We start from the raw sequence: 72,089 nt of genomic DNA, 5'->3' as shown, positions 1-72,089 counted from the left end.
TGTCCTGCCTTATATATGTGGTACATTTTGGGTTATTTCTGCTTATTATCTGAGCTTTGCTCTGGCTAAGATCTACCTGAAATCAACTGGACATATAGTGAATTTAAGTACACTTTTGTCTGCTCTTTTTTATTATAGTTCTGCATTTAATTTATTTATTTGTCTTTCTCACTGAATATTAACTCAACTGAAAGTTGTGGCTGTGTCTCTACAGTTAGTTCTCTGGTGTTAATGTTGGTGGCTTTGAAATTGCCCGCCCCTCTTGTAAATTTGTATTTGGATACTCTTTCTGGGCCCATCTCATTTGCTCACTCAACTGAGTGCAGTGAGATCATATTCGGATTTCAGGCACTCCTACTGTGTACAAAGAGAGCATTTGGGAAGGACAACCCCTGTAACCTCTAAATCCTGCTCTGTTCCCTCCCTCAAAAAAAAATAAAAAATAAATAAAAAATAAATAAATAAATAAAAAATATGGGTGGCGCAGTGGTGCAGTGGTTAACATTATCGCCTCACAGCAAGAGGTTCTCTGGTTCGATTCTCAGCTGGGGTGCCTTCTGTGTGGAGTTTGCATGTTCTCCCTGTGTTCGCGTGAGTTTCCTCCGGGTACTCTGGTTTCCTCCCACATTCGAAAGACATGCATCTGGAGCATTTCTCCCTGGGCCTCCGCTGAAAACAGGCTCTGTGGAACCTAGTCGGACTATCCCAGTCAACAAATGTTAAATAAATAAAAAATATACATTTTTATTCAGTTGCTCTTACTGTAACCGTCTTAGTTGCTGTTCTGTGTGCTATCTGTTCAGTCGCTCTTACTCTGCACTTATTACTGCTTGTTAGCAGCCTTCTAATTTACTGCCTTCTGCACTTGTTTTTTAGTCATTTGTTAATTTAATTGCATTTATTTAAACTGTATTTGCCGTAATATTGCTACACACTCAAGTGTGTTAGCTTGCACTGCAATTTGAATTGTATTTACTCTTGTTTTAGCTGCTTTTCTGTAAAAAAAAATTCTAAGCTTGTTTCCTGCCTTTCCTGTAACTAGTCTAGTCCAGATACAGACTTGCTGTATCCAGGACTGTTGGTAAGCTTCTCAGCCCTCCAAGCCTTTCTGTGTTGGAGGGAAGCCTTCTAGCTTATCAGTGGGAATGGTAAGCACTAGGTACCCTATCTGCCACAGGAAGAGTGGGTTTTGGCCCAGAAATTGTAGTTCATTGGCCGTTTGGGCAGTTTTTCCATCTCTTTCTACTTTCTGGTTTAAAAGCCTGTGTTTGCATTTGGTCCCCACCTTCATAGGTTCATAGATTAGTACTAAGCTAACTGCCCTTGTGAGCCATTTTAAGCCTAGCCAATTATCCCTTGTGAGACTTGAACCCTGCACCTTGTGTTTGTAAGGCAAACACCTTAACCATTAGGCCACCCTCCCAACCTTTCCTGTAACTAGTGTAGTCCAGGTACAGATCTGCTGTATCCAGGGCTGTTGGTAAGCTTCTGAGCCCCCCAAGCCCTTCTGTGTTGGAGAGAAGCCTTCTAGCTTATCAGTGGGAGTGGTAAGCATTAGGTAGCCTATCTACCACAAGAGGAGTGGTCCCTGGCCCAGAAATTGTAACTATTGGCAGTTTTTTCCATCTCTTTCAACTTTCTGGTTTGAAAGCCGCACTTACGCCTGTTTCCGCCTTTCCTATAACTAGCCTAGTCCAGTTACAGAGTTGCTGTATCCAGGATTGTTAGTAAGCTTCTGAGCCCCCCAAGCCTTTCTGTGTTGGAGGGAAGCCTTCCAGCTTATCAGTGGGAGTGGTAAACATTAGGTAGCCTATCTACCACAAGAGGAGTGGTTCCTGGCCCGAAATTGTAGCTATTGACCGTTTGGGCAGTTTTTTTCCATCTCTTTCAACTTTCTGATTTAAAAGCCGCACTTGCGCTTGTTTCCCATCTTTCCTGTAACTAACCTACTGGGAAGCACTTGAAAGCCTTAAACTGATACAAGTCTTCTAGCTTAGAAGAGAGACTTTGGAGTGATTAAGTATCAGTTTTCTGTACTTTCTTGCTGTACTTAACTGTTTTCCACCTAAACGCCAATTTTCCAGTGTTTATTGTGATTCAAAAGCTTGTTTTTTTCACATATTGTACTTATTTGACTGCCTGCACTTTTAAAAAGTTGTTTTTTGTTTAAATAATTTGTTTAACTGTTGTAGGCTACACACTAAAGTGTGATAGCTTTTTCTGATCGTTTATAGTCGTTTAAAGCTGTTTTGTGTATTTTTTACTGTTTTTGCCTTATCTTTTCAAAAAAAAAACCCCCAAAAATTCCTTGTTTCCCATCTTTCTAAGCTAGTATAGTCCAGTTTTCAGGCTAGTGCTGAATTCAGGGCTGTGTTGCAAGTTTCTGAGTTGCCCATACCTTACTTGGATAGAAGGAAGTTTCTCTGTTCACCTGTGAGAGAGGGGAGCTTTGAACAGCCTATCTGTCCCTGGAGGAGTGGTTCCAGCCCGGAAGTTAGAATTTTATTGGCCATTTTGGGCTAATTTCTCTCTCTTTCATTTCCCTGCTACAAAAACCACGTTTGCACGGTTTTGTGCACTGGGCAGTGCCAGTTAGCTAGGCTTAAATTATTCCTGGCTCCACTAAGTCTCCTCTTCAGTTTTTCCCTTGAAACTAGTCTAATTCTCAACCTAAGCACTCAAAAAGCAAACTACAGCCCAGCACTTGCTCAGACCTAATAGCAAGCACTAATATACCCTGACACTTGATTGCCCAGCAGGCAAGGCTCTTTATTCACCCCTCACCAACCAAGCGACTAAGCAGCTCACCCTACTATTCAGGCATAACCAAAGGGCAATTTCAGGTGTACTCTCCAGTCCAGCTGGTGAATCTGGGTATCCTGAGGCAATGTTACAACTGCCTCATGTACACAGACAATCCTCTCCTCCTACCACAAAACACTAAAATATGCGAGAGATGCAATTATACAGCCAAATTGGAGGCTAAGCTGTCTCCACCCAAGACTGGAACAGACAGTCAAGAGGAGAAGGTTAACACTTGCACCACACCTCCAGCCACGCACAGACCTACTAAACCAGCACTGGCAAAAAATACACATAAATACACAAAATCATACTCGGAGGCTCTAAATAAAAACTTGCAAAAGCATCAGAGACCTCCAAAGCAGATACCCAAACAACCTGCATCTCCTGTCACAAACCAGACAACACATAAAACACAAAATCAGCGTGCCACATAATCACAGCCCTTAAGGCAAAATAACATACCTAACACACTAGTAGTAGGTGACTCTATAGTCAGGCACACTGACGTCCCACTCACTAGGCTGGACAGGCAGAAGGTTACTGTTAGCTGTCTGTTGGGAGTCAGAATCCACCACATAACACAAGCACTCACGTCACTCCAGAACAAGTACAAATATGACTCTGTCATTGTTCATGTTGGTGTGAATGACCTGAGACGTACCTCCCTGGACTACATGAAAAGAGACATGGAAGAGCTCTCTGATCATGTAGCCCAGGCTGGTATGACCCTGACCCTGAGTAGCATCCTGTCCTCACCAAGAATGATACCTCAGTATAAAGAAAAAATGATCAATTTCAACAATTGGCTAAGCTTCTGGTGTCATTCAAAGGGGATCCAGTGTCTGTCAGCCTGGGACGACATGATCCACAAGCCACATTGCTTCACAAGAGATGGCTTGCACCTGTCACCCCTAGACTTTTGAATACTGGCCAAGGCTCTTGCTGCTCCCATAGTGCCTTTTTTAGGCAAGGCTCAAAAGTCAAACCCACTTCCGTAAACAGCACAATTAACAAAAAACTTAGTGTTATGCTACTCAATGCCAGGAGTTTAAATCTCTAAATGCACGCGCTCGAAGAACTCCTCAGTATGGAGAATATTGACATTTGTGCAGTAACTGAAACCTGGTTCAAGACTTCAGAGAGTACCCCAGCACTACTGGGCTACAACTCGTACCACACGTTTCAGCCACAGAACACGCACCGAAACACAAAAGGAGGGGGTATATCCATATTCATCAAGGATACCTACACCTCCAGGTTAATGGCACAGCTCTGAGATCATCCATGTGCAACTAACATTGGGCAAATCTGCAATGCAATTTGTGGCCTGCTACAGATCACCCTCCATGACCCCGGACCACTACTCCACCATTCTGGAGACACTGGAAAACATGAAGGTCCTACCGAACACACTGATATTGGGTGATTTCAATTACCCTACCAATAACTGGGAAAACTACTCGAGTACAAACTCCCAGGCCCAGTGCTTCCTGGAATTCATCAACTGAAATGCCCTGGATCAGTTGGTAAACTCTCCTACCAGAGGTGCAAACATATTGGACCTGATCATCACAAACATGGGCGACAGGTGTTCCACACCGGAGATCAACCCGTCACTGGTTAGATCAGACCATAAACTAATCACTCTGGATGTCCACACCCCACCACCACCCCCAACTAAGGAAATCACAGTAAAAAACTTTTCTAAAGCAAACTTCACCTTACTTAAGACAGAGGCAGTAAGTTTCACAGTCCCCACGCTAAAGGATAATGCTGCCCAAGATGCAGAAACCTTTACAAATGCACTCTATGAGCACCTACAGGGATGCATGGATCATGCCATCCCTAGCAAAACCAAGACTTGCTCCTCTAAGAGAAGGAAACCAGTCTGGTGGATCCCTGCCATAAACAGGCTATACAATAGAAGGAGGAAACTAGTTCAGAAAAAAAGCAAATCCCAAGAAGGAAAGACATCCCTGATCAGTATCAGTAAGAAACTAAGGTCCCTCATAAAATCATCCAAGGCTAACTTCTAAAGAAAAATACCAAGGTTTCAAAAGATAACCACAAAGCTTTCTTTAGCTATGTTACGAATCTAAGTGGCATCTCACAGATATGCACTGAACTAGTGCAAAATAGCACAAAATATACTGAACCTACTGATATTGCCAACATCCTGGCAGATAGATTCAGTGCAAACTTCACTCCCCTCTCATGCCCAAAAGGGCCCACAACAATACCAGAAAAGTGTAGTGTCCTGGAAATCACAGACGCACAGGTGAAAATAGCCCTTTCAAAAGCTAAAAACATGGCATCAATGGGGCCAGATGGTGCCACAGGCTGCGTCTTGCACGAACTACAGAATGAACTAACCTGCTACCTAAACACGCTGTTCAACCTCAGCCTCTCCACAGGCTACGTGCCCATAGAACGGCACACAGCAACAGTTCTTCCACTCCACAAAGGAGGGGCCACAACTGACCCTGGTAACTATTGCCCCATAAGCCTGACTAGCCTGGTCTGCAAGGCTATGGAGCCCATCATCATGGAACTCATTAACAAAGACATTGGGAACCTCCAAACACTTGACCCGACCCAGTTCGGCTTTGTTAAGGGCAGATCATGCCTACTAAACCTGGTTGACTTCTTCAAGACAGTCACCAAGGCCATAGATGAGGGAAAGGTTGTTCACACAGCCTACCTTGACCTCGCCAAGGCTTTCGACACCATTCCCCACTTAGGTATTACAGAAAAACTTACCAGCCTGAACATAAACCCCTACGTCATGAGATGGGTTGCCAACTGGCTTACAGACAGAACTCGCACGGTAAGAATAGCAGGCTCCAGGTCCAACTCTAAACCAGTCACAAGTGGTGTCCTGCAAGACTCGGTCCTGGGACCCCTACTGTTCAGTATATACTTCTCAGAAGTACAGGCAAACACAGGAGGACTATGGTTAACCAAGTTCACCGATGACTGCAAACTGGGAGACATAATTGAATCTCCGGCTGACACGGACATCCTCCAAAAGGGCCTTACTGAGACGGACACCTGGTGTCAAAGTCATGGCCTCAAGCTAAATGCCAAAAAATGCATAGTCATCCCATTTGGGAAAAACAAAACACCCACGAATTACCACATAGGTGGCAGCCCCCTTAATACGGAAGAGGTAATAAGAGATCTGGGGACCCAGGTAGATAGTAATATCTTCTTTGACAATCATATTGCCAAAGTAGTTAGGAAATCCTTATATGTGGCCCATCTAATTACTAAAGGGTTCGCATCTAGAAATAAAGAGGTTATAGTGCCCCTCTACTCATCACTCATCAGACCCATCATAGAGTACAATGCCCCATTTGGGATGTCCCTCACAAGACACTTCCAACAGCTGGAGAGACCACAAAAGTACCCCACCAAGAGGATTACTGGCCTCAAACATATGTCCTATGCAGCCCGACTGAAAAATCTCCAGCTGTACTCAGTGGCATATCGCTTACTCAGAGGTGATCTCTGCTTGACTTACAAAGCCATGTCCAACTCAAAATTGATGGACATGCTCCACCTAAAGAAATCCAAGTCACTACGAGCCACGCGCTCTAGTGAGCTAAACCTCGCCACAACAATAAATAGAACATGCTGGAGGGATAGATTCCTGTCACAGAGACTCCCCATGCTTTGGAACAAAATTCGAAACTACATTAGGCAGAGCCCCTCACTAACACTCTTCAAGAGAAACCTTGACGAGTGGATAGGTAACAGAAAATACACCCCTGGGATCACTTCATTGGCTCTGCTTGACAGAGGATCAGTTAATTAATCAATGGGGTGGTTAAAGCCGACACACTCTGGCTAGGCTTATAAATGCCCTTGGGCAGATAGCCTAGTACCTACCTATGAACCTATGGCACCCTGTTCCATCCCTACAATAGGAAAATAAATGCTTACAGTGGATCTTTTGCTATGTTCCCCACTGGACGCCTGCAACAATTGTAGAGTCTGCAAATGTAACCCACAAAGGGAATACTATGCCTTATACACATGCCCTGTATGGACAGACACCACTAACTCCACTGAATACCTGTATCATGCTGTCAATATAGGTGCAAGCACGACCTCAGTTCCATAGCCAGGTCTCCCCCAAATGAGGTCAGGAATGTTACATCAGAAGATAACAATCTGTACACACTACATGCCTCAGAGACCTCAAGTACACTTCCACATGTCAAAGAATATGCATGTGGGACATGTGCACAACCCAGACACTGTCCATGTTATGGAATATATCTCACATACATGGGAAGCAGTGCACATCACTGGCCACCCACAATAGTTACCAGATGAGTGGATGGTGAATACAATACCCACCTGTGGGGACCACTCCAGGGACTACACCCCTGAGCCACACTGGAGACCATTGTCATGTGGCTTGATGTCAAGGTATTCCCTTTGCCTAGCCTTGTACAGCTGTCAGGCCCATCCACCTATCTTAGTACTGGCAAGTGTGTGTGTGTGTGTGTGTGTGTGTGTGTGTGTGTGTGTGTGTGTGTGTGTGGAGATTAATGATTTTGAAGCAATTCACAATCACTACACCTCCCATTGGCCTACTTTAGCATGCCTGCTGATGTCATTCACCGTGACATAATCCTTTGGCCATATATCAGCCATATAAGCTCTGTGGTGCTTGTGATAACTGCGTAATACTGTAGTGTAGCAAACTAGTTAGGTAAGGGTTCTAATCTTTATCCTGCCAACTGTGATGATGTGTGTGTTTCCCTAACAGAGTGTGTGTGTGTGTCCATTGACACCTGCTTTTGTGGACATTCACATGTACTACAATTCCCTTATCCCTTCTTTAGCAGTGTTGCTGATGTCACTCACCTTCAAAGATACCTTTGGACAACTCTCCACCATGTAAGCTCCGTGGCGTGTACAATAACTGCATACCACTGTATTAGCAATACATAGTCATGTAGGGGTTTGAAATTCAGTACTGGTAAGTGTGTGTTTGTGTGTGTGTCATCAGTATCCTGTTGGGGGTGAGTGTGTACTGACAGGATCCATTGTAGTGTGGGTTTTGCTACATCATTATATTGAGGACCTATATGTCCCATTGTCCACATTACAAGGCCAACAGTTTTCAAACACTGTAGAGGTTGTTGTAGACATTCCTCAGCCATAAATGTGTACAGCCATGTGCAATTACTATGTGAAAGTATGGATTAGTAAACAATATAGGCAACTGGTATAATACCCAGATACTACTCTCCACCCACAGATCATACACAAACACACTTGGCTCTTGCTCTCTTACACCCTTCCTTTCTTACTTTGCCTCTGTCTCTGTCTCTGTCTCTCTCTCTCTCTCTCTCTCTCTCTCTCTAGCCCTCTCAGGAGGATGTGGAAAAGTACATCTGTTTTGCATAGGCAGCTGCTTGAGTTTTGTAAGGAAAGCTCATGATCAGTTGATGGCCTGTGCACGAATTGCAGTCCCCCCCCCTCCCCGTGCTAATTGCATGTGGAACAGCTGTGGTATCATTCTTATAGCCAATTGCATGGGACACACTCCTATAACTAAGCACTTCATGTGGGTGTTGGCCCTTTTCCTTCACTGTGAGCAGGACGTCATGTGGGTGTTTGAGAAATAGCATCACAGAGGGTAGTTGGAAATACTTCTTACAACATACACTGTGGAGACAGACCAACAAACAGGAGGGGGTGTTCCAGACATGGGGACAGAATGTAAATATTGCTGATCTACATTTGAAGTAATGTTGGTTTAACAGGGTTTGTGTGGATATGGCTGCTCTACATGATTTAAAATCTGGCATGACAGTGTTATGTGGTTGAGGAAACTCTCACCTGTAGGGCTATCTGCAAACTGCCCAGGGTTTGGAGTCTTACATGTGTTGTGTTACTCACACATTTCCTATCTTTAAATATGCAGTAGCATACTCTGATGATTGCAGTCAGTACGTGGTGACATCCATGTGAATTACTGATGTATCACAGCAATATGTCAATACTGGCACTGTGTTTGTGCCTCTGTCCCCCAGGTCTGTCACACTTTGTCCATATGTCATGCAGTAAGAGGTGCATATGTACAGTACATCATTATTTACTGACATCATACCCGGTAACATGCCAGTGAGATATCTGAGTGCTAGATATTTTATGTATAATAGGCCTCATATTTGAGGACAAAACCTGGACATTCTGTTGTAGTGTCTACAATAGTGAGGTTTATGTACTTATGATGATTGTTGACAGTGTGTATTGTGAATATGTTACTTGGCCTGTGTACAGACTGTGGTAGATGTCATTGTTCTTGGTCCTGTTCTATCTGATGTTGCATGCTGCTCCAGGTTATGGTACCCTATCAGCATACATGTTTGTAGGTCCAGACTGACACATGTCCCATACCACAGTCAGGCATCAGACTACACTGTGTATTGGCCCAGTATATGAAGGATTACTGCATGAGTAGCTCCACCGCAGTGATGGTGCTGCGGTAGCGTTGTCGCCTCACAGTAAGACGTTGTCCTGTTCGATTCTCAGCTAAAGCGTCTTCTGTGTGGAGACATGTGTGAATGGGCGTACCTTCGTTGAAGGTTGTACGTCAGGGCTGGCAACTCGGTACGTAAAAATCTACTGCCAATCATTAGCGGACCGGAGTTCCGCTGTGGCGACCCTTAACCGGGAAAAGCTGAAAGATACAACAACAACTGTATGAGTGGCTCATATGAGGGTAATGTTGTTCACACAGTACATATACTGTAATATTACTTAGGCTTACTATAATGTGACTGTGACTGTGTTCAGATTGGTTGTGGGTATGCACTTTCACACTGGTGTCTGTTACTCCATGCTGTTACATGCCTGTAATGCCTGCTATATTTGCAAGTACATGTGTATTCCCCCATAGGAAACTTGGGTTAGTGTTGTGGCAGTCTGCCTGTAGTTTGCACAGTGCTTTGTGACATGCCTAGCAGCTCAGTGTATTTGCCTAGTGTGATGTTATGCCCAGATATTTGTCAGATGAACTGTTGCCTGGCCACCATAACTGTTGTGTATGTCTGAAAAGCAGTGAGATGGTGTAAAGATGTGTGCCACTAATTAGTGTGAAGTGTGTGGGCTTGGGACCTCTGGTCCTCCGGTTAATATGTGTTAGGACAGAGAGGAGTGTGTGAATGCATCAACTGTGTGAGCTTATCTATTCCAGTATTTTTGTGATATCCCCATTTACATGGCTGTAAACATCCACTTTGTCAGGCTTGATCCACACATCTTGCACTAAGGAGTTCTGTGTATACCTCTACACTGACCAGATTGTGTCAGACTGTCCACATTTATTGGTCATATCTCTGCTGTATTCCACAATATCATTACTGTGATTTGTATGGTACTTCACTATGATGATCTTATGATGTCTGTCAGTAACTGATGGCGTACATGTTGGTATCAGAAGTGACTTTCCACGCAACATGTCTGTTAACACAACCCCTGTTACTATAGCAACATTCCACATTTATACCTGTAATACTTACATGACATCCTCTTGCACTAAAAGGTTGTGACTATTGGTGCTGAGGTATGAATCCAGTACAATGTTAGGGGCATATGTTTTATATATATATATATATATATATATATATATATATATATATATATATATATATATATATATATATATATACATATATATATATACATATATATATATACATATATATATATACATATATATATATATATATATATATATATATATATATATATACATATATATACACATATACATACATTTTATATATATATATATATATATATATATATATATATATATATATATATATATATATATATATATATATATATATATATATATATGGATCACTGTCACAATGTCGAAACACGGTTTATCGAAACCGTGTTTCGGCGGACACAGTTTAGTGAAAGTGCATTTTATCGAAAATGCACTTTCGCTAAATGGGGAGTGGGAAATTAAAGAAAGCATGCAATTTGCATGCACCGTTAGTTGTAAATCAACATATAGTGTTGATTTACAACTAAAGACGCTATCGCTGACATTGTAGTACTGTGGGGATAAGGAGATATTCCCTTTTCCCCACTGTAGTGCGATCTTGGAGTGAGAATAATAAAGTAGGGTGGGTGTGGGGGGGCGCAGCACTGTTTAATGTTATTATTTTTTTTTATGTTGATTTCTTTAGAGAAAGTGCATAGTCATCAATATGCACTTTCGACAATATGTACTTTCGCTGAAGTGTATTATCGGAAACACAACTCGATGGATTGTGTTTTCGATAATGCAACAGTGACCCATACATTTATATATATATATATATATATATATATATATATATATATATAAATATATATATATATATATATATATATATATATATATATATATATGTCAATATACAGATATATATATATATATATATATATATATATATATATATATATATATATATATATATAAATATGTTTATAAATATATATGTGTATGTACATTTATTTATTTATTTCAGTTTGTTAACCGGGAAAGTCCATTGGGCCAAGGTAGCCCGTTTTCAATGGAGGCCCGAGGAGAAAAGCTCCAGACAGAAAGACAATATACAATATACAATGTATTAGTACAGCATATGAGAACAACAGTTTAACATTCAATATACAGCAAGGCAAGATTTTGCATGTCTTGAAATATATGAGCTGAGTCAATCACTTATAAGATATTAGCAAAAACAATACATTTATGTTCATTTAATACACTACGTGTATTTAGGCAAAGGAATTTTAGAGAGATGAATTGAAGCAGTGGCAGAGATTAGAGTAGAACAGAATAGGGATAGGTATCAGGAATCAGGTAGGATGGGTACAGGAGCATTCCCAGAGGGAGTAGGGGTGAGAGTGGAGTATGCTTTTAAAGGATGGTAGGTTAGGGGTAGTTCTAATGTAAGGGGGAAGAGAGTTCCATAATCTGGCAAGGGAGAATGATAGTAGAAGTTGCCCTGGTGCGTGTAAAGGCTTGTAAAGTTCTAAGAGGTTCTGATTTGTGGATCTAAGTGTTATATGTGACTGGTGAAATTTTAGGGAAGAGGAGAGTGATGGACAGTTAGAAGGCTTGAAAATTAGCTTGTGTGCTTTAGTTAGTTGAATGAAATTTAGGTAGCTTTTGAGTTCCAACCAATTTAGAGCATGTAGGGAGTTGCAATGGTGAGTAGAGGATTTGGATCCTGTGGCAAACTTTGAAATTTTGTTATAACATAAGGAAAGTTTAGATTTTAGGGATGATTGGAGGTTAGAGAGTAGCGGAGCTCCATACAAAAGGGAGGGTAGGAGGTAGGTGGTAGACAGGAGTTGTCTAGAAAACAGAGAAAGGTAGTGCCTGTGTCGATAAAGCATACCAAGTTTTTGATGAGTCTTTTTAATATTGGTTTGTAGGTGGATATCAAATTTTAGCTGATCATCGATAAGAACGCCCAGAAGTTTTGTATGGGGAACTATTTCAATAGTTTTGTTTAGACTAAGTATAGAGAAGGATGCTTTGTCAACAGCGGTATGTCTAGAAGGGGTAAAGATCATTATTTTAGATTTGGAGGCATTTAGGGCTAGGTGATTGTCAAGCATCCTGGACTCAGTGGAGGAGAAGGCTTCTTGTGTAAGGTTTATTAGTAAAGGAAGAGTTTTGACTGAGCAGATGATAGTGGAGTCGTCTGCGTATTACACCAGTTTAGCATTGGGGATCTTTTGGTGGAAATCATTGATGAAAATGTTAAATAGTAAAGGACCCAAAATAGAGCTTTGGGGTACACCTGTTGAGGTGTGAAGGAAAGAGGAAGTGCAGTAGTTCCATTTTACAGCTTGTTCCCTGGCTGAGAGATAGCTGGACAACCATTTGACAGACAAAGAGGAGAGATTAAGATGGGAGAGTTTAGAAAGTAGAAGGACATGAGAGACAGTGTCGAAAGCTTTAGATAAGTCAAGGAGGAGCGTAGAAACTATGTTCCCAGAGTCACGAGCAGAGTTAATGATTTCAAGGAAAGAAAGAAGGGCAGTGGTGGTGCTATGTCCTGGTATAAACCCGTGTTGGGTAGGAGTTATGGGTTGGTTGTCCAATAGGTAGGGTAATAGTTGGAGGTGAATACATTTTTGAGTATCTTAGAGATAGGGGATAGGTTAGCAATAAGGCGAAAGTTGGAGATTGAACAGTTTGTACCTCCTTTATGAAAGGGGATAATGAAGGTGTTTTTCCAGAGGTATGGTACATAGGACTCCTGAATAGAGCGATTGATTAGGATGCTGATGGGAAGGGCTATGCCATCAGCAGCTAGTTGGAGAAATTTGGATGGAATGTCATCTGGGGGATTAGAGCAAGTTTTTAACTTTTGTAGGAGCTTTTTTATAGTGTGGGTAGGAATGGATTTGAGAGTAAAAGGGGAGGACTTAGGGTTCATGGATGTTAAGTTTTTGTTATCAGTTAAGTTGGGGGGGATGTTGTTAGGGAAAGAAGAGGTGAGTTTGCCTATGGAGTCAATGAAAAAGGAGTTAAATTGGGGAGCTAGGTGGAGGTCTGGTGTGTCTGGGTCAGGGCAAGGGTTCTCTTTTTTGCCTGGGGATAATATTGATGAAATACTATTCCAAAATTTTCTGCGGTTGGTTTTATGATTATTTTGAAGTTCAAGGTAGTAGGATTTGCGGTCAGTGGCTATTTGTTTTTTTACTTGATTTCACAGTTGCTTGTATTCAGCAAGAGAGTTGGGAGTTTTGCATTTTTGGTAGTATTTCCAGATTTTATCTCGGTGATGCATAAGTAGTTTTGTGTCTTTACTTAGCCAGGGGACTGTTTTGGATCTGAGTCTTTTGGTTTTACTGGGGCCAAAGTGGTTAAGTATATCAGTGAAAATTCTATTGAAATGTGAGACTGTGGCATCTAAAGGGAGGGACTTTAAAGGGTTCCAGTCTATCTGTTTTAAGGTATTAGAGAAAATTAGGGGGTTGACGTTTTCCATGTTGTGGGTGGTTATGTGTCTGTGCTGAAAGAGGATGGTGGAGGGGGAATGGCATATGTAGGCAGGGAGATGGTCACTAAGGGAGTCTGCGAGAGTACCACTATCAGAAACTCGGTTTGGGTGGGAGACTAGTTTCCAGTCAAGGATGCTACTTGTGGTGTAATCTTTATTAGGGGTTTTGATTAGCTGTGTGAATTGATATAGGTTGATACTTTGAGAAGGGGTAGATGAGTCAATGGAAGACCAGTTTATGTTGACATCGCCTAGGATTATAGTCTCACTATTTATGTTGGAAGTGAACCAGACAAGAATATCTTCCAGTATAGGGATATTGTTACCAGGAGGAATGTACAGGGAGGCAATGCATACATTTTTATTGCTATTTACTTTGAGAAGGGCGAGGGTTACCTCGGCAGTGTCAAATGAGGGTATGGTCTTAGTATAGGGTGTTACTGTTAAGGAGGAGGAGAAGAGTAAGGCTACTCCTCCACCTTTCTTTTGAGGTCTGTCACTTCTTCTAAGTTTATAGTTAAGGGGCATAATTTCAGTATCTTTTATGTGTGGTTTTAGCCAGGTTTCTGTGATAGAGACAATATCAGGTTTGTTATGAGAGATCCAGGTGTGAAAGGAAGGTATTTTATTACAAAGGTTCCTGGCATTAAGTGTGGCAAGGAGAAGAGATTTGTGGTGCAGGGGAGAGCTATGTGAATGTGGTTTAGAGGTGGAGTTGTATGAAGGCCCTGGGTTAGGGTGTATGTCTCCAGAACGGAAGAGGAGGGTGATACATTTTGAGTAGAGTATGGCTAGGTATCTATTTTCTAATGGGTCATAGGTGTATATATTGGAACCTAATGAGGTGAGTTTGGTGGGTATGGGAAGTGGTTTACTAGGGGTAAGGAAGAGCTTCCTTTGAAATAGAAAAGATTCATTATGTTTGTAAAGCTGGGGGGAGGCTTGGGTTGTAAAGGGAAAGTCTTTTTTAATGTAAATCACAGTTGTATGAAAGGGAGGGGAGTGCTGAAACTGTGGGAGACTAGTAAGGTAGAGTAAGCAGAAGAGAATTAGGCTTATAAATAAGGGTATTAGAGCATAGGCAGATTTTGTTTGCATGGTGAGAGACAGAGTATGAGTTGAGTGAGAAGGATGTATAGGAAGAGAGATGGTTAATAAGTTTGAGAGGAGAGGATTAGAATGAAATGTCTGAGTGTGTATTCACAGGGATATAGAAGGGTGGAGTGGAGGGGGAGGCAGTTGTAGTAGTGAATGGATAAGGAGTAAGTGGGGACAATATTTGGAGGGTTTGGCTACTGGCTATACTGATGGGGTGCATGCACTAACCACCTAGTAGGGATAAGGTACAGTCAGTTATTCAGCAATTATTGAGGCAAGCAAGTTACATAAAAGCATACACCATCCCTCGCCGTCTAATCCAAGTCAAACACCCACTGGAATAATACAATGTCCACTGATCTCACAAAGTACAAACAGTTGAAAAAACAGAGAATGTCAAACATCTCATTCATTAGAACATTAATTAGGCCAGAGATAGATACAAAAATGTCCTAGGTAGTATATCTCTATATCCTTGTTATGTGTAGACATGACTGTTGTATATACCTTCCCAGATGTATCACACCATATTTATCTATGTGTATATTTAGATATAACCACATATTTGATTCAACACTAAGATCACTATCAAGTACTACACAATTGTAGAAGTCAAACCAGGTGTTCAATACTATTCAGTATGAGTACTGACAGATATATTGGAAAAAAACAACAACCATCTTCACAGCTGTGATGGCTTAGTGGTTAACTGCTGTAACTGTAGTGTGCTGGGTTCAAGACCTGCAAGGGTTGTTTATTTTGTTGTTAGGTAGAACAAGGACTGTTGGATACAGAGTGGTTAAGGCAGTTTTGAGCAGCTTTAAGTGGGTTTTTGTGGGTTTTCCCAACGGTAAGTGGTGCTAAAGCATGGTTAAATGAATAGGCACTTACACCGTGTATACTTCGCTTACCAGTGCACAAATGTGCTTGGCATTTACATTTAAATAATGCTTACGCCTGCTAAGCATAGTGCAGCCCTGGTAACCAGTGATCACATTGCAGTCTGATGAAATAGCATGGTAATGACATCTTTAATAAGTGTATTCAATTCCATGTACATAACATGCTTCTATGTGCTGTCATCACAGTAGCAATGGGTGTGAGTATATTGTCTGGAACACCTGAGTATATATGGCTAGTACAACAATTTTTTTCCTTTTGTATGTGTTTCATACATGGGTAGTATCCCAGGTTATATGCAGTCACACTTGCATGTAGTGTATCATTACATTACTACTGTTAACACTGCTTTCCCAAATAAGAGTAAGTTGCAGATTGTAGTACTGGAACCAAACACCCCTGCATGCAAAGCTGGACTCTGAGTACTGACTATCATGTTCTTGGTGTTTGAGCTGTGTGTTATTAAGTACTTGCTACTGGATATTGATCTGATATGTGGATATTAACTGTAGACTACTATGTGTATGGGACATGTCATTGAGGGCTGCTGTCATGTAGTAATGGCATACCTATCAGTGTCAGATGTCTGTCTGTCAAAACATCAATCCTAATGCATAACCTGTTGGCTAGCTGATTTCTGTCTGTCCTCTGTACAGATGTGCAGATGTCAGGTATACATCTGGGCTGCTCACAGGTAATCTATGCTTGACTGACACTGACATGTCAGCCCAGCTGTGTTATGAATGCCACAGCTAGGAAACCCCACCCTGTATGCACCACATGCCATGGATACCTCAACTAGACTACCACAGTCAAGAGAACATGCTTGGGTACAGGTCTCCATCCCAGACACTGGCCATGTTATGTAATATATGTTGCATACATGTCAATTGGAGCACCTCACTGGCCCTCTGCAAGAGACAATCAGATGATTGGATGTTGCATTTAACTGTTACCCTGAGGATCACTCATGTGGCATTAGTTGATAGATGGCCTGCTGACAAATGTCAGGTGGCATGATACCACTGTACCCACATCCCCTACTCTTCTTATCTCTTCATGGACAATATCTTGGTATACACCTAGGAACACCTGCACATATGGACCCCCAGTACTGACTAATGTGTCAGTGTGCATTGCTGAGACTAACAGTGTCTATGTGTTTGCAAACCTGCAGTTGATAATAAGTTGAGGACCTTCTCACACACTATACCCCCAATTGCAATAGTTAAAAATGGCTACTGCTGTAATGGAAATTAAATATACCTTCATTCTTCACCCTATGGGCTACCTGAAGCTTGCAGTACCAGCACAACACTGTTGTACAAATGGCTAGATAGGCATAGGTTACCCTCTGAGTCCTGGCAAGTGTGTGCATGTGTGCAAGTGTGTATATTTGTAGGATACAGCATTCTGAGCCCACAGTTTCCAAATACAATACACCTGGCAATACAGTATAAGGCATAGTGATGTTACTGACATTAGGAGAGCCATGACAAACCATCCCCTACTATGCCTGTGGCATGTGTAATAAATGCATATCCCTGTAGTAGCACTGATAAGATAGACAAGGGGTTGTATTGCATTCCTGGTTAATGTGTGATTGTGGTATGTCAGAGTATTATCATGGGTTTCAGTGAGTAAATTATCCAATGTGAGGTATGGGTGCTGGGCATACTGTTTTTACAACATGGTACCCCCAGTACATGTCCCAAGGTCCACTGTATGAGGACCACTATCACCATCAACCATACAGGTAACTGAGTACACTATCCAGCCCAATGATGCATGTGGTGTGTGCAAATTATCTGTGACAGAATGGACTCACTGATAAGGTTGTTAGCACTGATAAACCGAGGTCTCTCAGATGTGCCTATGACTGTTATGTGTTTGTCAATGTGTATATGACAGTATGGCATACTATGTATTGTCCATTAACACCCGGTACATCCCCCATTACCATACTGTACAAGGCTTGGTGATGTTCCTCACTTAACAAGAGACTTGGGACACACCTCATCCTAAAAGCTGGTGTGTGCAATTAAGGCCAAACACATTAGTAGCGATAAGTACCTAGGTAGGGGTTCTACTCTCAGTGTTGCCAAGTAGGTGTGTGTGTATGTGAAGGGAGCAGTCCGTAGGATGTTAGCAAAAATAACTTTTAATCACATCCACTTTTAAAAACAATATCAGGTCCTTCGTTGACCAAAAAAGACTTAAAATCACATCCAAAATCAAAACAAAATCAAACTGAGCGCTTTCGCTTGGCTCAATACCAAGCTTTATCAAGATGAATTATACACTGAAATGGAACCGTTTATATACAGCTCTCCACCAACATGTGACTTCAAAGCATAATCAAATTTTAAAGCTGTAATCAATTTAAAAATGTTACCGGATTTATTAACCAAATTAACGGAGGCGTTGAACTGTAACAGAGGTGGGACTTCCTGCCCATTACCTGGCAACCAAGAACAGGGTCAAGAGCAGCGAAGAATGCATGTAACCCATGAAACAGCTGTCCCATGTGAGACAACGCGATATGATTCAAATCAAGGACTTTTTTCTATTAGGCAAACTGGATGCAACTCTGCAGATGCAGTTTCCATGCAGCGACCGACTGAAGCTGACGCTCAACATAAGCAGTTCAGTTTTAACGCTTGGGCGGGCCAGCAATTCTGGTTCAAGCAAGGTACTGTTCCGTTCGATAAAACTGATATTGAACAGCAATTTAACAGCTTAAAAGAGAGACTATATTCATACAAAAGTAATCAATTAGAGATTAATTATTTAAGAGAATGTGTCAATGTAGAGCGGGTTCCAAAAGGCTTACGTTGTTTTAAATTCCCTAACAACGTGCAGCCAGGAACCACTTATTATGACAAGCTGTGTAACATTTTCACCAGGGCTGGGCTTCAGGTATTAGAAGTGATGATAGAGGAATATGAAGCGAAGGCTGATATTCTTTTAAAAGATTTGAACGTTTTAAATGATAAATTAGTTAATGACATTAGTTTTTTATCTGTCAAGAAGAACTATGACAATGTATTTAATGAAGTGGATCAGTTCTGTATGAAAATTTTGAACAGAAAAATTAATAAACTGGAGAGGGATCTCAACGAATATAAGGAAGGGTCAGCATACCCAGTTATGGTGAAAAACAAATGGAAAGATGATCGTAGCAGGGAGGGGGTCCAGGTTAATACACATAGGAATGCATATGTACAACCTCCCACTGAACCACCTAGAAGGAGTGAAAGGTTAGCTGAAAAAACTAGAAAGAACTCACACCAGGATTTTCAGTTTCCCCAGGACAGACCTGGGGGGAGAGGGGGGAACTTTCAACACCAGAAGTGGTGGAAGTTATAGATGTAGAGATGATTCACACTTTGGATCTCAATGATTTAAATTTAGTCACAATTGTGAAGGAGAAGAATTTCATTGTATACAATTTTACTGAAATTGAAATAAGGAAAGAGTTTTTTGATTTGTTCATTAAGGGTTTACATTTCATTCCTGCCCACCCTTTTGACTTGGCAGAAGCTTTAATTGACCTTAAATTATTTATAAGGCAGCTTATTTTAATTCTGAATTTTAATGGACAACCATGTACAAAAACTACATTAGTCAGAGCAAGTACTTTCAACCCCCCGACTCATCCATCCCTGCAAGTGTTTGAGGAGATGGTAAGTAAAGAAATAAGGAAAATCAATTCCATAAAATCAGATAAAACACCATCCAATATGGGGATAGAAGAGACAGCACTGATACAACTACTCAGGAAAGAGAGATGCAGAATCATGAAGCCTGATAAAGGGGGTGGGTTGGTTTTGATGTACATACAAGATTATGAGACATACCTTTTTAACATGCTGCAGGATTCTGAGAAGTATGAATTGCTTTCCAGAAACGAGATGCATTTAGCCTATTCTAAAATCAATTATACTTTAATGGACAACTTATTACAAGGATTTATCAACAAAAAAGTTTACAATTATTTGCATGTCAATAAACCCAAGATACCAATAATTTTTGGGATCCCTAAGACACAAAAAGGTCTTGAACCATTGAAATTCAGACCTATTGTGTCAGGTAAAGGGGGTATTCTTGAGCCTTTAGGAAAGTTTGTCGACTATGTACTTAAGAAGTTTGTAACAGCATTGGATTATATATGTAAAGATTCTTGGGATTTCCTTAGGGGTATTCAGACACACTTTTTCCAATCTGATTTACTAATGATAACTATAGATGCTGTGGAATTATTCCCTAGTATCCCACACCAGGTTGGTTTAGATTGGTTTAATGAAATACTGGTCAAAGAATCAGGTCTGGGGCTAACACTATCAATTTACTAGTTGAATTCATGGAGATCATACTGGAGAACAATTTTATGTTTTTAATGGAGAAATATATAAACAAAAAAAGGGAGTGGCGATGGGTGCGCCATGTGCCTCCCTGTATGCTAATATAGTTTTGCACAGATGGGAGCAAAATTATATTTTTTCCACCAAATGGGTGGAATGTATAAAACACTACATCAGGTTTCTAGATTATATAGGTTTATTGTGGAGTGGAACAGAAGATCAATTTTTGGAATTTTTTGAATACATCAATTCTACTACTTCTTTTTTATCTTTTACACACACTATTAGTAATGAAAAGATGAATTATCTTGATGTAACTTTATTTAAAGATTGTTCCAACAATAGGTTTACATCCAAATTGTACAGGAAACCCACTTTTTCTAACACATACCTTCATTTTACGAGTGGACATCCATTTTATCAGAAAAAAGGTATAATTAAAGGCCAAATGATAAGAGCTTCAAGAATGTCCAGTACTTTGGAATATTTTTTGGAAGAGTTGACATTATTAAAAAGGATGTTCATAGAAAGAGGGTATCCTGAACCTCTGATAGACAGGTTAAGAAAAGAGGTTCTTGACAACAGGGAGGGTAGATATCCCCCTTTGTTAGGTTCGGACCAGACCCATGAACCAACATCTAGTTATGACCAAAAGGTGAGTCATTGTAATAACTACACGCACACTTTCTCTAACAACTCCCAACAAATTGAAGAAGTGATTTCCAAATTTTGGCCAGTTTTGACGGCCCATGAGGAGTTGAAAAAACACATCCCAGAACATCCTAGATTCACTAGACGTAGGGATACCAATATGAAAGAACTATTTGAAAGGTATCAACCCCAAGGGAGAATGAATAATAGCAAAAATTTGAAGAAGGGCACTTACAAATATGGGATGTGTAAACAGTGCACAGCTATTTTAAATAAAAGTTCTTTATACATCCCCTCAAGCAATTTTCATTTTCAAGCTAGCATTCATATGAATTGTGCAACAAAAGGGGTAGTTTATCTGGGTTTTTGTTCAAAATGCTTCAGTTTCTATATTGGTAAAACAGAAAGGTCCTTAAGAAGGAGAATTTATGAACATGTGTATGAGGTTTCCAGGAAAAAGGAAACTAATGCCTTCTATAAACACTCTATTACATGTCCAGATATGCAAATTAACTTCATAGTATTAGAACAAGTGCAATTGGATGGTAGAGGGGGAGACTGGGAGACACGATTACAATATAAAGAACTCCTTTGGCAGCTCAAGTTAGATGCTGCTAGTAGTCCAGGCTTGAACGATAACATTAATATAAGTAGTGTCCTGAAATTAAGAATGGCTAGATTGTGAATAAGATATAAACAGAAGATGAATTCCATTCAGAATCTGTCACAAAATTTGTTTTGATTTTTAAACATGTTATTATCTATTTAAGTATATTTATATAATATTTAATATTTCTATGATTAGATGCAGGTTCTTGAGAATACCTATATATTTTTCACATTTGCATTTTTAAAAATACTAATATTTTTATTCCTGTGCACACATTTAGTAATAGGAAGTTGCGATGGATAAGCAACGATTAGAGCAATGTACGTTCTGTAAAATGAACATTTTAGTATAAAGTTTTTTTCGTTAAAGTTTTTATTTTTGTACAATTTCTATGAAGGGTTTTATAATGAATTAGCTGGTTTAGCCAGGTTAGTATGGCACATTAAACATAATAATAATTCATGATTTAGTCATTAAAAATCCTGTAACATTTTTAAATTGATTACAGCTTTAACATTTGATTATGTTTTGAAGTCACATGTTGGTGGAGAGCTGTATATAAACGGTTCCATTTCAGTGTATAATTCATCTTGATAAAGCTTGGTATTGAGCCAAGCGAAAGCGCTCAATTTGATTTTGTTTTGATTTTGGATGTGATTTTAAGTCTTTTTTGGTCAACGAAGGACCTGATATTGTTTTTAAAAGTGGATGTGATTAAAAGTTATTTTTGCCAACATCCTACGGACTGGTTCCTCTCACTGTGGATCTACTGCTTTAAGTGCTGCTGTTCGATTTTGTTTGTTACTGGTGTATGTGAAGGGACCTACTTCAGTTTGCAGAATATACATGTCCCAGAAGGTGATCTGTCTGAGAACTGACTGGCAAATGTTAGCATTTCAAAGGAATCGTGCCATGGAAATTCATTCCATCAAAACTAGTAGTAGATGTGTAAATGCCCTCTTCCCCACTGTACAGCCATACAGCGATACTGGAGTTGGTATATATAGTTGGCAGTTGATGTTGTGGACACAGCTACCCTCATTGGGGTTATTGTTGTATGTATCTCCAAGCTTACTCTGCTGTAATACTGTACAGTTTATGTTAATAGGTTAAGTAGTCTTCACTCATACTATGTGCAGCTCTACACCACCCCACACCCTCCAAAGTGTAGGGCTGTGCCACCCACATCAGCACACCTATGTTTATCAACACTGGGATTGCACTATATTTGGGACTTGGACATATACCCTGCCAGTACCATCGTAATGACATTAAAGTAGCAGACTGATTATTTACTGATGTGATGTTTTGCCTGTTATGTCTTGGTGGAATTACATAGGCTGAAAATGGTTCACTGCAAAATTAACTACATCCATGTGTACAGTATTCTCTGTGTATTGCATCAACACCAAAACCTCTGTGTGTGTGTTATATACAAACATGTGGTGTGTGCCACCTAGTACACTTACCATTGTTCACAGTAGAAGGGCTGCTGACATCAGCCACCATGCACTCACCTGTATACACCCCTCAGACCTATTAGCCATGTGGCACATGCAGTAACTCTTATACAGACCTGTTACTTGTGTTCAGCTGTACCCAGGATATGACACAGTCAATGTGTTACCACAGTGCCATACCCCTTGTAGGAAACAACAGTAGACCAACATCCTGCTGACACATAGACACCTACAACACAAACTGAAAACATTATGGAGACCACTATCAGTCAGTGCTAATAACAGCTATAATGCATCATGGCTGGACAGCTGCCCATCCTGACATGTAAGCATTAAACTTTCCTGCTGAAAACATGTTATACAGCATTACATTGCTACACCTTAGTACATTCACCCTGTGCATCAGAACCATATTAGCCAGTCCCTGCATTGATGGTATGGATGACAGGGATGTGGCACAGGAATCATCATATGCAAAGGGTGGGTTGTGGGTTTGCCAGAGACCTATGATGAGCCATTTGGTTGACATCATGTGTGTGACTTAGGGGGTTTCATTATTAATTGGGCTGTGCAGATGTGGTGTGTGTAGGTATGGAGGTGCCCTAGCTGTGTTGGTGATGTGTGTGTGTGTGTGTGTGTGTGTGTGTGTGTATGTGTGTGTGTGCGTTGTATGTATGTATGCACACAGTTTAGCCATGTGGCTGCTCTATACAGGGATTTGTTGGACAGCTGCAGACATACATGGCAGGGTGTACAGTTCACCGTCTCTGTCCATGGACATGAGAGCTGTGCCTGCCAGGGGTTCCACGGGCAGTACCAGGTACAAGGCCAGATATGCTACTCTCCCCTGATGATGACAATGTCTGCTGGATCCGTGTCCCTGTTGGGATCAGCAAGGGCCATGTGCATGTGGCCTGCTGTTTTGTGGTGTGGACAGCACCCTTCCTGCAGTGCTGGTGCTGGTACTGCCACTATGGGAGTGGCTATGACTTGTTGCATTTCCACGCAGACCTCCACCTATTGGTGTTGCTGACCTACGTCCATGTGGCTGTCGCCCTACTCCCACCATATGCTCTAACACGGACATTGAATGGTCAGTTGCCACCATCTCACCCAACCGTCTATTCAGGACCTCTGCAAAATAACGGTGGGCACCTGCGAGATCATGGATGTTGTCAATAACAGCAGAATGAGTAGCCCTCTGGAGCCTCAGTCCCTGTCTGGTATAATGTTGCATATGTGCCTGTGCCTCCATGATGGCCCGAAACATGCATCTTGTGACACCTGCTGTGACACTTCTGCCAGGGGCATGATGGCCAGCAGCCCTCCTATGAGCACCCATGTACAGCTGCATTTGTGGTACCTCACTGGTCATCTGGCTATGGCTGCTGTGTACAGACACAGTTGCCATAGTCCCCACACTGTCCTGTCCCATGCCACCACCCGCCAACTGTCCCTCATCTATGGCCACTGGTGATGGGGTATGTATAGGCAATGTGACTGTGTGTGGGGATGGGGTGGATAACAGTGGGATGTCAACCGATGGCACAGCTTCAGCCCCTGACAACCCCATCTGTGCCTCACCATACCTGTCATCATTGTCATAGTCTGTATGGACACTAACATCAGTTTGCCTGCAGGAGGGACCCTGACCCACCTTGCCACATGTGAGGGGAAAACAGAAAACATACTTTAAGACCTGTACATCATTGCTTACCTCTACACACATGTGTACGTCTACACACCCACACACACACACACGCACACACACACACACACACACACACACACACACACACACACACACACACACACACACACACACACACACACACACTTACAGGTGAGGTGGCACAAAGATATTACACAGACCTCTCATTACCCAACTGTCAACATGCATGACATATGGCACTCAGCATGCACTGCAGCTATACTCAGTCCCTGTTACCAACATTATATATCTCTGTGATGCATGAGTTGTGTTAGTAGGTGATGCCCCTTCCCCTGTAACACACTGCACCTATGTACACAGTATTGCTGTGCACCTGTTCAGCACCCTGCCATGTACTGTTCACCATACCTCACAAGTGTACACACCATTGCTGAATGTGTATATGTGTGGCAGTTATGTTTGCTCTGTTGCTCACAGCCCCTGTGTGTTTGTCTGATGCATACCTGGGTTGATATGAGGACAGATTTCAATAGTGAATGCCTGACGTCCGATTTGCAGATCTCATCATCAGCAGTGCATGTATGAGCAATAAAATCCAATTATACTGACAACCTACAAAGCTTACTGTGGCTATGAGGAGTGTACACACCCTTATTGACATGTCACCCTCTTCCCTGATATGCCATGGGGCCGTAATACTGCATATGTTAACATTACACGCACCTGATATGTGACATATGACCTGTGCAATCAAATGCAGTATCCAACAAATGTGTTAGTTGTGCAGATGTTGATTGGGATGCATACAATATGTGGGTTGCATAATGTGCATACCCTTAACATGATGGTTTGTTGCAGCACCTTTTAAGTGAACTACAGTAGTCACTATTCCTGGAAGGTGTATACTAGCATGTCCCATCTTCACTTGCCATTATTTGGTCACTCCGCCCTACAAATGTCCCCCAACTCTGCCAGATTGCAAGGTCAGCTCATGTGCACAGCCCTTGGAGGTCACACAGTGCCTTCACTATTGCTGTGGAGTCAGAGTTATGTCTGGCACAATGCATGACCTTGACTGTGCTCAGATACCACCATTCTTAGCAAGCTTTGGATGTATGCTTCAGTTCACTGTTGTATTTCAGGATGATACCCCACCCCATCCTCAGCCTTTTTGCAGATGCTTGACAACTATGGGCAACACATGAGTGTCATTTTGCAGTGTCCCATATTCAGAACACCATGTCTACCAGCCTAGTTCCTGCTAATGAACAGCAAACCTACAAGTGTACACTGGCACCAGTAAGGTACAGATGGGGATGGTGGGCCTGAGGTAGAGTGAGGTGTTGCTTGTCCAGCACATGTATCTTTATTAATACTGTCTGTAGGTTTCAGCCTTGGTCTCGGTATACCATTACACATTGCAACACATGCCTTTGGGAGACTTGATGTTATGCATATGCTACCTGTAGAGAACCCTGGATGATGCCTCCTGTGGAACAACTCTTCCATCTGATTACCCTAACACATAGGCCTCACTTATGCAGAGTCCAGGTAACTGTCGACACAGGTACTGCAGAGGCAGTACTTGCTGGACATTCCTGGAAGTCCCTCAGTGTTGCTGCATGTGTCTGGGCAGCCTCCAAGACCAGTTTGCAACATATATTGTCATCTGTCTTGGATGGGCATCTGTTTATTTTCTACACTAATGGTGTCCCATACTTCATTGTCACATACATGCTTGTCTGCACTGTTTACCATGGTATATGCTATGGTGAGGTAAGGCTACATCTCCCACTCCTGAGTGCTACCTTTTGGATATGGGATCCATTCCATGGTTTGTAAGATGTGTGCAGGCCATGGCTGCCTCTGTTGCATGTGAGTGGGAAAATGTCATGGACGTACGTCTTGGACAGTAGACCATTACTTGGTTTGACATTGAGGACCCATACTTGATGGAATGTGCATACTCAAGATGAGTGAATGCTGCAGTACCTCAAAAGCTGCTTCCACAATATGTTATTTGGAGTGTGTGCACACATATGCTTTCATTGTTTGTTAAGGTATGTATTCCCTATATTTGTTGTCCTAACATAGGATTCCATCTTACACATTCATTGCTCATGTTAGGATCACATTACAGGTTGTAGAAGTTGTGGAATGTGGTATTGTGATATACCGTTGTGTAGATCTGTAACAGTTACCATTGTAATACTGGTATATACACTCACTGTTGTAGACACTGTATAAGGGTAATGTTTCAGACATGTCCCTTCATTCATTCTTGCATTCATTCACACATCGCTCTCACTCTTCCGATCACACACACACACACACACACACACACACACACACACACACACACAGCCACTTCTTCATTCATTCCTGCATTCACTCACACATCGCTTTCACTCTCCAGATCTCTCACACACACACACAGACTCTTTTCCTTTCATGCACACATTCACTCACACATGCAGACAGACACACACATACTCATACAGGCATTCACTTACCTGACGGCCTGGTTCCATGTTCTCCACAGCCCGGTACAGGTTCGCGGCCTGGTGGTTGGGGACTGCTGCTATACTTGATGGCAGTTCTGCTAAAAAGCTACAGTGTTGGTATATACTTAGTTTGCCGCAAACTAATAAGCTTAGCTGCAAAATAAACCATAAACTGTTCGCAGTTTATTTTGCAGCTAAGCTTATTCGTTTGTGGTGTCCCTGTGAGGAAGCCGCGGATCCCCAGGGTGCTGGGGCACACACTTTGGGAACCCCTGGTGTAGGTATTGCTTAGCATCATGCAAACAGGCTTAATCTCACTTACTACTGCTTAAAAGTGCTTACTCCTCCTTACCCCTGCACTAATTTCTTTAAAAGAAAAGAAAAAAGGGTGATAGGAAAGTGGTGAAAAAAGGAACACACAGAGGGAAAGACAATAGGGAAAGTAGCTAGTGATGTGCAGGACTGGTGTAGGGAAAGCCCATAGCTGTCCATTTCTTCTACCGCAACAGCTGTGCATATAAACTGGATTTGGAGGTAGATTTGGACACTCAAACCCCTGAGAGAGGGGTGAGGACAACAATAATATGTTGTGAAGCCAATTAGATCAGATTACATGTGTCCAGTGGACACATGTGTGAAATGGACAGCTATGTATGGGGCGAGATTTTTTTTTTTTTTGGGAACAGATCGCCCTTTTTTTTTAAGGTGAGAGTGGGATGTTGGGAAGGATAGTAGGTATATTTGGGGAGGTAGGTTGGGAAGGAAGACAGACAAGACAGAGAAGACAGCATAAAGGGACGGTATATAACACATGTGGGGGGGTAAACACATTGGACGGGGAGGGGTGTTTGGAAGTCGGTAGCCCATGACCCCCCAAATGGGAAACAGTGGGACTGAGGTCCTTACCCATGGGCAGTCACCACTGCACTGTCACGGCCTTGGAGGTGGCTGTGCTGGGGGGCTGGGGGAGGGGCAGGCTGACCCTCTAAATGTGCCAAGCAGCCCTCAAGCTGGCATAACAGATCTCCAAACTCCCTGCAGAGCTCGCTACTCACCAAGCCCCGGACCTGACTACACGTGACAGTTTCCTGTCCGCGACCGATACCGGGGGGTGAGCCCCATCCCCTGAGGCAGTTCCACCTGAAAGTGGTTCAGAACCAGTGGACAAGGAGGTCCTAGGGTGGGTCCCAGATGTGCTGGAGCCCGGTGCCATGGCCAAATGAGGTGGGAGAGGTGGGTCCGCTGGGACTGGCCTTCCCAAACATGCTATGGTGTTGCAGTTTTAAAACATATGTGGGTTAGTAATAGTCAACACAATCCAGAATTAGTTATAACAGCATGCATAGATGTTCCCATTAACTGAAAACACCAGATTTGGAACAGTTGCATAGCAAACAGAACACATGCATATATGGAACCACAGTGGCCATTACAACGGCATGCAGGTTACATTGATAGCAACAGGCCACCAATGATAGCATTTCAACATGGAACGTTAATAGAAACACATTTCAATATTTATTGAACAATAGGTCATATGTGTCAACAGTAGGCTTGGTGTAAACATATCCATTGATTTGTGTATTTAGATTATTGTTGCAGATATGGTGGTGGGGGGAGAGATGTCAGTTAGCAACTTATATATCCTTGTAGTTCTCACAACTTTAATGCTCATTGCTCGAATCATTAAGGTACAGGTATTATTACACTACTCTATGGCTTTGGTTTGGCCAGTGGTATGTTTGTAAACAAGTGTATACTTCAACTGTGTTATAGCTAAATTCTACATCTCTTACCTGGTATACCTGTGGAGGGAATGTTTGTTAACACTACCTGCCTGTTTCTACACATATTCCCAGCTTCTGAGTTAATATTATGCACATACCTCTCAATCTCTTATTGCACACACTTTGGTCAAAGCTTGACAACATGAGGTTGGAAATGGGACATATTTTGAATATTGCTCTCATAAACTTGGAGAGCTAATAGAGTGACAAGATTTGTTTTCATATACATTTTCTGAAGGTTTTGAAGTCTGAAAATCAAATGTATGTCATTATCTGCTGACTACAAATCTGAGATCATCCCACTGATTTTCCATGGGGACAGGGGATCAGGCAGAAAATATGAGCCAATTATCTGCACATTCTGAAAGGATGTGTACAGTTGAGAGGTATGATCATGCATACAGCTTAGTACCACTCCCAGGATTCAAACCATAGCTGTGTCTGCATAAAATACAATTTAATTTGCAGTAGAGTGTGCTATTTGAATATTTTTGTCTATCTCTTCAGTGTTTTCTGTCTAAGTCTCTCATGGTTGTACAATCTGACCTTGTAATTACAACAGTCTTATACAGATATTCCTAGACATTTTTATTATGGAGCACAGTGTGGGTAACAGTGGTTAATACATTACTATTCAGAGAATGCAACAATAAAAATGCCATACAATATCAGAGTAAACATTAAAACACACCAATTCCCCATTGTACAGGAACCAATAAAGGCAGTCCCACGATACTATAATTCAAACAGTTCTCAGCAAGACTCTGCAGTCTGTAAAGTAAAAAAACTAATTTATTGAACAAAACAAATAAACCATTACATCAAGAACTGAGTGCTATGGAAGCACAGGATCACCGAGGAGCCTCACCTAATAGGAACGAATGATCCTTGATAGGAGAACTCACCAGGCTTATTCAAGCCTTTACACAACCGGATACCAGCACTCAGGAAGTGGATGCCCCTATCCCGTGTGCACAACCCGAGCATTGTAAGCGCACCAACAACAGTTGTGGTAACGGAGGAACCCCTGTGGAGTCTGGGGTTTCATGTACTGATAACAGGGTAAATGACAGAAATACTAACAACAGAAACATGAGCGAGAAAAATATTACAGCACACACTATTGGTAACAACTCAAACTCATTTTTGGATACCTACATGGACATCAACCTTACTGACTGGCTCAACAAAAGTTTTGGAGTGACAGAAATGCGCGAACACGGATATAAACAAGAGGATGTTTCATATTTTGAAAAATGTAAGCTACTAAAGAAATATATGTTAAAATTTAAAAACTTGAACTTGGATAACTAGTTTTTAACAGAATGTTTAAAAAGGAAACATATGCCCAAAGGGCTTAGACTTAACAAATTCCCTAACGACACTGTTATGGGCTCTACCTTTTACCAAGAAATTGTGGACATTTTAAACAGTTGTGGTTTAGCTCTGATGAGAGCCATGATAAATAATAACAACATTTTAATTGATGAATTGAATGTTAAAATTGAGAAAATTAACAAAGAGATTAGTGATGACTTACTGTTTACTGTGAGAGAATACAAATGCAATTATTTTAGGGTCTTTAACGATATAGATAACATTATGGTTAAAAATCATAAGAGAAAAATGGGTAAATTAGATAGGGATGACTGGGCCTATAAACACCAGCAGGCTTCTCCGTTGGCACACTACAAAGAATGTTTTAACAACACTGAGGGAAGGTTTACATACAACAACAACCATACCACTAGGACATATCAAAGGGGGCGGGGGAACAACGAACACCAGATTAAAGGGGATGTTATTAGAGACATGCATGACCACCAGGAAGAATTTATCAATTCCTATAATTCTGACATCCCTTTAGAACAGGAGGGACCACGGAGGTCCGAGCGACTATGGAATTTACCCTCTCACCCCACTTATGCACAAGTTACAAACAAACACAATCAGAGATATCAGGGGAATCAATTATTTTAACAGAAAATATTATTTTAACAGAAAATATTATTTTGATAGAAGACACCACTCTATCAGAAGACACAATTACACTTAATGCGAATATCAATCGTTTTTTGGATGATATACTAATAATATGGAAGGGGTCACAAGACGACATACAGAAAGTTATGGAATATTTTAATAATTCAACTTCATTTCTTCAGTTTACCTACAAATATAATATGGAAGAGATACATTTTTTGGATGTAACCATTTCAAAAGATAACGCTGACAGGAAATATGTATCAAGAATATTTAGAAAGGCTTGCTTTTCTAATTCTTATCTCCATTATTCTAGTAGCCACCTCCCAATACAAAAGAAAAATATTATTAAAGGACAAATGGTTAGGGTGGCCAAAATGACTTCCAACTATTCAGACTTCATCAATGAAATGAACTACGTGCATAAATTATTTTCAGAGAGAGGCTATCCAGATTCCATTATTGTTCCTTTAAAGGAAGAGGTGATAAGGGGGTGGGGGAAAAGATATGTACCTTTGTTAAATATGGAGGCTGACACAGACAAGAACTCTTTAGACAATATTTTGGATATTATTGGACATGATACCTCCAACATGAATACATACCAAAACACCCTCTTCCTTGTCATGACATACAATGTTAATACAAACTCAATAAGAAAACTTATAAACAAGACATGGGATATTTTTAAGACTATGCCCAACAGGTTAGAAATATTGAACAGACAAATAAGCTATAGTTTTAGGAGGGGTCCTAACCTCAAAACTCTGTTTGAAAGGAACAAGCAGGATAATGACAAAAAGAAAAAGGGTATTTTTCGTTGTGGGAGATGTTCTCAATGTATATTTATTGCAAATACAGAGGAATTAACACTACCTTCTATCCCTATAACCTTCAACGGTAAACAATACTTCACCTGTCACACTAGTGGGGTAGTATATTTGGTCTACTGTACCTCATGCTGGGGATATTATGTGGTAAGACAGAGAGACAACTACGACAAAGAATATACGAGCATATGTATGATGTAAATAGGAAAAAGGAAACAAATGCTTTATATAGACATACACTAACCTGTGCAGGAGCTAATTTTAAGTTTTGGATATTGGAAATGGTACCTAGGAACAGTAGGGGGGGGTTGGGAAAACCAACTTAGTTACAGAGAACTAATTTGGCAACTACGCCTGGATTCTAACACACCTCCAGGGATGAATGATTATGTGTCACTTTTACCAGCCCTAAAATCAAGGGCCAACAGGGTAAAAATACAAAATAAAATAAAAATAAGAACAAGAATAAAAACAAACACCAATAGAATCTATGAAATTAACTTTACTACTCATTTATTTTACCATCATTATCTTTGTAATAACACTATTTATTCATTCACTATTAACTGTTTTTTATGTACAACTGAAACTGAAGTTTTTATAAAAGTTTTTTGAAAACTGTTTTTATGTTAACTGTCTTTTGGAAAACTGATTGTCAAAATTGTTTTTAATAACTGTTTTTAACAACATTCAAAAATACTTTTTTTAAAAAATATTTTTTCAAAAATACTTTTATAAATAGTTTTATCAAAATTACATACTATACACTAACACATACATTTATTTATATATTTCACACATGTATATTTATATGATTTCAATCAAAACGTTTGAATGAATTTTTGCATTTTTTATATATGCAGACCAATTTGTAAGTCATTTCACTTGTATAGATTGATGAGTTGTATGCATATGCTTTGTAACTACATCTATTTTATTAACTATTTCTTTAAATTTATTCTCATGTAAATGACTTGAACTGAAACCTTAAATGAACTTTAATTGCACTTAATTTATCCAATTAACCAACAACAGGATGTATAAAAGACCTCGTAGAGTAACAGTATTTATTCTGATGAAGTTTCCGGTTAGGAAATGAAAGCGCTCAATCCTTGATGTGATGGTTTATTTGTTTTGTTCAATAAATTAGTTTTTTTTACTTTACGGACTGCAGAGTCTTGTTGAGAACTGTTTGAATTATAGTATTGTGGGACTGCCTTTATTGGTTCCTGTACAACGGGGAATTGGTGTGTTTTATTGGTCTTGTACTTTTTCCTGTTTCTTCTGTTCTATATTTATCAGAGTAAATATTACCAGTCCGGGATTTCAATCTTTATTGGCAGACACAATTTTCTTATCTGACCGACCTGTGGAGGGAATGTTTGTTAACACTACCTGAATGTTTCCACACATATTCCCAGATTCCGAGTTAATATTATGCACACACCTCTCAATCTGTTAACGTACACACTCTGGTCATAGCTTAACAACATGGGGGTAGAAATGGAACATATTTTGAATATTGCTCTCATAAACTTTTGGTGAGTTGCTAGAGTGACAGGTTTGTTTTCATATACATTTTCTGAAGGTTTTGAGGTCTAAAAATCAGATGTATGTCATTATTTGCTGCCTAAAATTCTGAGATCTTCCCACTGATTTGCCACGGGGACAGGGTAACAGGCAGAAAATATGAGCCAATTATCTAGACATTATGAACAAATCTGTACAGTTGAGAGGTATGAGTATGATACAACTTACTACCACTTCCAGGATTTGAACCATGGCTGTGTCTGCTAAAAATTCAACAATTTAAGTCACAGTAGAGTGTGGTATTCGGATATTGCTGTTTATCTCTTCACTGATTTTTGTCTAAGTCTCTCTTCATTGTACAATCTGACCTTGTAATTACAACAGTTTTATACAGACATTCCTAGACATTTTTATTATGTAGCACAGTGTTTGTAACAGTGGCTAATAAAGCATTACTATTCAGAGAATGCAACACTAAAAATGCCATACAATACCAGAGTAAACACAACCAGTCCAGGATTTAGAGCTTTACTGCCAGGCAGTTACAGTTTTATTTAAATACGCCCTGTATGGGACTATTGCTGTCATATTGTCTGGTTTATCCAGTACAACCCATACACAAAACAGTTTTTATATTGGCAGCTGACTTTCTACTACTTTTATATGTATTTGGTATGACTACTACAAGCAGGATTGTTACTCACCAGCCTCACGACACAGCCTTTGCAGCCTACTCACATGGGCTTCCTGATTCACAGCCCACTCAGCTGCAGCTGTAAGAGAAATAGAGAAATATTTAGCCATACCTATTCATCATATACACAGGCTGGACATTATTAAACAGTTACTGGTATGAGTACTTACACACTGCTGGAACATCACCCCTCTGCCTTGATTCTCGGATCCACTGATCTAAGAGCTCCCTCTTCCTCTGTTTCAAGTTGGCATAATCGTGCCTGACTTGCTTACCAGTCCAAGGGATACCAGTGGCACTGGTGAGGTCACAGGCGAGATGGTCCCAGGCGTCTGCTTTATATTGGGAGCCTTGTTACTGGCCCTGCAGCAGTCTCTCGTTATAGTTTTTTACCAGGAGTCCTACCATGACTTTGGACTCCTGGATTCCCCAGCACTGTACCCAGAAGCGCAATCCCTCTCCGACTCCAGCCATACTGCCTACAGTGGGAAGTTGCAACCAGTTATGAGCTGCATTCCTGCCTGTGAGCTGCATTCCTGCCTGTGAGGTTTAAATACAGCTGATTTCCCACCTTTTGCCGTGACTGGATGGTTTTGAATATGCTATGCTAAGCTAAGCTACTGGCAAACCTGCTTAGCTAAGGTTGGCATTGCTTAAAGGGGCAGGTTCAGCACTGCTTACCAATGGGCAAATCCATTTAGCTGGGCTACTCATTGCTTAGCAGTCATATTTACACCATGCTTACAACTGGAAAGCAGAGCTGTGCAATGCTTAGCATTGCTTATTTTTCATTTTATAGACTATCTGCTGTATGACATTGATTCATCATTCATTACATATTATAAATGTGTTTACTGCCCCTGACATCCCCCAGTGTGCTTTCCTTACATTTATTCATGTGGGACTATACTGTATGGGACACTTGTGTTTATATGAGGATTTCACAACTTTATTACACTGACACCCCACATCTGGCCGTAATGCAGTACTCTGGTTAACAAATATATGTTATTTAGTAGGTAATGCAAAAAAAATTGTTTATGCACTGCTGTCACATTTAAAATGTGAATTGGTTACAGTGGGGATCTAATCGGGAATGGCTGCTCGCAAAGCATACGCTACAACCATTACACTATTGCAATACTGCTTATGTTGGATGTCTCTTGCTATTTAACTTCTTGTGCTGTTTAAGGTGGACTAAGCGTAGCTAAGCAATGGGCACACCCGTGCAGCTACGCTTAAACTTTATCGCATTTATAAAAAAAAAAAAAAAAAAAGTTTTGTTGTGTTATTTTATCTATACCCTTCAGAATATCCCTGCTAATGCTAAACTTGTTATTTTATCAGCTTTTTGCTTTATGGTGTGCATACCTCTCAATCTTTTGGTGCCTAAACTTCGGACAAACCCTATGATCGAGGGACAAATGGACAGATTTTAAATATTGCTCTTACAAACTTAGTTGATGATAGGTCTTGCATTACAATGGATTTTCTGAAGGATGTGGAGTCTTTTAAACTCAAATGTTTGTCATTTTATTTAATGACTTTTTTCCAGAAAGGTACAGATTTTAGGAGGAACACTCCAAAAATATGAGACAAAACTGTGGACATTCTGCAAAAATCTGTACAGTTGAGAGCTTATATGTTTAAATCTTGATGTATTGGGGGTGCTATGAGTGTTCTCGCTCATTTTAATTGCCAAAAGGCAATACTGGAGTGCAGGGGTGTGTGTATTGTGAGAGCTCTGCACTTAGACACACGCCAGCACTTGAAAATGGTTCTATGTTAGTTTAACAGCACAGGCAGCAACCTTCATGAATATGCAAGGCGCACTGCCGTGCTGTACAGGAGCAATCCCTGGCATGCAGGAATAACTTATTCCTCCACTGCTGCTTGCTGAATCCCAGGGATTTACAATTGGGGAGAGAAAGGTTAAGTTTTGTAATCCCTTTAATGGAAGCCATATACAGCCAAGCACAATGCTCAGGTTATCCCTTCAAGTGTGTGTTGTTTGACAACGCTGATATAAAAATCGTGTGTGGCATTATCAGTTAGTGCACATGTCAAGAAGAACTTGATGTACATTCCATATGCTTGCAGCTATTGTTGCATGGCTTTTATTATTTTGTTCATAGTATAATAGTGACAGGTAAGAACAGCTTATTGTACTGATCTTGATGTGTGTCATGCTGCATACTGGTAGCAAAAAGTGTCACAGGACCTGTGTTACCATATTTTGGTATGGTTTTGGGATGGGTAGGTGATGTTCAATCAGTAATTGCTGTATTTCCTTATGAGCATGCCCAGTAAATGATGTATTCCATTGCATGGCATTTTGCACAAAGCACCATTGTCATTTTTCATTTTGTGGCAAAAAATGCTGACAGTTTGCCACCAGCAATTGGATCTGCTGACTGCCATGCAATGGAGGTTGTGGCTGATACACAGAGAATAATGGTACTGTTGCACCTATCTGTGAGGTATGTCGTGTGTTGTGATCCTATTATAACAGATTGCACAATGTGCAGTTCAGGAGACATTAATTTACAACATGATAGCATACTGCATTCAGAGGTTTACTTTGTCATACTGTATTAACTGTTTTTGTGTGGCAGCAGCAGGTAATACCCGCATAATATGATGCTTTCATAGGCACAACAGCAGAAATGTAGCTGACTCAACTAGCACCTTGTGCTGGTACCACAGAATATTGTCCCACCCCTCTACTCTTCAAGTGAAGAAAGAAATACCAAACAGGTGGCCAGATACACAACATGCCCTCCTCTCTCCTGCCCCAGCCATTCGGATCCCATTTCTGCACCTGCCCTGACTCTCCCTCCTCTCATTTTAGTAAAAAAAAAAAATTCTTTTAAACTGTAGAACACTACAGTTTCTACTAAGCACAGAATGCTACAGCACTAAGGGTTTAATAAAACGAACAAAAAAAGAAACAAATCTTTTATTTTTTAAATTGTAGCACACTGCTTGCCACAAATGTAACAAGCAGTTTCTACAATTTATACAATGCACAGAGCTCTGCAACACTAAGATTTCAGTACAAGAAAAAATATTTTTTTAAACTTTTAAACTGTAGTAATGTAGAAAGCAGTTGCTACAGTTTAGACCACAGATGGAGCACTATAGCACTCAGATTTGACTGCAAATGTAATACCTGCTTTTAAAAGACGATATTGCACTAAAGAGCAATCAGGAATCAGGATATGAACCAGATGACTGATCCATGCTCCCTAACACTTTGCGTCTGGGGCAGTTGCCCCCATTGCTGCACCCTAGCTATGCTACAACACAAAAGCTTTACACTATAATCACATATAATAAAGAGAAATAGTGCATGCAGCAGCCATAATTACACAATACTGACATCAGGCACACATGTATTTTTATTACTTATCCTAGGGGACAATTCTCATGAGTGATCTTTCCTTCACACATGCTTAATCATGTCCACATACACAAGATATACACACATGCTACAGATGTTAGTGGACTTCCTCCACATGACTGTGCCTTCAGGAATTTCTATCCTAGTGCATTTTTCATGACAGTTGCCACATCTCCCATGTACTTAAATCTGATCTGTAATGTATTGTAGCATAATCTTCTATTCATTTTCTGTTTTCTGTTTCTGTGTCAGATCCTTGGAGATTGCACTACATACTAACTTGAGATGTATTAACTATCTCAGTTTCTACCTTAGCAGCATACATGTTGCTGCCACAACTGTTATTATTTCTGAAAGCAGTACTTGTATGGAAAGTATGTCCATATTATCCTCAATTTTCTCAATTGGTCCAAAATTTATGTATGAGCTTTCCCATTACCCCTGCATTGGTACATTGATACATATAAGGCATGGTCATTTTTAAACTTGTGTTACCTGCATGTCTATTCAAACAATGCATTTTTTCCATCTGAGCATTTACTGCCTGTGTTTTCTTTCCCACTGTACATGACAATGCCAGTGAATTTCCCACATGTCCACTGATTCACACATTCCAACTTACAAATGTATCAGATATTCTTGTACACTTGTATTGCTATCATTCCCCTATCTTTTATGTATTCCAAGTTGCCCTATCTGCTGTTGTGCCATGAACACGTAATTGATTACTGAACTAGGGCTTATGTACATTTCCTCATTTACCTTGTGTACAACAGCCCTGCCTTGCCTCATCGTGGCCATAAGAATGTGTTTTGGGCTCAGGAGGGGGCTGCTTGGCATACAAAATAGCTTGCAGACTTGCATTTTTGATTAGCATTGCTGCTCATCATGCACAGCTGGCCGATGATGTTCACTCCAGCGCAACATGTACAGGACATTAATGAATCCTGAGGTCTCTGTCCTCTGAAATTCATGTAAAGTTCTTAGATGTAATTGACAAACTTCCTATAAACAAAAACTTCATTGTTTTGGGAGACTTTAACAACCTATCAATAAACTGGAGCACCTATACCTCAAATGTAGGATGTGGTCAAAAGTTAAGTGATTTCATAAACAAAAGCTCCCTGGAACAAATTGTTAATAAACCCACTAGAGGGCAAAATATTCTTAAAATGGTCCTTGTGAATATAGCTTCTTCATATACTGTTTCCTTGGTATCGCCTTCTCAGTTAAGTTAGATCATAAACTAGTGACCTTCCCTACTAGAACCTGTAAATCTGAAGATACCACCATCAGAATTCAAGGATTTCAGACATACAAATCTCATTAAATTCTATGATGAAGTTTCAAGATTCACTTATTCCAGCATAACCCCAGACATCACCTTAGTGGGAAACTACACAAAATAATTCTATGCCCACCTAGATAAATGTATAGAATTGACAGCACCTACCAGATCTAAAAATAATGGGACATTAATAAGCAAACCACCCAGGTGGTCTATCAACAAACTCTACAGTAAAATAAAAAAATCCTTAAAGTATTCAGCATATCTAAGGGCACTCACATTAAGGATAACTTTAGAAAAATGATCAAAAATTAAAACAAAAAAACTATTAATACTTAGACAGCACATGAATTGGGGCTAGCATTTGAAGCTAAGGTTAACTACCAATCCTTCTTTAGTTACATTAGAAAACAAAGAAATTGTACCCAACATTGGGTACTATCTTTAGAGATTTGGGAACTCAGAGGGGATAGATTATTAGAGCACTGGGAGAGGATTTAAAAAAAATTCTTCATGGCTTTTCCCCTCTGAAATTGTGGAAGGAGGCTTTAATTGCATTTAGTCATAAGAAAGAAAGAGATCCATTGTCCCCCTCCTATTATCATCCAATTTTTATACTAAGCCATGATTCCGAGTGCTTTATGGTGATAGTGATGGAAAGGCTTGTGCAACTGGTCCCACAGATAGTGCACCAAGATCAAACTGGTTTGGGGGAGGAGAGTGGATAATCTAATAAGAATGTTAATGCTGATAAAGGATGCACACAACAAAAAGAAATGGATAGTGATTTTATCATTAGATGCTAAAAAGGCATTCAGTAGAGTAAGATGGAGCTACTTGTTTGACCTATGACAATGTAGAGCTTCCCAGGAAAATGTGTAAAGATGTTAGGGAAAATATACTCTGGGTCTAGAGCTCAAAGTCAGAGCAAGGTTATATAGAGAGTTTCTGTCAGAAAGCAGACTAGGACAGGGCTACTCTCTCTCCCCCCACTGTTTTTCACTTTGTATTTAGAACCATTGGCAATACGGAACAGAAACAGTGATATTGGTGGATACCTGTGTGGAGAGGAGCAAAGAAAAATTTCCCTACATGCTGATAATATATTATTAATATTGACAGATTTGGCATAGGATTCTGGCCAATTATGGGACATCATAAGAAATGGTGAATGTTGTTAGTGCATATGCTCCACAAGTTGGGTGTGCCATGGATGAGAAAGAAAAATTCTGGAGTGAGTTGGATGAAGTGGTGATGACTGTACCCAAGGGTGAGAGACTGGTGATTGGAGCAGATTTCAATGGGTATGTTGGTGAAGGGAACAGAGAGGATGAGGATGTGATGGATAGGTATGGTGTTAAGCAAAAGAATGCAGAAGGTCAGATGGTAGTGGATTTTGCGAAAAGGATGGACATGGCTGTGGTGAATACGTATTTTAATAAGAGGGAGGAGCATAGGGTGACATACAAGAGTGGAGGAAGATGCACACAGGTGGATTATATCTTATGTAGAAGGGCCAGTCTGAAGGAGATTGGAGACTGTAAAGTGGTGGCAGGGGAAAGTGTAGTTAGGCAGCATAGGATGGTGGTTTGTAGGATGACATTGGTGATCAAGAAGAGGAGGATGAGTGTGAGGGCAGTACCAAGGATCAAAGGGTGGAAATTGAAAAAGGGTAATTGTGAGGTGGAGTTCAGGGAAGAGTTAATACAGGCACTGAGTGGCAGTTAAGAATTACTGAATAGCTGGGTAACTTCAGCAGAGCTAGTAAGAGAGATGGCTAGAAAGGTGCTTGTTGTGACATCTGGAAAGAGGAAGGAGGACAAGGAGACCTGGTGGTGGAATGAAGAAGTACAGGAGAGTATACAGAGAAAGAGGTTGGCGAAGAAGAAGTGGGATTGTCAGAGAGATGAAGAAAGTAGACAAGGGCATAAGGAGATGAGGTGCATGGCAAAGAAATAGGTGGCGAAGGCTAAGTATAAGGCGTATGAAGAGTTGTATGAACGGTTGGACACTAAAGAGGGAGAAAAGGACCTGTACTGATTGGCTAGACAAAGGGACTGAGCTAGTAAAAATGTGCAGCAGGTAAGGGTGATAAAGGATAATGAGGGAAATGTACTCACAAGTGAGGAGAGTGTGTTGAGCAGATGGAAAGAGTACTTTGAGGGGCTGATGAATGAAGAGAATGAGAGGGAGAGAAGGTTGGATGATGTGCAGATAGTGAATCATGAAGTGCAGTGGATTAGCAAGGAGGAAGTAAGGATAGCTATGACGAGGATGAAGAATGGAAAGGCTGTTGGTCCAGATGACATAACTGTGGAAGCATGGAGGTGTTTAGGTGAAATGGCAGTGGAATTTTTAACTAGATTGTTTAATGAAATCTTGGAAAGTGAGAGGATGCCTGAGGAATGGAGAAAAAGTGTTTTGGTACCGATTTTTAAGAATAAGGGTGATGTGCAGAGCTGTAGTAACTATAGAGGGATTAAATTGATCAGTCACAGCATGAAGTTATGGGAAAGACTAGTGGAAACTAGGTTAAGAAGGGAGGTAATGATTAGTGATCAGCAGTATGGTTTCATGCCAGGAAAGAGCACTACAGATGCGATGTTTGCTCTGAAAGTGTTGATGGAGAAGTACAGAGAAGGCCAGAAGGAGTTGCATTGTGTCTTTGTGGACTTAGAGAAAGCATATGACAGGGTGCCTAGAGAGGAGTTGTGGCATTGTATGAGGAAGTCAGGAGTGTCAGAGAAGTATGTAAGAGTGGTACAGGATATGTACGAGGGTAGTGTGACAGCGGTGAGGTCTGCGGTGGGAGTGATGGATGCATTTAAGGTAGAGGTGGGATTACATCAAGGATCAGCTCTGAGCCCTTTCTTATTTGCAATGGTGATGGACAGGTTGACAGACGAGATCAGACAGGAGTCCCCGTGGACAATGATGTTTGCAGATGACATTGTGATCTGTAGTGAGAGTAGGGAACAGGTGGAGGAGACCCTGGAGAGGTGGAGATATGCTCTAGAGAGAAGAGGAATGAAGGTCAGTAGGACTAAGACAGAATATATGTGTGCAAATGAGAGGAAGGATACAGGAATGGTGAGGATGCAGGGAGTATAGAGGTGGCGAAGGTGGATGAATTTAAGTACTTGGGATCAACAGTTCAGAGTAATGGCGAGTGTGGAAGAGAGGTGAAGAAGAGAGTACAGGCAGGATGGTGTGGAGAAGAGTGTCAGGAGTGATTTGTGACAGACAAGTACCAGTAAGAGTGAAAGGGAAGGTCTACAAGAGGGTAGTGAGACCAGCTATGTTATATGGGTTGGAGACAGTGGCATTGACAAAAAGGCAGGAGTCAGAGCTTGACGTGGCAGAGTTGAAGATGTTACAATTTGCATTGGGTGTGACGAGGATGGATAGGATTAGGAGTAAGTATATTATACGGTCAGCCCAGGTTGGAAGGTTTGCAGACAAAGCCAGAGAGGCAAGATTACGTTGGTTTGGACATGTGCTGAGGAGGGATGAAGAGTATATTGGTGAAAAAGATGCTAAGGATGAAGCTACCAGGTAACAGGAAAAGAGGAAGGCCTAAGATAAGGTTTATGGATGTGGTGAGAGAGGACATGCAGGTGGTTGGTGTGACAGAGCACGATGCAGAGGACAGGAAGAAATGGAAACCATTGATCCACTGTGGTGACCCCTAATGGGAGCAGCCGAAAGAAGAAGATAAGAAAGAACTTTTGGCAGAATTTTGAGATACAAAATAAATCAGACAAAAACACAGGCACTTGGAAACAATATGCAACAGGAAGAAAGAGACAGGTTAGCAATGGGAAGCATTTGTAATGAAGATCTGAATATTTAGGAATTTGGCTGAAAACAACAATTGAGGACTCACAGAAATTATCTTACAAGAAGGCACTGGCTAAGGTTAAAAGTAAGACAGAAAGATGGAAGCAAATAAGCTAGACATGGACCAGAAAGTCCAAATAATACAACTATATCTCCTTCCACAATTTATATATCCTGGGTAGGTGTACTGGCAGATACCAGAGGAACAATATTTAGCAAAGGTAAGGAAGATGGTTAAGAATTTTTTGGGGGGAATAAAGTAAAGCAAGGGTGAAATGGGAAGAGGTGACAATTTTTAAGGAAAAAGGTGATTTAGGGGTACTGGAAATAGATATGTATCTTGAAGGGTTGTGTGATGGTGGATGTGTTACGAATAATAGATATACACTTCCAACCAGTATGGAAGAAGATGTTATGGGAGGAACTATGGCTGGTCAGAAGGATAGGATATATGTGGGAATATTTATTAGAGCCACAAGTGAGACAGAATTCTTCACCAATAATACAGAGTTATGAGAGAGTCACCCAACAGATCTTCTTAGAGAAAAGTTTATGAAAATTGAAAGAGGTACTTACACTGTTAGGGTTAACAATTAAAGATAATTAGAGGAGTACATTATTATGGAGATGGTCAAGACGAGGTACAAAGGAGAGATACTGGTTTCAGGTATTCAGTGGAGTGTATGTGAAAGAATTGGGAGGACATACTGGATGAATACCAGCCACTACAGGAGGTGCAATGGGAATCTCAGGGCATGATAGCTAGGCATGAAATATTTAAAAGAAAAGGACTAAGGATGGACAAGAGGCCCAGTGCAGAAGAGAAGGGGATTAAAGTAAAACCCTTATTGCCAACATGTTTGAGTTATTAAGAAGTAAAGAAGATAAACTGATTAAGAAGCATATGGATAGCTAGGAGAACAGGATGCAAGAGAGCCTTACAGATGAGGACTGGGTAGAGATTATTAGAAGATGATTTAGGATCTTTGCATGGCAGTGCCGGCATAGAGAGCTTTACTTGCTGGTAAAACTAAACGAGATGTTCCCAGATGTTTGAGAGAAGTGTTGGAGATGCAGGGGTGGTAGGAGAGGGACATGGGAACATATGTTTTGAGATTGCCTAATGGTCCCAAAAATTTAAAAGAGACTTGGAGAAGATGTAAAATGAGGTAACTCAAAGAGAAATCACTCTGATTCAGCAAATGTTCTTACACGGGACCGATGGACAGATAAGAGATTATGAAAAAACAACAGATAGCAACAGTAAAAACTGCAAGTAAAAAAAGCAATAACCAACAGATGGAAACAAACAATAAAACTCCCTCCCAAGTGTAGTGAGGCTGAGGATGGTTTCAAATATTTGCCAGATGGAGCTTAACATAAAAGAAGGTATAGAAAGGCAGGGCATGAGAAATAAATGGAATAGATGAAGGAAAAGGAAGCATAATACTGTTTAATGCATTTGAAACTCCTGAGGTATAGTGAGAATGTGAGGAAGTAAATACAAATGGGAATGAGGAAAAAAGAAAGAGAGTGCAGAAAATAGATGACAAAAGACAGGGAGTGATGTGACGCTATTATGCAGAAGTGTCAAGATATATGTGTGCACAACTTGTTTTTTTTTTCTCTCTTTGTCTCTCTCTGTAATTCCCCAGAAAATTTATGTACTGAATTGTTGTTGTGGTGCTGTGTAAGCCTGATGATCATTGTAATAAAAGTTCAAAAAATAGCATATGCTCTGGATTGGTGATAGGCTCCCAGTTCAAAGTGAGGCACATTACAGATGATACTTACACATTAGAATCGTATGTAAGTTAGCATCAAACTGTATTTCCTAAAGAAGCACACCCATCACATCTCATGAGATGTTGAAGTGAGAGTACAGGGCTAATGCAAAGGGAGAAACCTTTGACCATCAGTTCTGGGTGGGCTTCAGGAGGCATCTTTGTTCTTCTTGGGAAGACAATGACTCAGGAATATGTGAAAAGGGAGAGGAGAAGGTTTCCCAGGCCTAACTATGACCCAGAGTACTTATTAGTGCACTTAAAGATCAAGTCCAAAAGATTGCATTACCTTGTTTTTTGTCACAGGATCAGATATCCAGGTAAGACTGACATTCAGTTTTCGTTTATATTATTTTATATGCATTTTTGTTGCTTGTTTCTTAAAAAAAGTTTTAAATTGTGGTCGCATGCCTCAACATAAAACATACACTGCTTCCTGCTTCTGAAATTGGCGCCATCATGTACTGCGTTTTGATGACACTATTCTGTATTTAGGAACCAAATACAGCCTGCAATTACTAGGAGATATGAAAAGATTCTGCTGCCCAGCCTGTATTTGAGTTTCAAACTGCATCAGCTTCCGGCACTCTCAAGCTCCAAAGATTTATGAAATCTTAGTTCTCAGGCTCAGACAGTTCCACGTCCATTTCCTAAAATAGGTCAGTAACTAAAATTACATGGTTGCCTGTGATCCTCAGCATGATCAACAAATCAGGAATCCTACCCCACCTATGAAAAATTCTCCACACAGCCTTACTTCATAATTTTGGAGAGCCACAGTTGACCAAATGTTATAGATCTATTACCATCATTTGTGCCCTAACTAAATTGTTTCAATCACCCAACATGAGTTTGGTCTCAACATTGGACCTGACCTAGCTCTTGTTTAACTGACAAATCTGAACTACTTAGAAAAGAATAAAGGTGACTGTGCCAGCGGGTTATTTCTTTACATCAGTAGGTTATTGGCACCATTCCTCATAAACATTTATACTTCAGACTTCACATACTGGGAATAGGGACTTCCCCATCATAGATGGAGCACTATTTGTCAAAGAAGCAATTCTATGTTAAACTTAGTTATTCCCTCCCCAGCCCTAGAGCATTGTGCATTGAGGTACCGCAAGAGTCAGAACTGCTACACTTATGGCTCTTTATTTGCAAATCCTTCAGTATATTGATGATGTACCCTACTAGTTCCAGGATCTATGGCTGCTCAGTAGATGCTCCCTAGAAGACTGGGTGAAGCAAAACCCACTTCTTCTTTTCTTTTGGCTGTTCCCATTAGGGGTCGCCAGAGCGGATCACCTGTTTCCATTTCTTCCTGTCCTCTGCATCTTGCTCTGTCACACCAACCACCTGCATGTCCTCTCTCACTGCATCCATAAACCTTATCTTACGCCTTCCTCTTTTCCTCTTACCTGGCAGCTTTATCCTTAGCATCCTTTTCCCAATATACCAGCATCCCTCCTCAGCACATGTCCAAACCAACGCAATCTCACCCCTCTGGCTTTGTCTCCAAACTGTCCAACCTGGGCTGACCCTCTAATATACTTATTCCTAATCCTGTCTACCCTCATCACACCCAGTGCAAATCTTAACATCTTTAACTCTGCCACATCCAGCTCTGACTCCTGCCTTATTTCAATGCCACTGTCTCCAACTCATACAACATAGCTGGTCTCACTACTCTCTTGTAGACCTTCCCTTTCACTCTTACTGGTACTTGTCTGTCACAAATCACTCCTGACATTCTTCTCCACCCACTCCACCCTGCCTGTACTCTCTTCTTCACCTCTCTTCCACACTCGCCATTACTCTGAACTGTTGATCCCAAGTATTTAAACTCACCCACCTTCACCAACTTTACTCCCTGCGTCTTCACCATTCCTCTGTCCTCCCACTCATTCACACACATATATTCTGTCTTGGTCCTGCTGACCTTCATTCCTCTCCTCTGTAGAGCATATCTCCACCTCTCCAGGGTTTCCTTAACCAGTTCCCTACTCTCACTATATATCACAATGTCATCTGCAAACATCATAGTCCAAGGGGACTCCTGTCTGATCTCATTTGTCAACCTGTCCATCACCACTGCAAATAAGAAAGGGGTCAGAGCTGATCCTTGATGTAATCCCACCTCCACCTTATGCGGATCTGTCACTCCCACTGCAGATCTCTCCTCTGTCACACTACCCTTGTACATATCCTGTACCACTCTTACATACTTCTCTGCCACTCCCGACTTCCTCATACAATACCACAACTCATCTCTAGGCACCCTGTCATATGCTTTCTAAGTCCACAAAGACACAATGCAACTCCTTCTGACCTTATCTGTACTTCTCCATCAACACTCTCAGAGCAAACATTGATCTTTACCTGGCATGAAACCATTCTGCTGATCACTAATCATCACCTCCCTTTTTAACCTAGCTTCTACTACTCTTTCCCATAATTTCATGCTGTGACTGATCAATTTTATCCCTCAGCAGTTACTACAGCTCTGCACATCATCCTTATTCTTAAAAATCGGCAGCAAAACACTTTTTCTCCACCCCTTAGGCATCCTCTCACTTTCCAAGATTTCATTAAACAATCTGGTTAAAAATTCCACTGCCATTTCTCCTAAACACCTCCAAGCTTCCACAGGTATGTCATCTGGACCAACAGCCTTTCCATTCTTCATCTTCTTCATAGCTATCCTTACTTCTTCCCTACTAATCCATTGCATTTCCTGATTCACTATCCCCACATCATCCAATTTTCTCTCTCTCTCATTCTCTTCATTCATCAGCCCCTCAAAGTACTCTTTCCATCTATTCAACACACTCTCCTTGCTTGTGATTATGTTTCCCTCATTATCCTTTATCACCCTTACCTGCTGCACATATTTCCTAGCTCGGTCCCTCTGTTTACCCACTCTACCTCAATAAATTAACATATAATGTCATTTTATTTTTCATAAACAAGTACTTGTCCAAATCAATGAAAACACTCACCATCTTCTATGAAGTTGTCAGAAAGATGCAGATAAAACTGAGTATACTATACTGGCCAAAGGGCTCATTCTCAGTAGCCACCAGACAGAGTTGCCAGAGTTATACTCATTGCATCATTAACTTGTAGAGAAGTAGTTTTAACATATTTTCCAGAGGTGTGATTTAGACAAGCTTACCACTGCCTACAAGAGAGTTACCATCCCATATAGTTAATGAATACATTCATAGTTCAGTTTTCACTTTCCTGTTTGTCATTGGCAGAAATCTATCCTCTTCCATCAGAAGCACTGACTCACTAATAAGGTCCCAAATGAAGTTAAAGGAGAATGCCATCCATATATTTACTTCCAAAAAGTAATCTTGCTTTCCTGTAGTCGAGCACTAAATTTGCAACATACAAAAAAAGCAATATTTAATAATTATTCAGTTTGTTTTATACCCAAACTTATTCCTGTTTGCTTTTTATGTTACAGCATGAAGGCTAGGAGTATCAGAGTAATTAGGTTAGGGCACTGATTACAACAACAAAGCCATTAAGAAAATGATGACTCTTAAGGCACATTTAAATGCCGGTAGTTATCAGTCACAGGTTTCCAGCATCACACCTCAGATAAATACAGTAGCCAGGAGCTTCATTTAAGAGTATTAACGAAAGTAATGCTTTCAAACTTAGTTTTCAGATGCAAAGGAAGAAGAAATCTTCACTCACGCATTATTTTTCAATCGAACATGGAGTGCCACAAAAAAGAAATAAAGAAATATTTTCATCCTACTCTCCTGATTTTCTGTCAGTGTTTGATTTTGCATTTTTTCTATACTGTAGTCTCTATGAAAGTGCATGCTTTCTTCTGGTGCTTTGTTATAGCATTTTTGCATTGTATGTAGTGTTTGGGGTGGTGCAGTAGTGCAGCGATTAGCATTGTCACCTCACAGCAACAGGTTCTCTGGTTTGATTCTTGGCTGGAGTGCCCTCTGTGTGGAGTTTGCATGTCCTTCCTGCATTCACATGGGTTTTCTCCAGGTGCTCTAGTTTCCTCCCACATTCCAAAGGCATGCAGTAGGTGGATTGGACACTGTAAATTGGCCATAGGTATAAGTGTGTGTGTGAGTGTGGTGTGCCCGACAACATGTGTATATATGGGAGGAGGGCTGGGCTCAGGGTTAGCAACCCAAGCTCGAAGAAACTGCAACTGCTATGGAAACAATGAGTGCAGCAGAGCACTCATTGCCCAGTGTGCTGATTAGCATGGGAACGGATGGATGGATACAGTGTTTGGTTGAGACAAGTCAGTGTGTCGGTGGAGGGGAGATTAACATCAAAGCTCTAATTCTAGCTACAGTATTAACAGCTGTGAATACAACACAAACCAGCCAAGCCCAAGTAACACCTATTAATCACAGGAGTCAAGTTTCTCACTCTTGAACACTGAACTTCAATTACTGTTTTAAAAAGAGCAGCTAACTCAGCTACATTTTCAATCTTATCATTCAAACATTCTGTAAAATTCTATCTCAGAAACAGCCACTAATAAAATCAAAGTCATGAAAAAATGGATTGATGCTAAAAAAGAAAACTAGGCAGTCACAGTACTGTTGCAAGCTGATGGAGAGAGACAACCAAAATGATCCTCTCATTATAGGAATTTTTCTCACTCCCTCTAAAATGATATCAGGAAGAGGAAAACATTGACTGTAAAATAGAATCATGAAGCATGGGAGCCTCCTTTTAAGCCATTTTGGCGTGCAACAAATTAGAAGAAAATAATAACCACTTACATTAATAATGCAGGAAAGTTAAAGATATACTGAAAAAATTTTTTTTCAGTTTAGGGTGAGATTCTCCTTTAAAATCACATCTATTCTATTTAAACCATTGCAAATACTGCAATCCACCTTGAACTAAGCCTGACTTAACCAGCCTCCATTACTACTCTCCTGTGAATTTTCACATGCCTTTGATTTACAGGGAGCCTATACCTGTAGTAATCACAAACAGTGTAGATAATATAGCTGCAATTAATGGTTTGCCTGTGTTAATAGGAATCCTTATACAATATTTTCATTGATTTGTTTCTACATCATTAAACCTAACTCAAAAGTATAAAAAAAGAAAAATTTTATTTTTTTCCAGGTGGCAAGCATCACCTCATGTGGGCCTTGAACCCTCACACCCCCTTAGTTATGTACACCGACTACATGGTCACAAAACAGTAGAGAAAAGTAAAAAAAAAAATGAAACACTGCAGTACCCTGGTACTGCAAAATACAAGAGCAAGGGCATACAATTTTAATCAACTGCAATGAAAAATATCCAACAAAAAAGTCACTTGCTGAAACTGCACTCACTGTCAGGGGTATCGGATAACCATAATTTACTACCTGCTTTACTTGTAAGTAATGTGCTTAATATGTTTTGGATTCTTTGTCTGACTATGCTTAATTATATATCTAAGAAGTTTCTACGTCTTTCTACTTCCTTGTTGAAGTCTTTTGTCCTTCTATCTCTCATCTGAGAAAGAACTCTTAGCTCATTAGGATCCGCTCATTTAATATAGTAACTAAATAAATGTACATAATGTTTTTTTTACAACACACAAACATGCCTTTGACCTCTCCTTTGTATTTTCTTCTGTATTTTTCATATGTAGTCATTAGTTTTGCTGGGTTTTACAATGCTTGCAGCTTATTAGAAAGGTTCTACTATGAAGCATCAAAATTCACAGCCCAGATCTTTCAAAATGTCAAAAATATAATGCCCAAAAAAACAGACGGGTGAAAAAATCAACTTGAAATATTTTTTTGCATGACAAGTTCCTCTTCACACCCACAAACTTACATATACCAACTCCATGGTGTCACCAAGGCAAAGAAGGGAGGAAGCTTCCAAAAGATATGAACCATTGCCAGTGTACCCTTAGAAATTACTCCAGCAATGATTTATATGGGAAACAGCAGTCAGCATTCTGACTCTCGAGGAATTTCACCTTGACCAGGTGTAGGGAAGCCTATTAGAAGTACAAACCATCTTAAGCAAATGAACATAGTAATGATACCTTGACTGTACACTTAATACAAGATAATCTGGCTTCATTGCTGGCATTTTATCTTGCTTGATAGGGATTGGTTTAAGTGCCATGTTAGATTACAGACCGCATTCAAACATTAATAAAACAGCAGTGCAACAATGTGCCCAGACTGTATGTAGCATACAAAATGCAGCACTTACTGCACATTTATCATAGTTTGCTTTTCGTTATTAAATGCTAATGTATATTACAAATGACACCTCTGTGGCATTTCCACTCTCTCTCATTCACTGTGTCACGTGATAAACCCTGGCTAAGAAAATTTTATCTGTGATGTTTTGAAGGCCTGGAAAATTATATGTGCATCCTGTGTTGGTATTTAAATGACAACCTAATTTTACTTTTTGTCTAAAAGCTGTTGGTACCTGACTTCCCTGACAATTATTATCTAATGACTTATTTGAATTCTGAGAATTTAAGAACTAAACTGAACATTTGCACAAAATGAAGATGGATATAATACTTGGCTTTATAGGGATAATTTGTTTCATACTTGTAATTTCCCTTTCTTCCATACAGGTATTAGGTGAAAATGCACCATGTGAACTAGGTCTTCAAATGTTATAAGCAAAAGGCCTAAGCCTTTACTCCTGCTCTGTGGCAAAACTATGGAATTCCCTTCCTTTAACTATCAAAACTGCTACTAACCTGCATTCCTTCAAAACCTCTATAAAAGAATATTTCAACAAAACTTGGATTTGCTCCTGTATGAGCCCAGTTTGAGGTACTCCTATACATTTTTCAACCTCTACTCTCTCTATCCCTACTACTAACATACCCTACCCTCCCTTCATCTACACATACTCCCCTGAGGTTACACCCATACCTTTTCCACATATATTCCTACTATCCCCTCTATCACACCCTACCCTTCTGTACTCATACTATCCTATGCCTTCACCAATATAATCTGTTACCATATGTTATGACCTCTAGAATATTAATAATCATTATAATAATCTTCTATTATGTAAATAATGCTACTTATTCCTATTATCAGGCTTTCCATATTATTTATGCTTGAACACCATGACTGTATTATGTCTGCTGAGTCTTTATTCTGGCAAACTAATGTGTAGTTTTTCAAATTTTGTGCTTGAATATTACAACTTTATTATGCCTGTCTAGTTTTTCATTCTGTTAACCATATGTATCTGGAGGTTTTCTTCTTGGGCCGCTGCTGAAAATGGGTACCACATGACCCTGTCGGACTTTCCTCATAAACACATGCCAAGTAAATAAATAAATAAAATAGAAACATGAATGATACTTGGGGATAAGGATGTTAAAATGTTTATAATTCTGTAAAATACTTTATAATATGTGCGCCAAGGTCCATATTTATTTTAGCCTGCAAAATATTTAATTATTTTGTTTTTTTGTAATACTTTCCTGTTTTACGATATACTATATGACCAAACTTTTATAGTTGAAATATAGAGTGCATATTCTAAAATCAGTTTGAACAGTGTTTTTTTCAGTATACAGCGATAATCTTGCACATTTGTTCTCAGTCAGGAAGCATTCCACCATCCACATATTTATTCTGAACAGAGTCTATAAAACAACAGAAAATTAATGCAGGGAAGATATACATTTTTCATTATTGTTATGAAATAATTAGTGTCAAAGCAGGCAACAAGCACTGATGGAAAGACTACAACAAATCACACATGAATTTTAATTTACACATCTATGATGCACATATAAAAATAATGGGCCGGATTTACGAAAACGTGCACAGAGTTGTAGAGTAGAGTAAGACATCAAACAGGCAATATGTCTGCTGTGCGATCCAGGAACAGCCTGCAGGGGTGTGCACGAGAGCTGCTAAAGCTGCTCTTGCACAGACAGTGTCATGGTATGCAAATTACCTCATTTGCTGCTGAAAGCTATGCAAATGAGGTAAATTTGCAATCCAGGAAACACTAACCTGTCCGTGGAAGATTAGTGTTATCTGCAGAAATGTACTCCATTGGTAACGGAGTACTGTTCTGCAAATAGCTAAACGGAGGTATGACAGCTCCAAATAAAGGATGCATACAGTTGAGGAAGCATGCCAATGGCCAAATATAAGGCCATTGGCATTTATAAATGTTTAAAATTATTAAAATCTAACTTTTTTCCCCCGATCTCCGATGTTTAAGCATAGCGCAGCACCGCGCAAACGTGCGGCACTTTAAAAACAAGAAAATAATTTAAAAATAGCCAAAAATAGCAATTTTCACTAAAAAGCTTATCCTGCTATGCAGGTGAATGGCAGGCTGAAGACAACATGGCCACTGAGTACTGGTTGCTAAGGGGGGGAAGCTCAGTGTGAGAGATGTAACCATGCATTAGTAGGCATTCCCATGCAAATGAGGATAAGGATAGTGAATCCCAGTTTTCCCCAGCATGTGAGCCATGTCCCAAGAGTGTAAGTGTAGGAGTAGGTGAGTAGTAGAGTAGAATATAGGTGACATCATGAGGGGGTATGTCAGAAAGGCTGTACGCTAATTGTAGCACAGTGTCTTGTGTTTGCCCTGAGTTGCTCAGGATTGCAAGAGACGTGTCTACAGTTGTCCTATTTGAAAACCAGAAACCAAAGGTGCACACTGTGAAAATATCTGAAATTTCTTGCAAACATGCACACAGCATGTGTGCTCGTGTGCGTGCATGTGCGCGCATGTACGTGTGTTTGCGCGGCACTGCCCTGGGCGGAAACAGAAAGGGAAAAGGAAGGAGAAGAAGTAGTAGGAAGTTAACCAAGGATAACTAACAGAGCTGCCAGGTGAAATATATCAGAATCAGCCAATTACACAGACAGCAGACTAGCCCAACCCAGGCCAGCACTTTAAACTCTGCAAACAGCATTCTCCCCTGTTTTTTCCCAAGAACTCTGCAACATTGCAGTATACAAAGAGGGAAAGCTTAAAAAGCTTAAGTCAGACAAAATGTTAGGGGCTGCTCTTGCTATCATAAACCAACATGTGCAAGGTGCTGAGGATGTTGTGAATGCTGCTGAGCAACCCACAGTGAGGAGACGGAGAAGTGTGTACAGACCCAGGGTAACCTACCAGGGGCTACATGAACTGGAGTTAGTGGAGTGCTATAGGGTGGACAGAGACCTCCTGCAGCAAATTGTTGAGCTGTGCCGGCCATGCCTCACACACAGAACCAACAGAGGAGAACCCATCCAAGTGGATACCAAGGTATGTGTTGACCTAAGAATACTAGCTACAGGTACCTTCCAGAGACCAACTGGTGATATGATGGGGATTTCACAGGCATCAGCATCCAGGGTACTGCACCAGTTCCTGGATGCCATGTCAGCACACGTCGGTGACCACATATATTTCCCCAATTCCCATGAGGCATTGGCCAGCAATATGCATCTTTTCCACCAAATAGCAGAATACCCTGAGGTAGTGGGTACAATAGACTGCACGCACATACACATCAAAGCACCACCCGGTGAGTGGGGTAGGGTCTACATCAACCGCAAGGGCTTCCCCTCCATCAACTGCCAGGTCGTGTGTGATGCCCAGGGCATAATAATGTGTGTGCTGGCTGCCCTGGAAGCTATCACGATTCCCACATCTGGCATCTGATGCAGCTGTACCAGAGATTTGCCAATGGGGACGTCCCACATGGTCACCTAGTGGCAGATGCTGGATATGCACTGGAGCCGTGGATGATGACACCCATCAGAAATGCACACACACCCAAACAGAACTCCATAATGAGGCACACGCACAAACAAGAAACATAACTGAGTGTGTGTTTGGGATGCTCAAATCACGGTTCCGGTGCCTGGACACATCTGGTGGAGCCTTGCAGTACTCACCAACTATATGTACCCAAATTGTCATGGTATGTGCCATGCTACACAATATGATCCTGGGGAAACAGCTGCAGCAGGAACAGCATGGGGCAGGGCCAAACAGCCCCCCCACCATTGCCAAGGCCTGCACAGGCACAGCGTGACTCAGAGGAGGAACAACCTGAGCCTGCCCCAGTAGGCAGAAGGAGGCGTGCCCAGTATGCCCTGGCCTTGGCAAAGAGGCAACGCATAGCACAAACACTGACTCAGTAAAAACCCTGGAAATGACACCTCTCTCTGACTCGCACATACAGTAAAAGGGATGCCTAACTTGACACTACCTGTTTTCAAACATGTATAGGGAGTGTACTATGTGCTTCTGACATAGGCAGCCCTGCAGCACCACCTGAGGCATGAGTGCCCTATTTTAAGCAATATAAAGCACTGCTAAGCACATTTAACAGTATTGAGCATATTTAAATACAATTGCGCGTAGCTGCGCACCATGCTAACCAGCGCAACATCAGGCAACGTCGGGCAACGTTGAGCAACGTTGAACAACATTGGGCAAAGTCGGGCAAAGTTGAGCAAAGTCGGGTAAACACGCTCACACCTGCTTTACTGTTCCTTAACCAGTCAAGTCTGCCCAGCAGGAAAATAAAAAGCAGTGACAGGGCTCGAACTCAGGATACTGTGCACTACAGTCACAATACTGAACCACTAAGCCATGACAGCATTTCACTGGCACAGACACAACTTAAGTCACTCACACATACCAGTTGGGGGGGGGGTTACATACCTAACAGTCATAGCCAGCAGGACAATTGTAGACAAATGTAAACACAAACAAATGCTGTATCATGCCCTCTGAAGAGGCATATGAGTAACCTCCCCCCAGGCCTATGCAGACAGATAACAGCAGGCCAAGCAGTGTTATGTGGGTTGGGTAGGCTATGAAGTCACAAACTAATATGCGTGTAATTGGAAGCTAATGTCTGTAGTACAGTGGTATGCCTCAAGCCAGTATGATAGGCAACAGTACAGACTGAAATGGAGTACCTGACATAGCAGTGCAGGGCTAGTAAATGTGTATAAGTGTCAGGTGTACCCCTCATCCTATGTACACCCACAGTAACAATCAGGTGTGCCCCCCCGGGTAGAAATGTACAAATGATAGCTGTCCCCCCTGTATGTACAAATGTTGATAAGTCTCTGCAAATTGACTCATGAAAGCCCTGCAGGCACAGCATGCTTTCTGTCGATGTACAACACAAAGGTGAGCCCTGAAGTAAAACCCAACTTGATTTTTCACACACATATAGTATATATGTCCATAGTGGGCATGCTCACACACTTAAACAAATTTAGCAAATTTCAGTCAGCAACATACTGAAAGGTCATACTGGGCATGCTCACACACTTAAATAAACGAAGCAAATGTCAGTCAACAATATATTGAAAGGTCATACTGGGCATGCTCACACACTTAGGCCATGTCTGAGTACAGCAGTGGGCCACACATATCTGGCAGTTGCAGTTCTTACTCCAGACACTTGTCACTATTCACCAATCCTGCCTTGCGCACACAGTGATATGAAAACAGACCCATATAATATATTGGACCCTTGTCATAATTAAACTATGTACTACAAGTACTTAAGTTGTTCAAAGAAAGTGAAAATCCAAAGAAGATCAATAAATCTCTGATCAGTATCATCAAGAAACAATGAGCACTCCTAACATTATCCAAGCCATGTTCTGGCAAAAATATTGCCAAAGAGTCCATAGAGAACCATTAAGCTTTCTTTTGCTATGTCATAAATATCAATGTAAACTCATATATGTTCTGAGATGGTGCAAAGTGTAAATGAATACATGTACATGACTGACATTGCCAACATCTTGTCAGACAGGTTCATACATATTTACCCTCCTCTTACTGACAAAAGGGCCCATTACCATACCTGGAGATTGTGAAAACCCAGAAATCACATATACAATGGTTAAACAGCTCTATCCAAACCTAAAAACACAGTGTCTATGGGATGACATGGTTTCCCTGGTTGTGTCATATGTGAACTCAAAAACAAACAGACCCTGCACCTGAACAGTCTGTTGAGACTCACCCTCTGTGCAGGATATGAAACTGTTGAATGGGTTACAGCAACATTTGGCACACTCCAGAAGTGTTGGTGCACAACAGACCATGGGACCTATTGTCTTATAAGCCTAATAAGCCTGATCTGCAAGGCCATGGAGTCTATCATTACGGAACTCATAAACAGAGCTATTGGGAGCCTACAAACACCCAACCCTACCCATTTTGGTTTGGGCAGGGGCAGATCATGGTTCCTAAACCTGCTAGACAGTTTTCAAGGCAGTCACCCAGGACATACATCAATGAAATGAGCTCCACATGGCCTACAAAGACCTTGAAAAGCCCTTTTCCAACATCCCACACACATGTTGTATCCACAAAATCAACAACCTGTGCATAAACACGTACGTCATCTGATGGATTGCTAACTGGGGCACAGATAGATCCCACAAGGTAAGAATTGTGGTCTCCTGTTCAAGCTGGTAACAACTACTGTCCCCCATGGCTCAGTCCTGGGACCCCTCCTGTCTGGTGTATACTTTTCAGAAATACAGTCAAACACAGGAGGGCTATGTTTAGCAAAGTTTGTGGATGACTGCAAAAAGGTTGTCATAATTGATATTTGGGACAACAGAGACATCCTTAAAAAGGGTCTCAGTCAGACAGATGTGGTGTCAAAATTATGGCTGCAAGCTACAGTCATACAAATACCACATAGGTGCCAGCACCCTAAATATGGAGGTAATAATAAGGGATCTATGGACACGTGGATAGTCATCTCTACTTCCAGAAACACATTCGCAAAGTGGTTAGAAAATCATGCTATGTGTTCCTACAAATTGCCAAGGTCTTTGCATGTAGGTCAAAGGAGGTTCCCTCTACTCATCCATCATCAGACCCATCAGAGAATATCATGGCACACTTGCGATGAATCTGACTAGACACCTTCAGCAGCTGGAAAGACCACTGAAGTACCTCAACAAGAGAATTACTGGCCTTAAACAGTTGCCCCATGCAACAAGACTGAATTTAACTCAATCTCTACTCTGTTGCATACTGTCTACTCAGGTGATCTCTGCCCAATAGACAGGTCCATGTCCAATGCAGAACTGATGTACATGCGCTATCTGAAGTAAACCCAAGCTCACTGTGCCACATGCACTAGGGATATCATCATCACAACAATAAATAGAACATGTTGGAGGGATACATTACTAACTCACAGACTTCCCTTGCTTTGGAACAGGCTCCCAACCTACATTAAGCTGAGTCCCTAACTGACACTCTTCCAGAAGAGCCTTGATGAGTGTATATGAAACTGAACTGTCACACCATGGATCACTTCATCAGCTCTACTACACAGAGGCCTAGGGAACTAACCCCATGTGTGGTGATAGCTGCACACTCTGGCCATACTAATATATGCCTTCAGACAGATAGCCTATTACCTACCTATGTACCTATATATATATATGTAGGGGGAACACAGTATAATAAGCCAAAGATGGATGGGCAGAGATGTGTGTAAGAGGGTGACCATGACAGGGAGCCATCCAGGACTGTCCCACCCAGCACACATCCCAATGGCACAAAAGACATGAGGTGCACATCTCACCCACTGTACATAACAGCCACCAGTATCTGTAAGCATTACAGTGTATGTGGTCCATGTGACTGCTGTACAACATGACTGTACAATGAAGTACACATCTACTATCTGGAGACATGTACCTGTCACATAGGTTCATAGGTATGTAGTAGACTATCTTCACGAAGGCATATATTAGCCTAGGCAAGTTGTGCAGCTTTCACCACCCCATTGGGTAGTCTCTCAAGCTCTAGTTGTAATAGTTAGCACCCTAAGCCCCTTTCTAGTGGGGCTGCTGATGTGATGCCTGGTGTGAATTGTCTGTTTCCCATCCACTCATCAAGGTTCCTATTAAAGAGTGTCAGCGAGGGGCTCTGTCTGATGTACATTGGGACTCTGTTCCACAGTAAGTCAAGTTTCTGGGATGGTACTCTATCCCACCAGCATGTTGTATTCATTGTTGTGATGAGGTTCATATCCCTGGAGTGTGTAGTGTGACTCAATTTTGTTATCTGTAGATGGAGCATGTTCAACAGTTATGTGTTGGACATGGCTCTATATGTTAGGCAGAGTGTACCTCTGAGTAGGTGGTATGCAACGGAGAACATATTTAGTTTTACCAGTTGTGTTGCATAACACAACTGTTTGAGGCCAGTAATCCTCTTGGTGAGGTACCTCTGTGGTCTCTACAGCTGCTGGATAGGCTTAGTTGAGTACATCCAAAATGGTGCATTGTACTCAATGATGGGTCTGATGACTTAAGAGTAGAGGACAACCACTACCTCTTTTGATCCTGATGCAAACCCTTTGTTGATTAGGTGGGCCACATAGGATTTCCCAATCACTTTGGAAACATGATTGTCAAAGGAAAGATGACTATCTACTTGTGTCCCCAGATCCCTTATTACCTTGTCAGTTTTAAGGGGGTAAGACCTATGTGGTAGTTTGTGGGTACGTTGTTTTCACAAAAGGGGATTACTATGCAGTCTTCCACATTGAGTATGAGGCTATGATTCTGACACCACACATTTGTCTCATAGAGTCCCTTCTGGAGAATATTTGTGTCATCCGGGGAATCTATTATGACAAACACTTTACAGTTCCTTTATTCAACCACAACCCTCCTGTGTTGGCATGTACTTTTGAGAAGTGTATACCAAACAGGAGGGACCCCCAGGACTGAACCCTGGGGGACACCATTTGTTACCGGTGTAGAGTCTGACATGTAGCCAGCAACTCTTAATTTGTGGGATCTATCTGTGAGCCAGTTTGTAATCCATCTTGTGATGTATGGATTCATGCCCAGGTTGGTGAGTTCATCTATGATACCTGACTGGGGAATGGTGGCAAAAGCCTTAGCGAGGTATAGGTAGGCTGTGTGGAGCTCATTTCAATCATCTGTAGCCTGGGTAACTGTCTCAAAGAAATCCACCCAGTTCAGGAGGTGTGATCTGCATTTGACAAAGCCATACTGGGTGTGCTCAACTGTGTGAAGGTTCCCAATGTCTTTATTGTTGACTTCCATTATGATTGACTCCATTGCCTTGCAGATCAGACTCATCAGGTTCATAGAGCGTGAATGCCAAGGGTCTTTTGTGGTCCCACCCCTGTGGAGTGGGAAGAACCTTGCTGTGCAACATTCTATGGGTACATATCCTGTAGAGAGCATGTAGAGAGATGTGTAGGTATCCTTGATGAATATGGATACATCCCCACCCTATGTGCTATGATCCAGGTTCTGATGCTGGAAGGTATGGAATGAGTAGTATCCTGGTAGTGCTGGTGTGCTCTCTGGAGCCTTGAACTAGGTTTCTGTTACCGCACAGATATCAATATTCTCCATACTGAGAAGTGCCTCGAGTGTGTGCATCTGGAGGCTGAGACTTCTGGCAATGAGTAGCATTTAGCTCACTTTGTGGTTATTTGTGTTGGTTATGGGGTTTGGTTTGTCTTGAGTGACCAGTGTTCCACACCTGAAGTCAACGCCTCATTGGTCCGATCTGACCATAAGCTAATTACCCTACATATCCACATTCTGCCCCCACCCCTCATTAAAGAAACCATGTTAAAAATTTTCTCCAAAGCCAACTTCATGCTTCTTAAGACAGAAGTGGTGAACTTCAGGACATCCATGCAGATGGACAATGCAGTTACGACTACTGAATCCTACACAATTGCACTTTATAAGCACTTACATGAGTGCATGGATCATGCTATCCCAAACAGAACCAATACGCTATCCTCCAAGAAAAGGAAGCCAATCTGGTGGTCCCCTGCCATAAACAAACTGCAAAACAGAAGGAAGAAACTGTTGCAAAAGAGGGTAAAACCCATGAGTGGAGGAGCTCCCTGGTCAGCCTCAGTAAAAAGCTGCGATCCCTGATAAAATCCTCCAAAGCTAGTTACAAAAACAAAATTGCCACTGATTCTAAAGACAACCACAAATCATTCTATTGCTATGTCAAGAATCACAATGGCAACACTCAGATCTGCTCTGAGTTATAGCACAATGGCACTAAATATACAGACCCAACTGATATTGCCAACATCCTGGCAGATAGGATCAGTGCTAACTTTACTCCTCTCTCACCCATGAAAGAGCCCATCTCTATACCAGATGAATGCAAAGTTGCTGTCATCACGGCTGCACAGGTAAAAACCACTCTCCAAAGCCAGGAACACAGCATCTGTGGGACCAGATAACATCCCAGGCTGCGTTCTACATGAACTACAGAATGAACTGGCACCACACCTAAGTACAATGTTTAATCATAGCCTCACCTCAGGCTTTGTGCCTGCTGAATGGCGCATAGCGACGGTTATCCCACTACACAAGGGGGGAGCCACCATGGACCCCAGGAAGTAGCGCCCCATTAACCTGATGAGCTTGGTCTCCAAACTCTGGACCACAACCATTTCAGGTTTGTAAAAGGCGGATCATGTCTCCTAAACCTGATAGACTTCTTCGAAGCAGTCACCAAAGCCGTAGACAAGGGTAAGGTGGTTCACACAGCCTATCTAGATCTTGCCAAGTCTTTTGACACCATCCCCCACTCTGGAATTATAGATAAACTCACTAAACTAGGTATAAATCCCTATGTCACAAAATGGGTTGCCAATTGGCTCACTGACAGAACCCACACTGTGAAAGTAGCAGACTCCAAGTCCGACTTCAGACCAGTGACAAGTGGAGTACCACAGGGTTCAGTCCAGTGTCCTGCCCTGTTTGGTATCTACGTCCCTGAAGTACAGGCTAACACAGAAGGTCTTTGGCTAATGAAGTTCCCAGATGACTGCAAACTAGGAGCCATAATTGAAACTACTAATGATGTGGACATCCTACAAAAGGGCCTCACTGAGACAGATGCCTGGTGTCAAAGCCACGGCCTCAAGCTCAATGCCAAAAAGCGCATTGTCATCCCCTTTGGTAAAAACTCTGTACCCATGAACTACAACATAGGTGGTAGTATACTTAACACTGAAAGTGTGATGAGACCTTGGAACACAGGTGGTCAGTAGACTCCTTTGATAATCACATTGCCACAGTAGTCAGGAAATCCTTCTACGTGGCACACCTCATCACAAAAGGTTTCTCATGCAGAACAAAAGAGGTCATTGTTCCCCTCTACTCATCACTCATTAGACCCATTATAGAGTACAACGCCCCTTTTGGTATGTACCTCACAAGACATCTACAACAACTGGAAAGCCCGCAGAAATACCTCAGAAAGAGGATTAGCAGCCTCAAATACATACCCTACACAGACCATCTCAGAACACTCCAGCTTGACTCTGTCGCATATCGCCTACTCAGAGGTGATCTCTGCCTAACATACAAATCTATGTCAAACAAAGAGCTGTTTGACATGCTCCACTTAAAGAAATCCCAATCTCTCCAAGCTTTGGCCCCAAAACCCGGACCAAAATACAAAAGGAGGGGGTGTATCCATTTTCATAAAGGATACCTACACCTCCAGGTTAGTGGCACAGCACGAGGCCTCAGAGACCATCCAAGTGCAACTAACAGTGGGCAAAGCTGCTTATCAGATCATAGCCTGCTACAGATCACCTACCTTGTCTCAGGACCCTCACTCAGCATTCCAGAGAACACTGGAAAATATAAAGGTCCTACCAAACACCATGATATTAGGAGATTTCAACTACCCAAACATTGACTGGGAGAATTACTCAAGTACAAACTCCTTTGCCCAGTGCTTCCTAGAGTTTATAAACACAAATGACCTGGAACAGCTGGTCACCATGCCCACTAGAGGTGACAACATACTGAACCTGATCATAACCAACATGGGGGATCAGTGTTCCACACCAGAGGTAAACCCCTCGCTGGTAAGATCAGATCATAAAGTAATCACACTGGACATCCACATCCCAACCCCAGTCAAGGAAACCATTGTGAAAAACATTTCAAAAGCAAACTTCACACTTCTCAAGACTGAAGTGGAAAGTTTCAAAGCCCCCTTGCTACAGGATAATGCTATCCAATCTGCAGAATTCTTTACACGTGCATTATATGAGCATCTACAGGGATGCATGGATCGAGCCATCCCAAGTAAAACCAAGACTCACTCCTCCAAAAATAGGAAGCCAGTCTGGTGGTCCTTGGCCATAAATAAGCTATACAACAGAAGGAGGAAACTACTACAAGATAGAGCAAAATTCCAAAAAGGAAAGGTATCAGTGATCATTATTAGCAAAAAAACTACGATCGCTCATAAAAGCATCAAAGGCCAGTTTCTAAAGAATAATTGCCAAGGAATTTAAAGATAACCACAAAGCCTTCTTTAGCTAGATCAAACATTTAGGTGGCAACTCTGAGATATGCTTTTAGCTACTGCAAAATGGCCAAAAATACACTGAACCAACTGACATTGCCAACATCCTGGCAGACAAGTTTAGTGCAAACTTCACCCCCCCTCACCCCCAAAAGAGCCGGTGTCCATCCCAGAAAAATGCAGAGCCCCAGACATCATGGGCATGCAGGTAAAAACAGCCCTCTCCAAAGCTAAGAACACAGCATCAATGGGACTGGATGGTGTCCCAGCCTGCATCTTACACAAGCTCCAAAAGGAACTAAACCCTCACCTAAATTCACTGCTCATACTCAGCCTTACCACAGGCTATGTACCCAAAGAATGGCGTACAGCAACAGTCATCCTGCTCCACAAAGGTGGTGCCACAACAGAACTTGGGAACTATCGCCCTATAAGCCTGACCAGCCTGGTCTGCAAAGCTATGGAGCGAATTATCATGGAACTCATAAACAGAGACATTGGGAACCTCCAGACACTGGACCTTACCCAATTCGGCTTTGTTAAAGGCAGATCCTGCCTCCTAAACCTAGTCGACTTCTTTGAAACAGTTACCAAGGTGATAGATGAAGGAAAGGTAGTCCACACAGCCTACCTGGACCTCACTAAGGCCTTCAACACCATTCCCCACTCTGGCATCATAGACAAGCTTACCAGTTTGAACATTAACCCCTATGTCATGAGATGGGTGGCCAACTGGCTCACAGATAGAACACACATGGTCAGAGTTGCGGGTGCCATGTCTGACTCTAAACCAGTCACAAGTGGCATCCCACAGGTCTCGGTCCTGGGACCCCTCCTGTTCAGTATATACTTCTCTGAGGTACAGGCAAGCATGTGAGGACTATGGCTGACCAAGTTCACAGATGGCTGCAAACTAGGGGCCATAATCGACTCTTCGGCTGACACAGACATCCTCCAGAAGGGTCTTACAGAGACAGATACCTGGTGTCAAAACCATGGCCTCAAGCTGAATGCCAAAAAATGCATAGTCATCCCCTTTGGAAAAAACAAAGTGCCCACGAATTACAACATAGGTGGTAATCCACTAGATACGAAAAATATAATTGGGGACCTGGGGACCCAGGTAGATAGTAACCTCTCCTTTGATAATCACATTGCCAAAGTGGTTAGATATTCCTTCTATGTAGCCCACCTAATCACGAAAGGGTTCACCTCTAGATCAAGAGAGGTCATTGTGTCCCTCTACTCATCACTCATTAGGCCCATAATAGAGTACAATGCCCCACTTGGTATGTACCTTAATTGGCACATGCAACAGCTGGTAAGACCACAGAAGTACCTCACCAAGGGGATCATGGGCCTCAAAGAGATGCCATATGCAGCTCGACTAAAGAAACTCCAGCTCTACTCGGTTGCTTACTGCCTGCTCAGAGGTGATCTATGCCTGACGTATAAGGCCATGTCCAACCCGGAATTAATGGACATGCTCCACCTCAAAAAAAAAACAAATCTCTTAGAGCCACACGTTCCAGTGAATTAAACCTCAGCAAAGCAATAAACAGGACATGCTGGAGGGATAGATTCCTGTCCCAGAGACTTCCCTCACTCTGTAATAGAATCCCAGTTGATGTTAGGCAGAGCCCCTCGCAGACTCTCCTCAAGAGGAATCTTGACGAGTGGATGGGAAATTGTAAATTAACCCCTGGGATCACTTCAGTGGCCCACGCTAGACAGAGGCCCAGGAAACTAATTTAAAAGGGAGGCAAAAGCCAACACATTCTGGCTAGGCTTATAAATGCCCTTGGGCAGATAGCCTAGTAGCTACCTATGAACCTATAAACCTACACTCTCTAGGGACCTAAACCTTGTCACCACAATAAATAGAACATGCCGGAGGGATAGATTCCTGTCCCAGAGACTTCACATACTCCAGAATAAACTACCTATCTATATCAAACAAAGCTCCTCATTAGCACTCTTCAAGAAAAATCTTGATGATTGGATGGGGATCACTTCTGTGTCTCTGCTCGACAGTGGCACAGGAAAATAAATTTTTTGGGTGGCACAAGCCAGGGTACCTTTTTGGCTGGGCTTGTATAGGCCCCAGGGCCAATAGCCTAGTACCTACCTATGAGCCTATAAACCTTTGAGCCTTGCTTAAAAAAGGTAATATGGGGACAGCAAGAGCCTTGGCCAGTATTCAGAAGCATAGGGGCGACAGGTGCAAACCATCTGTAGCGAAGCAACAACGCTTGTCTATCATGTCATCACAGGCAGACAGATACTGGATCCCCTTTGAATGACACCAGAAGCTCAGCCAATTGTTGAAGTTTATCATCTTTCTGTTATATTGCATTATCATGTAGGTGAAGGTAAGATGCTACTCAAGGTCAGGGTCATACCAGCCTGGGCTACATGATCATACAGCTACTATATATCTCTTGTCATGTTGTCCTGGGAGGTATGTCTCAGATCATTCACACTGACATGTACAAAGAACACGTCATATAGGTACCTGATCTGGAGTGATGTAAGTGCTTGTGTTATGTGGCGGATCATAGCACCTGACAGACAACTGACAGTAACCTTCCCCTTGTCCAGCCGAGTCAGTGGAACATTTGTGTGCCTGACTATGAAGTCACCTATTACTAGTGTGTTGGGTATGTTGTTTTGCCTTAGGGCCTGTTGTGAGGCACACTGCTTTGGTGTATTATGTGTTTTCTGGCGTGTGCTTGAAGGGGCATGTTGCTTGCTTGTCTGCTTAGGAGGACACTCTCTTTTTCAGATTAATATTTGTATTCTCTGAGTATGGTAATGTGTATTTATGTGTGTGTTTTGCTGGTGCTTATATTGTAGATCTATGTGAGACAGTTGGTGTTGTGGTTGTATGACCCTACTCCTCCTGACTGTATTGTCCAGTATTGGGTTGACAGAACTTAGCCACTGGTTTGAACCTGTGTCTGCCAGCATGTGGTGCATCAACCCATATATGATATGGTCATGGCCTATGCATACAATACACTCACAATACACCTAGTATGATAAGTCTGCTGAGGTTAGCAAATGTGAGAAAAACCTTTATGCAAATTGTCAGCAAGTAATGTCTGTATTTCACCCTGTAACTCCATATTGCTTGCTGAAGTGTAAAGATGTACTTAGTTTGGATTAAGAACACCACACTTGCCAACTGTGTGTGTGTGTGTGTGTGTGTGTGTGTGTGTGTGTGTGTGTGTGTGTGTGTGTGTGTGTCTGTCTATCTCTCCCTGGGAATTGAGCAATCTTTTTGGCGACTACTCACACCCCTTAAAAGTGGTATACTCATCTTTGTCGTCTCATGATGTCACCATCCTACAAATATACCTGTGGAAAGGTGAAATCCCAGTAATGTGTACAGCACGTTGTGGAAATGCATACTGCTGTAGTATCATAATGTAGTTAGGTAGGGGTTTGAATCCTGCACTTGCCAACTGTGTAAGTGTGTGTGTCTCCCTGGGGAGGAGCAACCTGTTTGGAGACAACTCACACACCTTAAAAGTGGTATACTCATCTTTGTCAAGTCTGATGATGTCACCATCTTACAAATATACCTGTGGAAAGGTGAAAAACCAATAATGTGTATAGCGGGTCATGTAAATGCATACTGCTGTAGTATCATAATGTAGTTAGGAAGGAGTTTGAATCTTGCACTTGCTGACTGTGTGTGTGCTCCAGGTGTGTGACACCGTTGGTCAATGTGGAGTGGGTTTTGATTTTTCTAGTGTATGACATATCACAATGACAACTGTATGTGCATTACACATGTAAGGTAGCTGTGGGGTAAATCCATATACATACATGTGACCTCAATTATTTCGTAGGTGGGTACTCTGCTTTCTCCATGAATGCATCTGTTATCTTTGCCAGAGCGTGCTGGTGCTTTCCAGACCTTAGGTCACTTCTGTATGCTTGTGACAAGCTTAGCCACTGCAGTGATCCCTGGGCTACGTCTTCTGTTTCACATCCACTCATCACGGTTTCTATTGAAGAGTGTGAGTGAGGGTTTATGCTTGAGGTATATTTGAAACCTGTTCCAAAGCAAGCAAAGTCTGGAAAAGATGACTAATCATTGTAGGTGTGCAACAACCTCTGTGGATCTGCATGCAAACCCTTTATTGCTTATGTGCTCCACAGAGGGATTTCCAAAACGCTTTGGTAATGTGGTTCTCAAAGGAGAGATGACTAAACACATGGCTCTATGTATACATTAGTACCTGTTCCCCATTTTGGGGCTACTACCTATGTGGTACTCTGGGGATACTTTGTTTTCTAAAAGTGGATAACCATGCTTTCTTTGGCTTATAGCTTTACAGCATGAGTTTGACACCAGGTATCTGTCTCTATGATACCCTTTTGGAGGATGTGTGTGTCATCTGGAGAATAAAGTATAGCCCGCAGTATGCATTTTCATCAAACATGGGCAGACATATCCCTACTGTGTTTGCTTGTACCTAGGAAAGCTATATGCCAAACAGGAGTGGCCCCAGGACTGAGTGCAGGTGAATACCACTTGTTACTGGCATAGAATAGTACATGGAGGCTGCAAATGTTACTGTGTGTCCTACATCTGTGCATCAGTTGTCAAGCCATCATCTAACAATCATTTATGGTCAGTCTGTTGAGGTTATGTATAATACCAGAATGTGGGATGGGTATGAATTGCTGGTGAGCTATAGCTTGGCTGTGTTGACCTCCCCTCCCTCACCTATAGCCTTGTTAACTGGTTGAAGTCTACTACGTGTAGGAGCCATGATCTGGCCTTTAGAGAACCTAAGTGGGTATGGTGCAGTGTTTGCAGGTTCATAATGTCTCTGTTAATGAGTGCCATAATGCTGTGTTCCATAGCCTTCCAGATAACATTTGTCTGGCTTATAGGGTGAGAGTTTCCAGGACCTGTTGTAGTTCTACTCTTAATCAATTTATGTTAATATTTGCACTGGGTGTGACAAGGGTGGACAGGTTTAAGAATAAGTATATTAGAGGGTCAGGCCAGGTTTGAAGGTTAGTAGACCAAGCCAGATAGGCAAGAAAGAAAGCTTTAGTGTTGTCTTTGGAATCCTTGCCATTTTGTATTTTGAAGCTTGCCTTGTATGTTTATTGAGGGATTGCATTTTCCCAATGATACTGACCAGAGAGGTTATCCCTTCTTGATATGTAACTCTTTTTTGGTACAACTTCACACCTTCTATTATATATTTAGTTTATGACAGGGGTCCATGAGACTAATGCACTTTTACTGTATAAGTGAGAATTTCTTGTGTTTGTGAGAGCACGGTCCATGCAACCCTGTAGGTGAACAGTGTGCATTACTAAAGGATTAGGCAGCTGGGAAAGTGTTAACCTTAGTAATGCAAACCAATGACAGATAGCAACAACAGCATCACCCACAGCACAGTGTCAACCCGTGTCATACACACATATGCGTACTCAAGTTCCAAAATGTGGGTAGTACAATGCATACTTGCCACCAATAGAAACTATGGAGTATTAACACCGGCCAATACAGGGCATGTCACCCTGCCCATGTGTCCAATATGCATGTACATGCAGACAGTGCACCTCCACCATGTTCACAAATGTACACCTGCAAACCTGTGCTGCACACACCCCACACTTACTGTCCACTGTATAACACATGCTGACACAACTACACACATCAGCCAAGTGGCACATGGGCAAACAAAAAACAATTGGAATTAACACTGGTGAAAACAATACAACATTGCTAATTACAGCTTTAATGCATCATGCCTGCTCAGTTACACCTTCAAGGATATCATTACACTTTACTGCTGACAACATGCTACACATCCAACCATTGCTATACTTTATTAAAGTCACCCTGTGCATCAGCACCATGTTAGCCTATTCCTGCATCAATGTTACAGATGACAGGAGGTGGCACAGGTTTCATCATATGCACAGGGTGTGTTGCTGGTTTGCCAGAGGCCTACACTGAGCCATAAAATCGACATGTGTGTGTGAGTGAGTGTGTGAGGGCCATGAGTACTGTTATGGGCCAATGTTGATGTAATGTGTGCGGGTATGTGTTTGCCCTAGGTTTCTGGTTTATGTGTGTGTGTCTGCATGCACACAGTTTCACCATGTGGCTGCCATATACAGCGATTTGTGAGACAGCTACAGACTGTACCTGGCAGACTTTATAGATCACCGTCTCTGGCCATGGATACGGAACCTGTGCCTGGCAGGGGTGCTACAGACAGTATCAGCTACTAATCCAGACTGGGTACTATCTGAAGAGGTTGACATATGTCCACTGGATCCAGGTCCCTGCTGGGACTGGCCAGAGCCACGTGCACATGGTCTTCTAGGATGGTTTATGGACAGCCCCCCCAACATTGCTGGGGCTGGTACTGGCACTACGGGAGTGGCTGTGACTTGCTGGACATCCACGGTGACCTCCAGCTGCTGATGTTGCTGGCATACGTCCTGACACATGACATTGTGGAGGATATCTGATGTCTCACCCCAACGTCTATCAATGACCTCAGTATAGTTACATATGGCACCTGCTAGGTCATGGATACTGTCATTTTCAGAGGTGTTATGAGCCCTCTGTGCCCTTAGTCTCTGTCTGGTGTACCGCTCCATTCATGTCTGTGCCTCCATGACAGCCTGGAACATGCGTGTGTTAGAAAGAGTTGTGGCACGTCTGCCAGGGGCATGATGACCAGCAATGCTCTGAAAAGAACCCCTGGGCATCTGCCTATGTGGTACCATTCCAGACATCTGGCTATGGCTGCTATGTCCTGATATATGTGCCATAGATACCACACTGTCCTGGCCAGTGCCAACTGTACACTGTCCCTCAGCTAAGGGCAATGGTGATGATGGATGTACAGGCAGTATGACTGTGTGCATGGATGGGGTGGAGACTTGTGTACTGTCAATTGGTGGCCCAACAACAGACCCTGACAAACCTGCCTGTGCCTCAACACACCTATCATCATCATCACTATCTGTCTCAGTGACATCAGGTTCCTTGCTGTACTGAACCAGCCCCACCTAGGCACCTGTGAGAGGAAAACAGGAAACACACTTTAAGACCTGAACATGATTTCAGACCACATGCACACATGCACACATGCACACATGCACACATGTGCACATGCACACATGCACACATGCTCACATGCGCACATGCACACATGCACACATGCAAGCATGCGCACATGCACACACGCACACATGCACACACACAAAAATACACTCCTCCCTAAAGCAGACACACATAACACCAGCAATCTCAGAACATACACAATAGCAGGTGATGGTGGGGTACAGTATCACAAGCAAAACAGTCATATCACACATGTCAGCATGCAGGACATGTGTTGCTCAACAGCATGCAGTTCAAGTGTAGACAGCCCTTGTTACTAACAGCATACATGGCTTTGATGTATGTGTTTTGTTATTAGGTGATGGGCCTCCCCCTGGAACACAATGCATACATGGACACAACATTGCTGTGCAGGTATTCATAACCCTGTAATGTACTGTGCACCATAACTCATAGGTGTACATACCATTGCTGGATGTGTATCTGTGTGTCAGATAGGTATCCAATGCTGACTACAGCCTCTGTGTCTTTAGCAAATAATTGTGGACACATTTTAGCACATGTATGATGAGTATTCACACAACATCATCAGTGGTACATGGATAATTGATGGAATACCATTCGGCCACATACCCAATGTATGGTACTTATGGTGAGTGTAGATCATATTGTGGACATGCCAGTCTCATCCATGCTAAAACACAACTGCATATTTAAACACTACACATACCCAATGTGTGTCATATGACCTAGCCACTCAGTAGCATCACAAGACATATATGTGTCAGTTGTGCAAATGGCGATTGGTATGCATATTGTTTAGAGGTGCATATGTGTGCACACACGCAACATTAAGGTGTATAGCAATGAAAGCTATGTGTAGTACTGTGGTTACAATAACTGGATGGGGTATAGTACCATAGGTCATCATCATGAAGCATCATGTGGTCACTCAAGGCTACAAATATTTCCCAAACCAGCACTAATCATGCTGTGCTGGAACTGTACTACCTTGGCTACATTCACCATTTCACAACCAGTTGTTACCTGAGTTTGTAAGGAGGCCAATAAGGAGCATTCCCTGACATGAATGTGTAGTGTGTTGCAGAGTGTTTAAATGCCCCATGGTAGGCCTCTGCCCCTCAGGTATATTATGTGTAATGTGTGGATGAGATTTTGGATACTGGAGTGTGTCTTTACAGAGGGTTTAGGAATCCTTTATGTGTAGCATGTTAAAATGGTCTGTGTATGACATAGATGTGTATGTTATGTGCATGTTGAGTATCAACTGTGCCTATCCAATGGTCACTACAGTCTAGCCACATTTGTTTGAGATGGTCTGGGTATTGCATGTGTTTGAGGCAGCTAATCACATTAGTGAGATGTGTGTGCTCTTACACCAAACATGCACAGCATGCATTATGGGTAGGTGTGTTACATGTCTACATGGCCTACACCTTAACTATGACATGCACTTTTTATTTACAATAATAAATGTAGAACACACTCACCAGCATCTGTCCGCTGCCTTGATGTCACCCCAGAGGGACCTACATACAGATGAGACAGTTTGTCAGTGGCCACAACTGTGTCATTGCTACTGTGTGTTTGCAATCTTACAGTACAACAACAGTTTACATTCACAGGGCTACAGATTATGTTCCAAATGATCAGTATTGCATAACAACAGGCTCCACATCTTTGAACGACACACTCCACATCTCCCATATGCATGATCTACCAATATAGATAACAGTAGTCTACAGATATGCCATGTTACCTGCATGCTCCATGTGTGCTTGCTGGGTGGCTCCAACCTCCATCATGGTGTATGTCTGCTGCTGTTGTTGTTGGGCAGGTGCCACCAGGCTCAGGAGCAGCTCCTCTACTCTGGTGAGGGGGGATGAATATTAACACCACCTCCTGTTGCAAGCTGTTGTCTACGCACATCAGCAGCATGCTGACGGATATGTCTGAGAAAATCACTAAAGTGGTGGCGTACCTGTTCATATGTCCGGTTATGCCGGCCTATCTCATTTACCCTGAAGACAACATCTTGCCACATTGCAGTGCACTCCTGCTGGTCCTGGCTGGTTCGTGAGAACATGAGACGGTAGTGCTGAATCATACTGCTAGTAATTATATCATCTTCAGCACTACTGTAACTGGGGTTCCTGCGATGTGCCATGATCCCTGGAAGACATAAATATGAAAATATGTCTGAGCAAGTCATATGGCACATTTAACATTATACAGTACAGATATCACTGAACTGCCATATATAGCAACCTATTAGCTAACTGACAGTGAAACACTTTAACTGCCACTTATCACTGCTCACCCCACAACTGCTTG

This window comes from Protopterus annectens, chromosome 5.part1 (genome assembly GCF_019279795.1).
Source record: "Protopterus annectens isolate FY-2018-M chromosome 5.part1, PAN1.0, whole genome shotgun sequence".
Lineage (NCBI taxonomy): Eukaryota > Metazoa > Chordata > Ceratodontiformes > Protopteridae > Protopterus > Protopterus annectens.
This window is presented reverse-complemented; position numbering follows the sequence as displayed.